Consider the following 71,287-nt stretch of genomic DNA (forward strand, 5'->3'; position numbering starts at 1 on the left):
CGTGGCGTGACGTTGACCAGCGAATTCAAATTTTAATTTAAAAGCTGATTGCATTAATGAAAGTAGGGAAATAGGGTACTTTCTCGAACATGTAAAATGATGTGGTGCGCTTTGGGGCAAAAAAAAAAGTTGAGAATTTTGAAACGTTTGATTTGTAGGAAATTGGCTAAAACATATGCAAATACTAGTGTGGCCCTTTAAAAAAAAAAAAACCCCAAAAACCAAGTATTATTACAGTTTAAGTCAATGACAGTTCCGTTTTTCATTTCATTTATTGTTGTCTGTAATTTACCATAAACGCAACACTTATTAGTTTCTCACAACACTCATCCAAATTCTAGTTGACTTGCAGAATTTTAGTATTTCCTTGTATATATTTCTCCCCGTTAAACTACATCAAGTTTCAAGCTGTATACAAGGTGTATGTAAAGCAATAATTTAGAATGGATGTTCCAGCACTAAATGGTCTGGATCAGGTTTCCCTTGGCCTGGACTTGAATCACTGTAATGCACTATTGTTGTGTTGCTGTAAAGCCCAGGTAATTTTCTTTGAACTGTATAGAAGTGTTTGTTCTCTATTTGTTGCTAAGACAAAAGATAGGTCGCCAGTGTTTTATCATTTGTCACAATCCGTGCTAGTTGCGTGAAATACTCCTTTGTTTTGCAGAAGTGATCAATTTTAAAAGCCAAAACAATCTTTGACATGGCTAGTGTTGATATTAGGCCCGGCTGCATTTGGTATTTTAATGGTTTTCTATTGTTCCTTCTGTTTTAACAGGCTCCTTCACCTGGCTATCATCCACGAGGCCAAGGATTGTATCAGAAACATGATAGACTCGTTGAGGAATACACACTTCCTCAACACAAAAAATGACCAGAGACAGGTAGATTACGGCTATGTGTGTTATGTCATCTATAGATGAAAGTATAGTGATAGAAACTTAGGTGTATGTATGATGACTAAATGTAACTCACATGGCTTCTCCCTTCTTGGCTCCATCCAGACTCCCCTCCACCTAGCAGTAATAACAGACCAGCCTGACGTGTGCGAGCGCCTCCTAGTGGCCGGTTGTGACTCCACATTGGTGGACGACAGCGGGGACTCGGCTCTCCACATTGCCTGCCGTCGTGGAAGCCTGGCCTGCTTCAGCGTCATCACACAGAACTGCCAGTCAGAACAGTTAAAAACTGTCATGGCTTCCTGCAACTACCAGGGTAAGCTATCAGGGCCTTGCATTGTTGTTTCTCCGGTGATTGTTTCTGTTTCAGTTGTGCCTTGGGTTAACTTCAGTGTTGGTTGCATGCCTGTTCCTGTTTGGTTGGTGGTTTTTGACGTGGGACAAGTTGCAACACTTTCGCTATCTAGGAAATATCTGTTACACATACATACCAGAATACATAGAAATTCCTGATAGCTGAATATTTACTTGGTAAACAACAGACATTTGAGACAAAAGCGTTAACTGTTTTATCATAACCTACATTTCATTCTTTTTTTGGGGGGATAAAATATCATTTAGCATTGGAGGGCTGGATTATAATGGCTCTACAATTTCTTCTGTTCTTTAGCAGCGGTTAGTAATTATCCAATTGTGGTCACTCTCTAACCACTGAATGAGTATAGAGGAGACACTGAACCAACTACTATATTTAGTAAAGAATATAACCAGAGCCAGAAAATGGCTGTTTTCACTACACATTGTCCCTAATTAAGGTGGCTAAGAAAAATGGAGCCTGTAAAGTTTTTGCAAGCTTTTGGTATTGCATTGTTGGTTGGTTTACAGGCCTTTTAACTAGAGAACCACATTTTCAAAATAATTTCTCAAAACCCAAGGCATTCTTGGCTTATGGAATGAAAATGACCCTATTTGGTGGGTCAAATAACCTGCCAGCAGTATTTTACACAGTATTTACCCTATCATAGGTGTAGTGCATTTGGCATGGTTTGTTTGTTTGTTTGTCTGTCGACAACATAACACAAGTAAGACTGCAGCAAATGACATGATAGTTTAAGGAATGGTGGGCAATGGTCCCTAGATGAACTAACAAAACTCTGGAGGTAATTCAGTCAAGGCCTTGGAAAAAAGACAATCATTTTTTGGCCTTATTTTTTGTCAAAAACGTTTGATGTACTTCAAATTAACACCAAAATGCTGAACTAAAATAAATTCCTATCCATTGCTACAGTTGGAGATTCCTTGAAGAGTAGTGATGGTCAAAGTTCAGGGGCCTGGATTGTTGTTATTGGCACCACTTGTTACAGAATTAGACTTTTTCCACTTAAAAACTGTTCATACAGGATAATGTGGGAACCCGTTTTACTCTTCTCATGGATCAATTTTGGATGGACTAGCCTTAAAAACACTGGCCTAAAATTATAGGCTGGTCTTGAGTCATTAGCTCAACCATTTTCCTGTTGTTTTCTCCAGGCCAGAACTGCCTTCATCTTGCCTCGGTTCATGGCTTCCTTTCATTGGTAGAGAGCCTGGTGGCTCTGGGAGCTGACATCAACGCACAGGTACAGAATTTCCACACACAAAACTGAAAAGTATCAAATCAGTACCCTATATAATATGAAATCAGCTATTACATTTCTACTGTATTGGTGGTACAGTATGTTTTCCCCCATACTGTCGTATTGCTAGATTGATTCGTTTGAAATTACAGCCTCTTGACACTTCATAATCCCAGTGCTAATATAGTCTGCCATTCCCCTCCTGTCCTCTAGGAGCAGTGTAACGGCCGTAGTGCACTGCACCTCGCTGTTGACCAACAGAACCTCTCATTGGTCAGACTGCTACTGCACAGCGGGGCTGACCCGAACCACCTGACCTATGGAGGCCACTCCCCCTTCCACCTCACCTACGGTCGCCAAAACGATGACATCCGAAAAGAGCTTTACCTCCTGACCAATCCCGATCTGAGGGAGCTGCCTGACAGCGAATCAGAGGACAGCGAGGAGGAGGAGGAGGAGCAGTCTGATGACGAGGTATGTGTAAGATTGCGAGCCTTCATTGTTCATCAAAATAGACTCGGGAGCCCAGACAGTCACCAATACAATTGATCGATGTTTGGCTGTGTAACATGTGTATGAAAATGCCCCAGTCTGTAAAGTTGAAGACAAACAAAATTCGTCACGACTTCCCTCATAATAATAAATAGTAATGATAATAATAACTTTCTATAGCACTTTTCAAAAGCAAGGTTACAAAGTACTTCACAAATAGAAAATTAAAACCCAGGAGAAAGAAGATGAAACCGTGTAGACTGTACAGTACAGACGAGGAAAGAAAACGATCAAATGGTTCCCATCTTAAAAGGTTGGTGCGCTCTATAACCCCTCCTGTCCTCTGCATCTCTGCAGGTGGGATATGATGACATTCAGTGGAACGGACATTAGCAGGAACTAAGAACGAGGACGTCATGGAGACAAGGGGGGGGTGCTGTGATGACGGCAACGGAGAAAGGGGCTTGTCATGTCCATTTCCTTCTGCGCGGAGGTCACAGGAGGGCGGCAGCATGGGGATGACACAGCGCAGGCATGGCCCCTCAGACGGATGGCCGGACACACACACAGCTCTGGGGACAGCTGCAGGAACGAATTAAAACAAAAAAACACAAAAAAACAGGACTGAGAGTGACTGACAGCTGAATGAACCAATGAGACTGCTCCAGAGTGCGGGGATTGCTAAGACATGATTGGATGCTAAAATAGGACAAATGAATAATATTGGGATGGGGGTCTCATATTGCTGTATGATAGTGGATTGCTTATATAATAATGAACACTGAAATAAGAAATCTTATCACGAAACATCCACCCACTCAGATGTAACTGCAACGCTTGTGTTGTACGATACTGTAAATGGCTGTGTATACAAAGATGTATTTTTTATGGACACTGTGAAGTTGTACAGTTGAGCAGGTTGTAAATGTCAGACAGCAAATAGTTCAGTATACTCCAGTTAAATTAAAACACGTCTATTTAACTCACTTTTCAACCTCACCTTTGTGGTTTATGTACCAGTTATGTACCAGATATAGGGCAGGACACATGCTTGAGTTTCACAGAGATTATATTGGTTCACTACAAGTGTATAGAGTTAATAATAAGTTATGAGTGAAATTTTGTTTTTCTTTTGAGTCTGTGTAGTAATAATTAAAATAATACATGAGATTTATGTGGCGCTTTTCTCAAACCCAGCGAGACCAGGGACCAGGTGCAAATTTAAGAAATACAGTTCGGGGCTATGGGTTGGGCCAGTGACGGGTGGGTTTTTTGGTGGGACTGGGAAATGGGGAGACCGTCGTTGTTTTCCAAATCTTCAGCGTACGGCAACAGCTATGAGAATGGCACTGCAGGGGGACTAGACCGCGGCCGTGATGACGGAGAGGAAACTGAAACAGTCATGGGAGCTTTTCCAAGCCGTCAGTACTTGAATGACTACGTCCTATGAAAGCAAGATTGCCGAGTTCTGTCTGATGGGGGATCTCTTCTCATTTCATGCATGTCATGCTGGAAGCCAGTTACTGGAACAACGGCACATTGTGCCGTAAGAGGAACTGTTGACACGGCTGCTGCACATGTGTGTGTGTCAGAAGTTTGATCACTCAGCAAGCTAAATCAGGAAATGTTTGAGGGTGGGGCCAGAGGAGGAAATGACAGGAAATTCCCAGAACGCTCGGCTATGTTCGACATTCCTGCTTCCCGTCCGCAAATGTGGGAATGTCCGCTGAGCCACCGGATGCCTCAACTGGAGCGTGTGCTTTGCTCCGATTCTTAGAAAACCAATACGCAGTAAACGCTTAAATTAAAATTCCCTTAAATAAGCTTGTAATGGAGTTTATCATGCGCCGGGTCCACGTCCGGCAGGTCCGTGTTATGTTCTGACTCGTGTTGTCAGGAAAGGTCTTAAATAACTCTTTTCAAACCATCACTGATGCGTATTGGAATATTAAGAGGGAATAATGAGGATATGTCCTCTCATTGGTAAAACTTCAGAAATGGCAGCGGGCGCCACCATAAAGTCACCATCTAGATTTGGACCGAAACTGAGAATTTCTTCATTATTGATCAAACTATAGATTATTTTTGTTCAATTAATCAATCGACTAATAATCAACTAATAATTTAGTCACAGAAATCTCAAAAATGATGACAAATGCCCATCCCAACTTTTTCCAGAGCCCAAAGTGACGTCTTAAAACTGTCCTTTGTCTAACCAGAAGCCAAACTAACACCCTAAAATATTTCTTAAGATATGAAACAGGGAAATCCTAGCATTTGTGACGCCATGACCGGGAAATGTGCAGCACTATGACTTGATAAATGACTTAAATGGTTAATCAATTACTAGACTTGTATTGGACTGATTCATCGTTAATGACTTGGATGAATCATTCCAACATGACTCTGGATCAATAAACCCGCAGCACCTGCTGCAGTATAGTTAAGATGACCACAGAGAGGGCCCGTCTCCCACCCACGCCTCCTTCCAGGCCACCATTCATCCACCCGTTATCCAAACCGCTTATCCTTCCTCAGGGTTGTGGGGATGCTGGAGCCTATCCCAGCAGTTACTGGGGGGCAGGCGGGGAGACACCCTGGACAGGCCGCCAAGCCATCACATCCCCCCCCCACACACACACACACACACATTCACACCGTTCCAGTCTACCCAGGTCATGATGAATTATGAAAACTTGTTTTACATACACACACCCCCACACCCCTGCTGGCTCGGTGTTCCTCTGGGGTTGTGGTGCTTTGCGCTCCAGCTGTTCGCTTGGTCGTAGGGCGTCTGTACGACTGCAGGGCCCATGGATGGCTGCAGTGCTCAGAGGCACTACGATAAGTCACGGATCTCAAGACACCAGAATTTACTGGGACTAATCCCATGCACTCACGGGTGGACACTTCACACACACACACACACACACACACACACACACGCAGATGGACACGTCACATGCACACACACCACTAGCATCTGCCTCACACACTGCCTGGATAAAACTGGACCACATCCTTCTTCTTAGTCCCCCCTCCCTTTTTCTTGTCTTCTCCTTTATCTCTATAACTGCTGTCCTAAACTGGTATCGATAAGATGGATTCAGTTCTGTTCTGATGGACGCGTTTTGCTTCCTGTTTCTGTGTCTTATCAGACGCCTGTTGACATTTTTCCTTTCTGAGTTTCCTGGTTTCACTTGTGGTGGTCGTCCCCCCTCTCGGAGAAGCGGCGCCGACCGGTCGTTCGGCCGATCCAACGTGCAGAAGAGGGGGGACCGGGGGCAGCTATAAACGTAATAACAAAAAACCCTGGCGCTCGTGTCACCCCCACAAATCATCCAAAGGACGGCGTTATTGGAAGCGGCTCCTGATAATTAATAAAGACCGCCTTTGCAGGTGGAGAACCTGGACTCCACTTGCAGGTCAATTCTGTCCGGGACACACCGGCATGCAAATAAATAAATAAATAAAGAGCGAGAGAATAGTCCGTTTCAAAACAAGACGTCCCTGAAAACGGCACGATGAGTACACGGCACCTCCAGACTTCAAACCCAGGTCCGCCAGTTAGAAACACAACACACCCTTTTGTTTCGAAAATACAGCAAGACGCACAGGAAGGACAGGGTGGAGAAAGAGGCGGTGAGATGTAGCAACACTTCAAGCAGACTGGGATGTAGGCGGATGCGGTGGGAACTGAGTTTATGTGCGTTCACAAATTGGGCCACTTGGATGTTTCCCTCATCACACCCTCCTACACAGCACTATGTATTTAGGAGATACTACCGTCTAAATTATGCATCATTTATGCTGCGTTCAAGACCGAGGTGAGACCAAGGCTCGAGTCCCAAGTCAGGAGTCACTGTAGTGAAAGCCAACGTCAAGTTGCGAGCCTTTTTCCATTTTGGTAAGTCTAAAATTCACCAAATTTGGGGAAAGCTGGGAGTCTGACCCGAGTCCAAGTCGTGTGACCCGAGTCCAAGTCATGTGACTCGAGTCCAAGTCATGTGACTCGAGTCCACGCCTCTGGTGTAAGGAAACTTGAAACCGGTAAAAAGAGACCAAATTCAACTTGTGGAGAAACGAACTGAACCCGGGAACTCGGAATTACGGGTTGGGAAACCCGGGTATCAGCTCAGAGCGGAGATTTATTTATCTGAGCGGCATCGCCGCCAGAACAGATGGATAAAACTGCACAGGTTTGCAAAATAAATAACTGGACATACATCTTATTTCTAGGAAATAATTTCTCAGGAAAAATATTTAGCATAAATATGTCAGGGTCAGGTGAATCGGCCGTACCAAATTGTCCCTAGGTATGAATGTGTGTGTGTGTGTGTGTGTGTGTGTGTGTGTGTGTGTGTGTGTGTGTGTGTGTGTGTGTGTGTGTGTGTATATGTTGGCCCTGTCTGATGGTCTGACAGCCTGTCCAGGGTGTCCCCCCGGCGGCCTGTCCAGGGTGTCCCCCCGGCGGCCTGTCCAGGGTGTCTCCCCGCCTGCCGTCCAATGACTGCTGGGATAGGCTCCAGCCTCCCCGCGACCCGAGAGCAGGGTAAGCGGTTCGGATAGCGGATGGATGGATATCTAAGTATTAAATCTTTCCCCAAGGGCATCCATATTGTTTTTCTTTTTTTCCTCCCCAAGTAAAGCGCATGAACGTGTGACATCACAAGTCGGAAATTTCCAACTCGAAATCTCAAAATAGTTTTGAGTTGTCTTGAACGCAGCATCAGATGTGTGTGTATGTGTGTGTGTGTGTGGGGGGGGGAGATGCCTTTTTAAATTTGAGATCCAAATGTCACGGAGAAACCGCAGGAAATTAGATTGCTTTAGATCAGATCAAATCACTCTGCGGGCTTTTTTAGTGTCATTACGCAAATGGAAAGACCATTTTATAGTGACAGTATTCATTTCCAATTATTTCCAAAAGGTCAAATATGAAAAAGGGATCAAACTAAATTAAGCTGACGCTGAAGTGGAACCGGACCGCGAGCTTGTTCACCCTCACGGGAGGGAAACGTAAAGCTCGTCCTCACGAGCCGTCAAAAGGAAATGACAACATGGAAGTTTAAAGTTGCTTTTCCTTTTCCAAAAATTAAGGTTTTATAGAAGTACAGTTATGTACACACGGCACCAGGTTACTGGAAGGCTAGACACCGAGGAGGAGGAGGAGGAGGAGAAGGAGGAGGATTCCAAAGTCTGTATCATGAGTGACTGGATGTTAATTTGAACAGACTGAAAACATGTGTGAGTCTGACTGTGATAACAGTGCGGTTGGGAAATAAAATTCCACTGCTTTAAAAAACGCAACGGGACACAAATGCCGTCTCGGCCCAGTGGTTCCCCATGTTTGGGTGCTGGCCCAGACAGGGGCCCTCCACTGCTCGGGTGAGGGTCATAAAACCTCTGAGAATATGAGACGAATGAATAACGCTGGAGAAAGACAGGGGAAAAAATGAGTCCACCCATCTTTGTTTGTTTGTTTGTTTGTTTGGGCACTGAGAAAAGATGGCCAGGCCGCAATGTTCAAACCATACTGGTGATTCTGCATGTTTTAGCCCATTTACTACAAATGGCTCACACTTAACATTAACTCTGACCATTTTCTAAAGCACACCGGCTTTTTAGATTTTTTTTTAATGCTCTTTTCATCACCCCTTGGCTAACCATTGGTTTCCATTCATTATAGCTGGGGATGAAAATGCATTTTGCAGAAACTTGAAACTAGCCTGAGACAGGTTAAACTATGTTATCATCGTTGGATATGATGCAGCTGAACGGGTGGATGGACTGACTGATGGAAATAGTCCCTGGAAAAACAAAATTCAATAGTCCATGTCTTCTTCATGGTCATATTATTATTAATCAGGTCCACATATAAATAAGGTTTATTAACGTTATTATCATTATTATTATTATTGTTATTATACTGTCATATTTTATCCCAAATCATGGTGATACATGTGAATACATCTGGCCTGACTGTGACACTTCATATTTTAATGATAACTTTGTTTGTGGTGTTGCACCTCCGTCCAGATGAGAAGATACTGGTTTGTTGTCCGTCTTCCTTCTGGATGTCTTCCTGAGCCAACAACAGCCTTTCGGGATTGCTGTTTAGATGTTTGTGGGTCATGGAAAGGGCAGCCTCCGTCATAGAGCAACAAGATGGACGTGGATCTCGGACTCGGACAGAAGCCTAATGCACACAGACAAGCAGCAAAACACATATTAATGCTCAGTCTGGCCAAACGATATGTGAAGCGCTTATCCCAGTCAGGGTCACGGGATGCTGGAGTCTATCCCAGCAGTCATTGGGCGGCAGATGGGGAGACACCCTGGACAGGCCACCAGACCATCACAGGGCACACACACACACATACCGAGGGACAATTTAGTACGGCCAAGTCATCTGACCTACATGTCTTTGGACTGTGGGAGGAAACCGGAGCCCCCGGAGGAAACCCACACAGACACAGGGAGAACATGCAAACGCCACACAGAGGACAACCCGGGACGTCCCCCAGGGTTGGACTACCCCGGAGCTTGAACCCAGGACCTTCTTGCTGTGAGGCGACCATGCTAACCACTGTGCCACCAGACAATGAGGATAATAATAATAATAATAACAGGGGTTTAACAAGCCTTCTTTCTCCACGAAACTATAGGAGAACGTTTACTTTCAAGTGTTGTTGAAAAATCAAATGCCGATTTGTTTTCTTAGACAATTTTTCAACTTTGAGTTATTCAGTAAATATGGTCGGGCTTTTGCTGTTAGAGCCCCCACACTATGGAGCTCTCTTCCTGCTGAGCTAAGACGAACTAATTCCTGAGCTTCTTTAAAATCTCGTCTTGAGACTTTTCTTTTTATGAAAGCTTTTACGAATGTTTGATATTTGTTTTTATTTTTACTGTTTTTAATTTTACTCTTATTTGATCTTACTCTTATTCCTGCCTTATCTGGTTTTATCTGGGGGTTGTTTTTTTTTTGTGAAGTACTTTGTAAGATTGTTTTAGAAAGATGCTATATGAATAAAATGATTATTATATTATTATTAAATATTCACAGAGCACGCAAGCCCTTTTTAAATGACTGCCTTGTTGCCCCATCCACTTAAAAAAACAAGTTGATACCACCTGCTGGCTTTCTGCAAAGGTCCTCAAAGATGGCCAGCAAACACACACACAGACACACACACACACCCACACAGACACACACACACACATCATGTCCACACGGTGGGTCCACCGGCACCCAGAGGCTCCTGTAATCTGGAGGGAGGGAGGGAGAAAGGAGAAAAGACAGGAGAATAGCAGTAGATAAACAAATGAAAGACTGATTAAATGAGTGAACATACAGTAAAACGTTATTACAGAGGAAGAGTAGAACTGAGTAGAATCTTTTCAGTGGGCACTTTGCATGTCGTATCCAGTTTGAAGCGGATGAACGTGCTAATAAATTATACAAATAAATTATACTTAGAATTATAGTCATGATATGTAAACTACAATTATACTAATAAATTAAACAAATATACTAACACTACTACACTTTTATATCATACTAATATTCTAATGATAATATACTGCTAATACTGTAATACTACTACACGTATGTTATACTAGTATGCTATAATAATCAACCGACTCGAAAGTTGTCAGACTTGTCTGAAGCATAAATGATACACGGACATTCTGCTCTGTGTAATATTGTATTTTAAAAGCCGGACCCTCAAAATTCACTTTGTTGAAGTAACACTGGCGTTATTTATTTTCTTACAAACCATTTTCTAACATGACTGAAATACGCCGTTTGCATCAGTGTGCAACACCTGTGCCGTGGAAGTTGCCACAGATGAAAACTATTGCCCCAACGAGGGCACGGTTGACCTCTACCTGAGACACATCAAAACAGTGACATTTAGGGACCGTGAATCTGAAGGAAAGGTGTGAAAATGCCTTTCAAATAAATAAAGCATAAATTATATATTAAATAATTTACATATAATTTATTCATTAAACAAATAAAATGAATAAAAAATAAATTCAAATTATAAATAAAATATTAATAAGATTATAACTATATAAATTATAAAATTATTATTATTAAAATTATAAATATAATCATAAATAGATAATAATAAATTATTTTTATTCAATTAATTAAAAATAATGTCTTAATATTTTATAATAAAATACATTATTTTTAAATAAATAAAGTAGCCTTTAGAATGCTTTCTAAGAGCATTCTAAGGAAATTACACATAAAGTCTGGATACCCCAGTGAGCGCTGTTGGATCAATAGTGAGCAGATAGAAGCTGCATCACACCGCCCAGGCTGCCGACACGAGGCTGTCCCTCAAAACTCGGCATCTGAGCATGATGGAGACTTGTGAGGGAAGCCACATGGAGGCCACTTGAGTTCAGTGGCTGAGAGTGGAGTGAAGGTGCACCAGGCAACCGTATCAAGAGCTCTACAAAAAGCCGGCCTGAATGGGAGGGTGGCTGGAGAGAAACCACGTCAAAACACATCTGGAGTTTACCAGAAAGCATGAGAGTGACCCAGCTAAGATGTGGGATAACATTTTGTGGGCAGATGAGACCAAGATGCAGCTTTCTGATCATAATTCAAAGCACTATGTGTGGTGCAAACCCAACACTGCCCACACCTCACCACACACCATGCCTACAGTGAAGTATGGTGGTGGCAGCGTTATGCGGTAGGGATGCTTCTCCTCTGAAGGGACTGGGCATCTTGTTAGAAGTGAAGGGAGAATGGATGGAGCAAAGTACGGCAAGATACTGAAAGACCTGCTTCAGTCCGCTAAAAACCGATGCTTGGGAGAAACTTGCTTGGAAGATGACGGCGCAAATTCACGTTTGCGGCGGCCTGACCCAGTACCGTCCATGCAGTGTCTTTGTCCACGTCTGCATCTAAGCTCGTCTTTGTTTGATGGCTGGGAGAGCTGACACTGGATCGGCTGGGAGAGCTTGGTCTGCTACGTCCTGTGGGCCCAGGGACCACGGCCCTGCCTGGAGCTGTGCCCAAAGAGGTGACACTGAGGGGCAGTCTGACAGGACACGGAAACGAGGCAGCCTAAGCTAACTGCTAGCCCATGCAGACCAACAGTTCCGATAACACCGAGGGCGGTCTGGCAGCGGCCTCGCCTAGCTTGACTGTGTTTTTAGTGTCGTCGTGTGGAGTGCGGGGAGGCGTGTCGAAGGTGTCCGGTTGGGAGAGCTGGCGTTGGATCGGCTGGGGGAGCCTGGTCTGCCGCATCCTGTTGGCCCAAGGACCATGGCCCTGACCGGAGTTGCGCCCATAGAGGAAACACCGAGGGCGGTCTGACAGGACGCGGAAGCGGGGCAGGCTAAGCTAACTGCTAGCCCATGCAGACCAGCAGTTCTGACAGTCATCCTGGCTGGCGTTCTTTCTCCTGGACAGTGATTTTTGTTTTTTTAGTGTGTTAGTTTGGATATGTGTGTTCTTGTAATTCTTGTAGTTTTTGGATGTGTTCTTGTCTTTGTGTTGCACTGCTGTGGGCTGGGGGAAAGGATGTTTCATTTCATTTCATGTGCGCAAGTGCATGAAATGAAATGACAGAGTGTTTCTGATTCTGAAACTTCACCTTTCAGCAGGACAAGGATCCCAAGCACGAGGCCGAAGCAGCACGAGGAGTAGTGAAACAACAAGGAGGTGTTGTTGCAGCAAAATGTGGCTCTAGCAAGTCCTCATGTGTAGGGGCTGAGTGCTGATGCAAACAGCCTGTATCAGTTTTTAATTTTCTGCTAATAATTATTTTTAGCTTTGAAAGTTAGAGCACATGGGTTTGCAATACAAATACTGACCGGAAAAATCTGTGAGTATCATTTGTAATCCAGACAAAACCGACAAACTTTCTAGGGGTTGTATACTGTATATGCAATCCATAACACATAGTATACTGAATAAAAAGCTGAGTACTTGATGGAGAAAATGAAGGTCTGGGAAATTTTGACCTGTAAATTGGGTCGTATCAGGCAGAACTTCAACAAGGAGGATTATGAAAAAACCATGAATTCGAGTTTAAAATGAATCATTTCCATTATCGATACTCTCAGCCAGCTATTTATGATGTGGATTTTATTTTCAGCCCCAACATGATAAATATAATGGATTTGCAGACAATCTTCTTTTTTTTTTTAGGGAGTATAACTATTTCAGTACTCGTCTGTGTTTTGTTGACAATTACACCTGTTTTTATTTTCCAAATAGATATTTTGTTGTTGTACTAAATCAAAATCTAATACAACAGAAACTTAATTTTTTGTCATTAATACAGCACTTTACATGTTATTTTGAGTGTACGCCTTATTTTAGTCTTAGCTCGAGACAGAAAAAGCACCGTGTCCAGGGACAGCTTGTTCTTTTCCACCCCGGTTGTGTCGGTTTCCACCACCCCATCACAAGACCACCGCATATTGGCAATGACAGAAAATAACTTAAATTACTTTTTTTGCTTTTTGGAACTTCAAAAGTAAAGTTTTAGGAATCACAGTGGCTTGGTGGTCAGCAGTGTTGGGTTGATCAGTCTCGGGTTCAGCTCAGCGCCATCTGTGTGGGGTTTGCATGTTTGTATGGGTTTCTTCTCACACTCCAAAGACATGCACGTAAGGGATAGGAGTCTTTAGATTGCCCATACGTGTGTGTGTGTGTGTGTGTCCTGTGATGGACCGGCAACCTGTCCGAAGTGTCTCCCTACCTTCAACCCAATGCATGCTGGGATAGACTCTGACCCCCTATCACCCTGTATTGGGTTAAGCAGGTGTAGATAATAGATGGAGGGATGGACGGAAGTAAAACTACATGTATGTTCAGACTGTGGATGAGGAATAGGGACTAAAATATATATTTGCAAGTATTTTCCTCCCTTAAAAGACAGACATTTCATTTGTAGGGGAACATGAAATTTGATTGCCCGTAATGGTGTCGAAACAAAAAAATGACTTCCACATCTGAAAATTGTTGTTAATATTATGGACGCTTTTATGCGGCGGTGGGGAAACATGATGGCTCTAAAGTGTAACGACTCTGTTTGCTTGTGAGGAAAATTCAGAAAACACTTAAGTCAAGCAATAATAACAGGGATTATATAAATATTATTAATAATCTACTACTACTACTTTTGACTCTTAAGTTCCGGTTGCTATTATATTCAACATTTCTGATATGATTATGATATTTCTGATGTGTCATAACATGAGTAAAAACAAGTCTGTACAACTCAAATATCTTGGGTGACTGTTTATTTGCAGTACCATTATCACAATAAAAGCGTATGATATAAATTACTTATCGTTTATCGTGTGTGTGTGTGGGTGTAGGCCTGTGTGTTCAGCGTGTCTTGGTAAGGCAGAGCCATTTCTGCGGCACTTCATAGCTACTCCTGTCTTCTGAGTCGTCGTAGGGAATGTGCCACGAATTTCCTGTGGTCTGAATTATGGTGTCAAAACTGGGAATGGTCTGAAACACACACACACACACACACACACACACACAAACACACACACACACACACACACACACACACACACACACACACACATACACACACATCAGATAGAGCAAACACAGCACATCTCATTTTACATGTTGAGTTTAAAAAGCCACCATGTCATGTTTACATCTTCTCACTTCTCCTCTGTGTCCTTCTCTCAGCATCAACACTTTATATTCATCCTCTTCTTTCTAATGTCACTCACACTTTCCCATGCCCTCCTCTCTGAAAGGTGAGGCGGGTCTATTCTATTCAATAGAAAGGGACTATTCTTACCACCTCCGACATCCCTTTGGCCATTAGAAAAGCAGCCATCTCATCTCATTTATCATCCTTCTCCTTCACTCCTGTTTCCTTCTCCCTTCTCCCTCCTCCTCCTCTCCATCCCTCACCTGAAAGCGGACTCTCCTGGCTGCCATGATGCGTCCATCCACGACCAGCTGGTGGCCTCTCTGCCATTTGAAGAACAGCCGTCGGCTCATGCCGTCGGGGAGACAGGCCTTGTGGTCCCTCATCAAGTCCCGGCTCAGAAACCGACAGTGGTTCCCAGAATGCAACGTGGCATACAGCAGGAAGGGGTCATCCTCTGAACTGGCAGGCACAGGTGGGACGGCGAGACATACACAGATTGGGGGTGAGATGGAGACATTAAAAAGACACACAAGCAAATAGACAGAAATGTGAACAGATATTTATTTATCAGTATATATGTATATTTATATATCAGTATATATGTATATTTATATCGGTATATATCTATATTTATAAATCAGGATGTATGTATATTTATATATCAGTATATGTGTATATTTATATATCAGTATATGTGTATGTTTATATATCAGTATATATGTATACTATATTTTTAAACAAATGTTGCGCAAACTTTAAACACATTTAAAAGGTTGGCAATAAAAAAAGCAAATTAGTGTGTTTCCATTAACTAGCATTGCAGGGATGGATATTATTTTCTTTTTTTTTACTTTTCCCCCTTTTTCTCCCCAATTGTACTTGGCCAATTACCCCACTCTTCTGAGCCGTCCCGGTCGCTGCTCCACCCCCTCTGCCAATCTGGGGAGGGCTGCAGACTACCACATGCCTCCTCTGATACATGTGGAGTCACCAGCCGCTTCTTTTCCCCTGACAGTGAGGAGTTTCACCAGCGGGATGTAGTGCATGGGAGGATCATGTTATTCCCCCCAGTTCTCCCTCCCCCCAAAAAGGCGCCCCGGCCGACCAAAGGAGGCGCTAGTGCAATGACCGGGACACATACCCACATCCGGCTTCCCACCCGCAGACACGGTCAATTGTGTCTGTAGGGATGCCTGACCAAGCTGGAGGTAACACGGGGATTCGAACCAGTGATCCCCGTGTTGGTAGTCAACGGACTAGGCTGCTACGCCAGACGGACGCCCCTGCATGGATATTCTGAAGAAGGCATGAGATCTTCGACCAAATAAAATGGAGGGATGTCATGTAGAATGACTCGCTGTTGTAATATTGGCCATAACGACTCATCAGCTGTTCCTCTATTACATGAAGCCCAGAGACGGTGAAGAGGGCATGCGCTTGGCTTATTGAATCAGGGCCAAAATTACCACTGCACCACAATGAAGTAGTGCAATGTGGTAAATGTGAAGCTTTAGGTCATCCGGGCCCTGTCCGGAGCTGTGCCCGAAGAGGAAACACCGAGGGCAGTCTGACAGGATGCGGAAGCGGGGCAGTCTAAGCTAACTGCTAGCCCATGCAGACTGGCAATTCCGATAACACTGAGATCATTCTGGCGGCGGCCTCGCCTAGCGTTGGCTGTGTTTTTGATGTCGTTGTGTGGAGTGCGGGGAGGTGTGTTGAAGGTGTCAGAATCGCAGTGACAGAATCACTGCACTCTGCGAAAGCAAACTCTCTCTCCTCCGTTCTGATACTCCTGGACCTGTCAGCTGTGTTTGACACAGTGAACCACCAGATCCTCCTCACTACCCTCGAGGGGCTGGGTGTCACAGGCTCTGCACTCTCAATGTTTGCAACCTACCTGACGGGTCGCTCCTACCAGGTGACATGGAGGGGATCTGTGTCGGAGACTCGCAGACTGACTACAGGCGTTCCACAGGGTTGGGTTCTGGGTCCTCTCCTTTTCTCCCTTTACACGACATCCCTGCATTCTGTTATTTGCTCGCATGACTTCTCTTACCATTGTTATGCCGATGACACCCAGCTGATCTTGTCCTTTCCTCCCTCTGACACACAAGTAGAGACGCGCATTGCAGCGTGCTTGACTGACATCTCGGAGTGGATGGCGACACACCACCTGAAGCTCAATCTGGACAAGACAGAGCTGATGTTCCTCCCGGGGAAAGGTTGCCCGCACCAAGACCTGGCCATCACCATTGACAACACCGTGGTGACGCCAACTCGGACTGCGAGGAATCTGGTTGTGATCCTGGACGACCAACTGTTGTTTGCTGAAAACGTTGCATCGGTTGCTCGCTCTTGCAGATTTCTCCTCTATAACATCAGGAGGATTAGCCCATTCCTCACCGACGACATGGCACAGGTGCTCATCCAGGCTCTGGTCATCTCCCGGCTGGACTACGGCAACTCCCTCCTTGCTAGTGCCCCGGCGTCGGCCATCAGACCTCTGGAGCTTGTTCAGAAAGCTGTAGCTCGTCTGATGTTCAACCACCCTAAGTTCTCCCACACAACGCTTCTTCTCATGTCCCTACACTGGCTCCAAGTAGCTGCTCGCATCCAGTTTAAGACTCTGGGGCTAGCCTACAGGGCAGTGAAAGGAACAGCTCCTTCCGATCTCCAGGCCATGGTCAAGCCCTACACCCCCGCCCGACCACTTCGCTCTGCTGCTTCAGGACGCCTGGTGCCCCATCGCTCAGAGGCCCTTGCTGCCAATCAACCCGGTCACAGCTCTTTTCTGTCCTGGCCACACAGTGGTGGAAAGAAATCCCCACTGATGTCAGGACAGTGGAGTCGCTGCCCATCTTTCGGCGCAGGTTGAAAACTCACCTCTTCAAGAACTACTACCCTGTTACTTGTTCTTGGCACTTATTGTATTCACTCATTTAAAAAAAATAAATCTCATTCTTGCACTTTTACTTTAGCACTGGTTTTGCTCTTAGATGCTTGTTTAGATGTACTTATTACCTCTGATGACTAGTAGTTCTCCTGATTTCCTACGTTAAATGTACTTATTGTAAGTCGCTTTGGATAAAAGCATCGGCTAAATGACTGTAATGTAATGTGTCTGGCTGGGAGAGCTGGCATTGGATTGGCTGGGGGAGCCCGGTCTGCTGCGTCCGGTGGGCCCAGGGACCACGACCCTGCCTGGAGCTGAAGAGGAAACACCGAGGGCGGCCTGACAGGACGCGGAAGCGGGGCAGGCTAAGCTAACTGCTAGCACACGACAGTTCCCACAGTCATCCTGGCATTTGTTCTCTTGGACAGTGATTTTGTTTTTTTTCCTTTCATATATTTATATACATACATATGTGTGTTTTTGTAGATATGTGTTTTTGTCTTTGTGTTGCACTGCTGTGGGCTGGGGGAAACGACAAAGTGGTCCTGATTCCTCACCATTTATGTGTAATATCTGTTTCCATTTCCCTTTATCCTATTTTCTCTATCGTTAAAACAACCTTTCCACCTCAGCCAAATGTAAAAAAAACCCTTTTGGCAATATTCAAGCTTTTTTTTTTTTACTTTCTGGCGTTTCCATTCAGGTTTCTCTTAAAATACTCATGGTAAACCACGTATAGTGAGTGAGTGAGAGACACTCGAGAGGACTGGTTTGTGTTCTGCTCATCCTTCATGGTAACAACAGCTATTTAGATGATCCGGTCAAGAGGCAGTCTGCATTGCGTTGTACAATCCTTACGCTTGGGCTCTATCAAACTATACCATCCATCCATTATCCAAACCGCTTATCCCGCTCTCAGGGTCGCGGGGATGCTGGAGCCTATCCCAGCAGTCATTGGGCAGCAGGCGGGGAGACACCCCGGACAGGCCACCAGGCCATCACAGGGCCCACACACACACACACCCATTCATACCTACGGACAATTTAGTATGGCTGATTCACCTGATCTACATGTCTTTGGACTGTGGGAGGAAACCAGAGCCCCCAGAGGAAACCCATGCAGACACGGGGAGAACATGCAAACTCCACACAGAGGACGACCTGGGTGACCCACCAAGGTTGGACTACCCCGGGGCTTGAACCCAGGACCTTCTTGCTGTGAGGCGACTGCCCTAACCCCCGCACCGCCTCAAGCTATACCTTCACTTACAAATTAAGCCCACCTTGTTGGTACTTATTTGTTTACATAAAGCACAATTTCTTCGAATTTAGTTCATTCTATGTGTCGGCACTCAGATGTTTACAGTGTCCATGCTGCTGTGGAAGAAGCACGCTGAGTCTACTCTGTTCTGTTCTACTCTGCTCTGTTGTATTTGTTTAAACTCTTCCATTTCTGTGGTATGCACTGCTGCGGTTTTAGTTGAAAAGCAGAATGACCCCCGCTGCATGTAGAGTTGCCAGATTTCAAATTTGTCAAAGCACTGCGCACGCGAACACAAGCACGTGCACGTACGGGGCGGGGGGGGCAGGGCGGGTTAGGGGCTCAGATGTTCGACTGTGGCACTCGCAGAGTCCCAGATGAGCGCCGCATGAAATCTGCCGGCACAGGGCTTATTTAGATGTAACGTGAAACACTTCTGATCTTATCACTCAGCCCATGTTACCCCTTTTCCGAAAGGGTCGTCTTGAAATTCACCTTGACGAATGAAACTCATCACAATATTGTCCAAATTCCCAGTAAGGTCACATCCAAAAGGCGAAACGACAGTAATTCCTCCATTTTCTTCTGTCGTTATTAGGAATTCTGATGAGATGACCCAGCCAATCCAAGCAGTCTTGTGTCCAATACTCGGCAGGGATTGGTGGATGGTAATATCTAACATCGGCTTTGGTTTGGTAAAAGGGGAAAAAAAACATTAAGTAGTGTTGTCTTGAGAGAAATGTAGGAGAATCTCCCACTTTAAAATAAACAGCGGTCAAACGTCAGTCATGCAGACTTATTCAGGCCGTACGTTTACGTTGTACAGAGAACCAAACGGACCAGACCCGTACAAATACATTGAAAACCAGAATTGAAAACCGGCCCAAAACCAGCAATCTGGCAACCCTAGCGGTATGAGGTATGTGCTCTTGATCTATTCTGTTCTATTCTATTCTATTCTGTTTGCAGGTACTTACATGTTGTCAGTGAAGAAGCAGTGGGCTTTCTGTTTTATGTGGTACATGTCGTTTCTCTCCCAGGTTTTGGAGGGATGCAGCATGTGTTTCCTGCCCAGAACCAACACAGTCTGGCCCTGACGCTCCAGCTCTGACACCACTGCTAACAGCTGAGACAGACACACACACACACACACAGAGGACGACAATGAAGATAAAAAAGGAGGAAAATGTATGTTTGAAAAATAATGCCTGCTATTTGGGGGGTGGGGGGGTTCTCCCCCATTTTCCTCTCCAGTTGTACTTGGCCAATTACCCCACTCTTCCGAGCCGTCCTGGTCGCTGCTCCACCCCCTCTGCCGATCCGGGGAGGGCTGCAGACTACCACATGCCTCCTCCGAGACATGTGGAGTCATCAGCCGCTTCTTTTCACCTGACAGTGAAGAGTTTCACCAGGGGAACGTAGCGCATGGGAGGATCACGTTATTCCCCCCAGTTCCCCCTCCACCCCAAACAGGCGCCCCGACCGACCAGAGTAGGCGCTAGTGCAGCGACCAGGACACATACCTAAGGTTCTAGAGAGAGTAATTTCATTTCAATTGATTTCTTTTATGAACAGTAATAGTGTTTTTAACAGTTTCCAGTCTGGTTTTAGAGCACTTCATGGTACCAACACAGCTCTACTTAAGGTCACTAATGACCCACTGACTGCAGACAGAGGTGACTGCTCAATTTTAGTTCTTTTAGACTGAAGTGCTGCCTTTGACACAGTCAATCACAGCATCCTCTTTCATTCGCTTGGAGACTTGAGTTAGCATCAAGAGCTCGGCTCTTAGTTTATCAGGCTTTTATCTCACCAACAGAACTTTTTCTGTTGTTCTGGGTAACTCTACTTCCTCGATGGATAAGTTGAGTTGTGGTGTCCCTCAAGGCTCAATTCTTGGCCCCCTTCTCTTTTCTATATACATGCTGCCCCTTGGCCAGGTCATTCAAAATCACGATGTGTTTTACCATTTTTACGCTGACAACACTCAGTTACACTAAAACCCACAGTTCCTAGCACCCAAGTAAATCTCACAACTTGCCTCTCTGATATTAAATCCTGGCTGTCCTAAATTTTCTTAAATTTAATGATGATGAGTCTGAGGTTATTCTGTTCGGTCCTCCAAATTCCATCAGCCCTTGTGGTACTAATCTTGGTGGTCTGTCAGGTAGTCTTAAGCAGGCTGCCAGAAATCTCGGGGTAATATTTGATGCTAACCTCGGTTTTTATAATCAAATAAAACATGTTGCAGACCGGCAGTTCTAACAGTCATCCTGGCTGGCGTTCGCTCTCTTGGACAGTGAAATTTTTTTTTTTTAATATGTTGGATATATGTGTTTTCGTAGTTTGGATATCTGTGTTCTTGAAGTTTGGATATGTGTTTTTGTCTTCGTGTTGCACTGCTGGGGGAAACGATGGTTTCTCCGGGTGCTCCGGTTTCCTTCCACAGTCTAAAGACATGTAGGTCAGGTGAATCGGCCGTACTAAATTGTCCCTAGGTGTGAATGTGTGTGTGTGTGTGTGTGTGTGTGTGTGTGGGTGTCCCGACTGACCAGAGGAGGTGCTAGTGCAGTGACCAGGACACATACCCACATCCGGCTTCCCACCCGCGGACACGGCCAGTTGTGTCTGTAGGGACGCCCGACCAAGCCGGAGGTAACATGGGGATTCGAACTGGAGATTCCCGTGTTGGTAGGCAATGGAATAGACCCCCACGTCACCCGGATGCCCTACTCTTTCTTACTTGGTCTTATTCTTATTTTTGCCTTGTCTGGTTTTATTACTTTGTAACATTGTTTTAGAAAAGTGCTAGATAAATAAAGTTATTATTATTTACTCCAAAACAGATTATGAAAATAAAAATAGTAATTGTCTTTAAATGTTTAGGTGCACTAGATGAAAGTCAATCTCTTTCTCTCTCTCTCGCTCTCTCTCTCTCTCATCCCTCTTTGCCTATCAGGACCATCAGTATACTGATAGTCCTGTTTCACTGGTGGGGATTTCCCCTGCTCTTTGGGCTATTGGCCAGGGACACCAGTGAGTCTATTAAAAGCCTGATTAGATAGTGAGATACATATGATTTGTCTGCCTCTCTGTTTGTCTTTCCCTCGGTCTCTTTCTTTGCGGTCACGCAAAATCTGACAAGATTTTGAGCTGGTAAACGAAACAGAACTGTCGTCACGTAGGCTGACAAGACAGACATTCAGACACAGAGATGTGGGCTGGCAGACAAGCGGGCTAGCTGTTGCTAAAATGGCAGGCTGGCTGGCTAGTAATAAAGGTAAAGCATCCATTAGTCACAACACCACAGACACAACATCCTGTGAGCAGGACAAGACTCACATGTAGGAGGAAACCTCTAAAAATTTAAGTTTAAAACTCCAAACGAGGCCACTGTGAGTGTGTGTGTGTGAGAGAGAGAGAGAGAGAGAGAGAGAGAGAGAGAGAGAGAGAGAGAGAGAGAGAGAGAGAGAGAGAGAGAGAGAGAGCTCACCGTTTCTGACTGCTTCAACTTTGTGATGTTTGCTACATTTAGTCCATCTACAACCATGTCAAACGCTGGCCTCTTCTTCACAAACATCTTAAACCTCTCCAGCTCCTAGACGCATCAAAAGAGAGACAGAGAGAGAAGGAGAGGAAGGTCTGTTCACCACGTGAAAAGAGGAATTATAAGGATAAGAAGACACTGAAAACTGTCAGTGAACTAGAAAACATGCCAGTCAGTTTCTAAAGGGTGTCCTACTTGGGTTTGTTCATCCAATACTTGTAACAGTAATACTAATATCTGATATGAATGCTGCTAAATATCAATAACACTTACGAGACTTAAAGGCCATGAGTTTCACAAAACATGCTGACCAATGAGGACAAATCAGCAGGAAACCTGCCCGCTAAATCTTTATGTCTGTGTTTGTAACTCAGACTCCTTTTTTTTGGGGGGGGGGGGGTTCCCCCTCTTTTCTCCCCAATTGTACTTGACTAACTACCCCACTCCTCCGACCCATCCCGGTCTCTGCTCCACCCCCTCTGCCGATCCGGCCTCCTCCCATACATGTGGCGTCATCAGCCGCTTCTTTTCACCTGACAGTGAGGAGTTTCACCGGGGGGACGTAGCACATGGGAGGATCATGCTATCCCCTCAGTTCCCCCTCCCCCTTGAACAGGCGCCCCAACTGACCAGAGGAGGTGCTAGTGCAGCGACCAGGACATGTACCCACATCCAGCTTCCCACCTGCAGACATGGCCAATTGTGTCTGTAGGGACGGGGATTCGAACCGGCGATCCCGTGTTGGTAGGCATCGGAACAGACCGCCACGCCACCCAGGCGCCCCCAGACTCTTTTTTCACTTGTCATCCATTTCAGCCTTCCAGGACCTCCACAACACACCTCCATATAGTAGAACAATGTGCAGTAATCAATTTAATTCTCACATGGATGCACTTTGAATACAAATGAGTTTGAAACTCAGCAGCATGATCTCAAATACATGAGGAGAAGTGTATGTTGCAGACATCTAAAAGTTACTTCATATTGATTTTTGACTTGTGCCAATGACAAAATAATGAAAACAATTCAAATTAATCTGCAATTTGGACGGAGAGGATGCTGCAGTTCTTCCATTGTCCTTCTGATATGGGGGCATCATATTTCAATTCTAAACCGGCAGTATACACTTAAAACTCACATTCATTGTGTCACATAAGCATTGAAAATATGGTGAAAACATGATAAAATGTTTATTGTCTGAATACCTTCAGAGCTCACTGAATATGGCGGTAGATAGGGGTGAACAATATATAGTTTCAGAGTTGACATCGCAACATACACATGTGTAATAGTCACATTGTAAAGAACACAATGTAATGCATCCTTTGGTACTTTGTAGGTCTTTTGATTGTCCCTGTGACCCACCAACCAGGGGCTTCTGGGTATAATACCCTTGCTAATCTCTTGTAATATATATGTCTGCAATGTGATTGTAGCGATGTATATGTCTGACATATACATCGCTAATGTACTTCAGTCTGTCTGTACATTTTGAGAGCTGTAGATGTGGCCCTGAATGTTTTAACACGTATAAAATGGCTTCAGAAAGTATTGAGACCCCTTTACTTTTGGCAGACTTTCTTTTGTTGTAGGTTTAATTTTAAATTATAAACTTGCCATTTTTGCCCCCATCATCCATCCATCCATCCATTATCCAAACCACTTATCCTACTCTCAGGGTCACGGGGATGCTGGAGCTTATCCCAGCATCCCCGTGGGATGGCGGGATCCACTGGGCGGCAGGTGGGAAGAGACCCTGGACAGGCCGCCAGGCCATTAATCTACACTATATAATCAGACTGAATGAGAAGCATCTGTGAACTGCCATCTTCAGGTCTCTCCACAGATGTTCTATAGGGTTAAATTGTGGGCTTTGGCTGGGCACTCAAGGACATTCAGAGAGTTGTCCTGAAGCCACTCCAGCGTGGCTGTATGTTTCAGGTCATTGTTGTGCTGAAAGGTGAACCGTCACCCCCAGTCTGATATCGTGTGCGCTCCGGAGCAGGTTTTCTTCAAGGACTTCTCTGTATATGGCTGCATTCATCCTTCTCTCAATTCTGACCAGTCTCTGCCGCTGAGGAGCACCCCTATAGTATGATGCTGCCACCACCATGCTTCACCATAGGGATGGTATTAGCCAGGTGATGAGCAGTGTCTGGTGTTTTGCCACACATAGTGCTTTGAGTTCTGCCAAAACAGTTCAATTTTTGTCTCATCCGACCAGAGAACCTTTTCCCCCATGCTCTCAGAGTCCTTTAAATTTCATTTGGCAAACTCCAAGTGGGCTGTCATATATCTTTCACTCAAGAGTGCTTCCATCTAGCCACTCTACCATAAAGGCCTGATTGATGGAGTGCTGCTGAGATGGTTCTCCTTCTGGTAGGTTCTCCCATCTCTTCAGACTTCTGAAGCTCTGTTAGAGGGACCGTTGGGTTCTTGGTCACCTCCCTGACCAAGGCCCTTCTTGCCCGATTACTCAATTTGGCCGGATGGCTAACTCTACGAAGAGATCTGGTGGTTCCAAACTTCTTCCATTTCAGAATTATTGAGGCCACTGTGCTTCTGGGAACACTCAAAGCCTTAGAAATGGTTTTATACCCTTGCCCTGACCACACCAGTTTTATCGTGGAGGTCTACAGAAAGTTCGTTGGACTTTATGGCTTGGTTTTTGGCCTGACATGCAGTGTGAATTGTGGGACCTTATATACAAAGGTTAGTGCCTTTCTAAACTATGTCTAATCAATTCAATTTGCCACAGGTGGACTTCACTCAAGTCCTACAGACCTAGACACATCTCAAGGATAATTAAAGCAAACAAGATGCACCTGACCACAATATGAAGTGCCACAGCAAAGGGTCTGAATATTTATGTAAATAAGAGATTTCCATTTTTTAATAAATTGGCAAACATTTCTAAAACCATGTTTTCACTTGGTCATTATGGGTGATAGAGTATAGATTGAGGGGAAAAATGTCAATCTTATCCATTTAAAATTAAATCTACAACACAATAAAATGTGTGAAAAGTGACGGGGTCTCAATATTTTCTGAAGCCACTGTATAAGATGTCTACACTACACTGGATCTTAGCCAAAAGGCCCAAGAAGCCCTAGCTCTAAAAGTGGCCACAGAGACAGTTAGCGTTAGCAACACAGCCCATGTCAGTTTAGATGTCAGAAAAACTATCTATGGGTTTTCACCAGTTTTAAGAAAATTCATATAATGCTCAGTCACTGTAATGAACATATGAATTTTTCTACCTGAGAAGTTTAATATTGTAGCAACAAAGAATAGAAATAAAAGCCAATTAAATCGAGAGGTATCTGACAGGTTTTCAATGGAAACGGACTCAGAGGCTTTTGTTTGTCTGACTTAGCAACAGTAACCAAGGAGCATGGGAGAAGGGCGGGGCTTAACAAAGAGTCATTTGGGCCCATCAGTCATGTGAGGCTAAACCTCTTTAAGGCTCGACAGAAAAAAAAATCTCCCAAGGTCTGCTTCTTTCTGACTACCACTGAAGAAAAATTCTCAAGCACTTCTGACAAATAATACAAATAAGGACTTCTTGGACAACCCCTCTAAAAATCACCTAAGTCATTGCTGGAGTTATAAAATCTTTGCAAAAGGAACTTGGAAAGTTAAAATCTGCATAGATGGGTGTCCGGGTAGCGTAGCGGTCTATTCTGTTGCCTATCAACACTGGGATCGCCAGTTCAAATTCCCGTATTTCCTCCGGCTTGGTCGGGCGTCCCCACAGACACAATTGGCTGTGTCTGCCGGTGGGAAGCCGAATGTGGGTATATGTCCTGGTTGCTGCACTAGCGCCTCTTCTGGTCGGTCAGGGCGCCTGTTCAGGGAGGAGGGAGAACTGGGGGGAATAGCGTGATCCTCCCACGCGCTACGCCCCCATGGTGAAACTCCTCACTGTCAGGTGAAAAGAAGCGGCTGACGACTCCACATGTCTCGGAGGAGGCATGTGGTAGTCTGCAGCCCTCCCTGGATTAGCAGAGGGGGTGGAGCAGCGACCGGGACAGCTTGGAAGAGTGGGGTAATTGACCAGGTACAATTGGGGAGAAAAAGGGACCAAAAAAAATCTGCATCTATCAGGTGAAATTATGTCACTCATTTGTATTCTTTAATATTGCAATACATATTACAACAAAACTAAATCAATTATAATCTTGACCCCCCCACCCACCCCACCAAGCAGTCTATTTAGTCATAACCGGGGGAAAAAAACGCATCACAATTACTGTTTAATTGGAACAGAAATGTCCTGATGTTTTCATGGTGACTTGTCTGACTACATGGTAGTCATACAGTAACTACACACCTCCCGGCAACCAAGCTGGCTTCTTATCATGGTGGATAAACATGACAGAACTGCTGCAGCTGCAGACTGGCTGGTTTTCCAGCTGGCTGACTTGCTGACTGATAAATTACACATCTTCCCGTAATAAATCCACCTGCTCTTTCCTTCAAAGCGTGGACATGGCACAGCGCCAGCTCAGCCCTCTTGACTGCCTTAATACGCGCTGTGTGGTCGAGGTGACTAAGAAAAACGACTTTAGCAACATATAAAGGGATACCAAGTCGAGATATAATCTTTACGCCACATATGTCTCCCACACACAACCCAGTTCTTACTCAGCAACAATGTGAGACTCAGACGACTCTACCGTGCCTCTTAAATCATGCTCATGGGAGGTAACCTTTGACCTGTCTCGCTCCTATCAAAATGTTAATCATTAAGTGGTTATCACTCCAGCGGTTTTCATTTGTCTCCAGACACTCATTTCAGTTCGTGAGATGTAAAATAAATCTTACGGCATCAAAGATGACGCATAGCAAAATATTACAAATTTCTTCCAAACGTCCTCATTTAATCTGATAAAGTTTGTCTGAAATTGACTGGCTTCAGCTCCTCTTCTCTCCCTTGTGTGTGTGTGTGTGTGTGTGTGTGTGTGTGTGTGTGTGTGTGTGTGTGTGTGTGTGTGTGTGTGTGTGTGTGTGTGTCAGTGTGTGTGTTGAGAGGGGAGGGAGGGTTCTCTAAGGCCCCGTTTAGACTGCAGGCAAATTCGACTGGTTTCTCAAATCTGCTTTTTAGGACCGACCGTCCAGACTGTTATTTGCAAGTGATCAGATCGGGTTTGGCTTTGTTCAGACTGCGGCCACATCGTCGACCAATCTGCACTGGTTGCCGTGGTAACGACGTGGGCGTGGGTACGTTGCGCGTGTGTTGTGTGATGTAATATGCTGGCGACTTCTGTGCAGACAGACAACAACAAAACACCGCGGCGATATGTCATCTCACCCTTCAGGCACCGTCAAGTCGCGGTGCAGAACTCCTCCGTCGCTCACCAGACAATATCAGCGACGGAGGAGGCTGGTCTATATCACAATGTACCGTGCTGCAGTCATGGCAGCCTTCGCTAGGCAGCGCGAGGTGTGGTGCAACCCGAAAAGTCTTGACTGGTGGGAAAATGGACTGTGGCATCCACCCCCCCCCCCCAAGAGCTATGAGACAGTTTGCTTCTTCGTCTGTCCGGGGCCTATTGTTCCCCATTTTTTAGGTCGTCTTCCTTCTCGTTGCACGTGGGTTTGAACTTCTGCGCCCAGAATCAGATGTTAACATGTGTTGTGTTGCACTGCGAGTGACGTAATGGACAGTTCGACATCCGATTCGAGTGGCTACAGCGTCCAGACTGAGACACATCTTTAGAAATCCTATCCTGAATCGGATATGAAACCACCTCCGAATGTGGCTCAAATCTGATTTGCAAAGATCAGATTCCAATGTGTTTTCTGCTGTTCAGACTACATAAAAGAAATCAGATTCCAATCTGGATTCGCCAAAAATCGGATTTGGGCTGCCAGTCTAAGCGGGGGTATAAGATGCAGAAAATGCAATCGAGGCATCGACTGCAAACTTTGCACCATTTTATTTTCTTCAAAATCAGAATCGGAATCAGAATACTGTATTTATCCCCGACGGGAAATTGAGTAAGCTAAAGCATATTGTAAGCTAAACCGGATTTTCACAAGCTTTTGTGGCGCCACACTCCACTAAATGTCCCCCCAACATTTTACACCACCAAGGTCCTATTTGAACATCTTAGTGTTTCATTCAGCCAGGCTTAAGTCTGTTGGACTTGAGAAGGCCTGGCCCACTCATCACAGGAAGTAGCCGCCACCGCCATTTTTCGTTTCAGTTGTCTCAAACCGACGTGATCATCGACCCCGTGTTTGAATAAAAGTACAGCACCGCAGGACCAGAAGAAAACACTGCAGTGGGTCAGCCCACAGCGGCGCGCAGGAGGGGAACATTGTCAGTACTTTCACTTTTAGATAGCGGCGGTATGAAAATAGGCTGCAGTGAATTCCCTTCAACTGATTATTTATGCACATGTGTTTGACCACACGCACACACGATATGCATGCAAATGTGCGCACACACACACACACACACACACACATGAAGAACAGCAATAATTTTGTGTGTAAAACATTTACTGTCTGAAAAGTATGTGGTAATGAACTGCACAATTTTGGTTTGAGTACTAAAAAGCATAAATATCATCAAACATCCACATCACTCCACAGAAATGCATCCATTTGTATTTTACACAAAACTACAATGGCAACTCCACTGGCAGAATTGTTTTTTTGATTCCCCCCCTCCCCTTTTTCTCCCCAATTGTACTCGGCCAATTACCCCACTCTTCCGAGCCATCCCGGTCTCTGCTCCACCCCCTCTGCTGATCCGGGGAGGACTGCAGACTACCACATACCTCCTCCGATACATGTGGAGTCCCCAGCTGCTTCTTTTCACCTGACAGTGAGGAGTTTCACCGGGGGGGGGGGGACGTAGCGCGGAAGAGGATCACAGTATTCCCCCCTGTTCCCCCTCGGGGGAGGGGGAAGCTTCACAAGACAGCACAGATGTCAGGACACGGAAAGTCCTCGCAATGCACGGAGACTCCTGCCCAAAGTCCAGCAGCCTGAGACTGTATGATACGACAAGATGGGGGCCGAGGGCAAGGTCAGAAACACTACCCAGGACAAAACAAGGACCATTGACCAGTGTTCTATGGCTTATTTTGAATTTGTTTCCTTTGGCTCAAACCACACATGCACACACACACACGTGTACATTTTTGTTTTTTCATACTTGTGAGAACCTTCAATGACCACAGTCCTTCCCTAGCCCTTAAACCCTAACCATCAGAACTACATGTCTGACCTGAACCTACCCCTAACTCTGACCTGAACCCTAAACCCAAATCCCAACCCTTAAACAGACCATTAAAGAAGTGAGGACCGGCCAAAATGTCGTCACTGTGATGGCTAAAAACTTAAACTGGCCCTCACAAAGATAGAAGTACAAGAGCGCGTGCACGCACACGCACACACGCGCGCACATGCACACACACACACACACACACACACACACACACACACACACACCACTTTGGATAAAAATGGAAACTGGTCCCCAAAAATGGTTCCTACAAATATATCTGAAAAGAACACCCACATACACATACACACACACACACACACACACACACGTTTCAGGATGTACATATATATGAACACACACGTAAACACACAGCACATTATCAGATAACGGTGAAATAAAACACAAATATGTAAACTATTATGATGTGCGCATCAGTAACGCAGAGCTTCATATGGAAAACTTGTTCTGGGGGAGAGTGGGCAGAGATGGGTGGAGATGGAAATGAGGAGATGACTGGAGGAACAGGTGAAAGCATGGGCGAGAGACTAAGTGAAGTGTGAGAAACGAGAGAGAGAGAGCGAGAGAGACAGTGAGACAGAGACAGAGACAGAGAGAGAGAGAGACAGGCAGACAGAGACAGAGACAGAGAGAGAGAGAGAGAGAGAGAGAGAGAGAGAGAGAGAGAATACAGATAAACCAGCCAGGTTTTGCTGTAGACCCTCTTCTGTTGGGGACAGAAGAGGGTCTACAGCAAAACCTGGCTCTGCTTGAAAAGTTCTGTCAGACCTGGGCCCTGGCCATTAACCCCCAAAAAACTAAAATAGTTATATCCCAAAAAAAGGTCCAGATGTCAGGGAACAAAGTACAACTTCACCCTAGGAACAACTAAAATCCAACAACCAACTAAGTACACATACCTAGGGTTGAAGATCAGCTCCACTGGACATTTTAACTTGGCCGTTAATGAACTGAAAGAGAAGGCAAGAAGGGCTTTCTATGCCATCAAAAAGTCAACACATGCTGACATCCCAATTAGGACCCGGCTCAAAATATTCCAGTCAGGGATTGAGCCAATTGCACTATACGGCAGTGAGGTTTGGGGTCCTCTCACAAAACACGAATTCGGGAAAATGGGAAAAACATCCAATCGAAAGCCTGCAGGCAGACATTTGTAAGAGAATCCTCCGGGTCCAGAGGAAGTCTCCCAACAATGCGTGCAGAGCAGAATTAGGCCAACACCCTTGCATTGAGAAAAGAGCCATTCAATTCTGGAAACACCTAAAAATGAGTGACCCCAAATCCTATCATTATAAATCCCTCAGAAGCCAAGAGATGAACATAGAGAAGAGTCAACTGGTCTTGAGGCTCAACAGACTAACATTAGACCGTCTAACACCACTAATAATAACCAGCCTCAGGACAGTGATGTCATTCCTCAACACATTCCACCCAACCAGCCTGTCAATCAACAAAAACACAATGATGATGGCAGAGTCGCTGCCCATCTTTCGGCGCAGGTTGAAAACTCACCTCTTCAAGAACTACTACCCTGTTATTTGTTCTTAGCACTTATTGTATTCACTCATTTTTAAAAAAAAATCTCTTTCTTGCACTTTTACTTTAGCACTGGTTTTGCTCTTAGATGCTTGTTTAGATGCACTTATGACCTCTGATGACTAGTAGTTCTCCTGATTTCCTACATTAAATGCACTTATTGTAAGTCGCTTTGGATAAAGCGTCGGCTAAATGACTGTAATGTAATGTAATGAAACCTATTGGACTGGAACAACAAAACCCCAAAGTAAACTTCAGGGCTATGTGGCTCTAAATAGACGGTACAACATGGCAGAATATGTGACCACGGTGACTGATAACACACTGAGAAAAACCTTGACAATGTCCACACTCAGTGAGCACAGCCTGGCCATGGAGAAAGACCGACACACACAAACCTGCTACCCAGAGAGGACAGACAGGCTGTGTCTCACTGTGGTCAAGGAGTGGTGGAGACACAGCCCCACTTCTTGACCACATGTGACAAATACAAACATATAAGAAAAGAATACCACCCCGAGTTCACAAATATAAAAACACAAATACATTTTGACTCTGCCCAGGCAATCCCCTCCTTATTAGGTGAGAAAGCCCAATGTTCATGGTGGCAGCAAAGTGTGTAGCAGCTGCCACAAAGTGAGGGACAATGAGTGACTAAAATCACTTTATTAATATACAGTGCATCCGGACAGTATTCACACCCCTTCACTTTCCCCACATTTTGTTATGTTACAGCCTTATTCCAAAATGGATTAAATTCTTTTTTTTCCCCCATCAATCTACACACGATACCCCATAATGACAAAGTGACAAAGGTTTTGTAGAAATTTTTGCAAATTCATAAAAAATAAAAAACTGAAATATTGAATGTACACAAGTATTCACACCCTTTGCTATGACACTCAAAATTGGGCTCAGGTTCATCCTGTTTCCACTGATCATCCTTGAGATGATTCTACATCTTAATTGGAATCCACCCGTAGTAAATTCATTTGAATGGACATGATTTGGAAAGGCACACACCTGTCTATTTAAGGTCCCATTGTTGACAGTGCATGTCAGAGCAGAAACCAAGCCATGAAGTCAAAGGAATTGTCTGTGGACCTCCGAGACAGGATTGTATCGAGGCACAGATCTGGGGAAGGGTACAAAACAATTTCTACAGCTTTGAAGGTCCCGAAGAGCACAGTGGTCTCCATCATTCGTAAATGGAAGAAGTTTGGATCCACCAGGACTCTTCCTAGAGCTGGCCGCCCAGCCAAACTGAGCAATTGGGGGAGAAGGGCCTTGGTCAGGCAGGTGACCAAGAACCCGATGGTCACCCTGACAGAGCTCCAGCATTCCTCTGTGGAGATGGGAGAACATTCCAGAAGGACAACCATCTCTGCAGCATTCCACCAATCAGGCCTTTATGGTAGAGTGGCCAGATGGAAGCCTCTGCTCAGTAAAAGGCACATGACAGCCCGCTTGGAGTGTGCCAGAAAGCACCCAAAGGACTCTCAGACCATGAGAAACAAGATTCTCTGGTCTGATGAAACCAAGATTGAACTCTTTGGCCTGAATGCCAAACGTCACGTCTGGAAGAAACCAGGCACCTCTCATCACCTTGCTAATACCATCCCTACAGTGAAGCATGGTGGTGGCAGCATCATGCTGTTGGGATGTTTTTCCGCGGCAGGAACTGGGAGACTAGTCAGGATCGAGGGAAAGATGAATGGAGCAAAGTACAGAGAGATCCTTGATGAAAACCTGCTCCAGAGCGCTCAGGACCTCGGACTGGGGCGAAGGCTTACCTTTCAACACAACAACGACCCTAAGCACACAGCCAAGACAACGAAGGAGTGGCTTCGGGACAAGTCTGTGAATGTCCTTGAGTGGCCCAGCCAGAGCCCAGACTTGAACCCCATTGAACATCTCTGGAAAGACCTGAAAATAGCTGTGCAGCGACGCTCCCCATCTAACCTTACAGAGCTCGAGAGGATCTGCAGAGAAGAAAGGGAGAAATACCCCAAATATAGGTGTGCCAAGCTTGTAGCTTCATACCCAAGAAGACTTGAGGCTGTAATCGCTGCCAAGGGTGCCTCAACCAAGTACTGGGTAAAGGGTGTGAATACTTATGTACATGCAATATTTCAGTTTTTTATTTTTCATAAATTTGCAAAAATTTCTACATAACCTTTTTCGCTTTGTCACTATGGGGTATTGTATGTAGATTGATGAGAAAAAAAGGGATTTAATCCATTTTGGAATAAGGCCGTAACATAACAAAATGTGGGGAAAGTGAAGGGGTGTGAATACTTTCCGGATGCACTGTATGTCTGTCTGTTTGTCTGTTTGTTTTCGACCATCTTATCTTGTTTGTGTTGTTTGTTATGACATTAAGTATTTTGTATCATATATCATTAATGCTTTGGCAATATGAGAATGCTTGTCATGCCAATAAAGCACATTTGAATTTGAATTTGAAAGAGAGAGACAGAGAGAGAGAGAGAGTGACAGACAGACAGACAGACAGACAGACAGACAGACAGACAGACAGACAGACAGACAGACAGACAGACAGACAGAGAGAGAGCGGGAGGGGAAAGGAGGAGACACAGGAAGACCTGCTCCCTGCAGAGCAAAGGCTGTGCTGTCACTGCAGCCTCCCTCAGTGAGGCTGAAACAGAGCTACACTTCCTCACCACATGTGAAAAATATAAATATCTTAGAGGATCACATTTTAAACAATTCCAACTAATAACAAAAGGTTTTCTAAACCTACCAGATGAAGAAAAACTACCAGTCCTATTAGGGGGAAGACCCAAAGAGCTGTACGTTAGCAGCAGCCTATGTTGCTGCCTGCCATAAAGCGAGGAGGCACCGTCGCCTGACACGCTGTTGCTGCTCTGCTTGGTGACACTATGTTGGTTTTGTTTTGTGCTGTGTTTCTTTGCTGCTCTGTGTTTCTTTGCTGTAGTGTGTTTGTTTTCAATAACGTTTTCCAATTATTGTTGAGCCTTTTCAATGTTTATGCCCATGCTTTGGCAATATTACAGTGTTACGTCATGCCAATAAAGCCATTTGAATTTGAATTTGAATTTGAGAGTGAGACAGAGAGAGAGAGAGAGAGAGAGAGAGAGAGAGAGAGAGAGAGAGAGAGAGACAGAGACAGACAGACAGAGAGAGAGAGAGAGAGAGAGAGAGAGAGAGAGAGAGAGAGAGAGAGAGAGAGAGAGAGAGAGAGAGAGAGACAGAGAGAGACAGAGACAGACAGACAGAGAGAGAGACAGAGGCAGAGAGAGAGACAGACAGAGAGAGAGAGAGAGAGAGAGACAGAGACAGACAGACAGAGAGACAGAGGCAAAGAGAGAGACAGACAGAGACAGAGCGAGACAGAGAGAGAGAGAGGCAGAAGTTCATAAAGACAGGATGATAGAGGGAGAGATACAGACACTGGGGCAGAAAGGAAAAGAGAGAGAGAGAGAGAGAGAGAGAGAGAGAGAGAGAGAGAGAGAGAGAGAGAGAGAGAGAGAGAGGAGAGAGAGAGAGAGTGACAGACTGTGGGAAGAGATACAGACAGACAAACAGAGACAGAGAGGAAGAGAAATACAGAATGACAGACAGAGTGACAGAAATGGTCCAGTATAATTATCCAGGGACTTTCCAGAGCTGATATCTGAAACTAGCTCATTGTGCTATGGGGGTTCATATCACTGTTTACCACGCACACACACACACACACACCCGTGTGTGTGTGTGTGTGTGAATAATGATTTGTAGTTAAAAGACACACATGCATGTTTTTAGCAGAATATTTCACTCTTCCGATAACTATCGACAGTATGTTCTGTTGAGACTTGCTTCCTGCAGTACCAACACGCCTCACTATTCTTTCTTTCTTTTTTTCAAGACTATGTTTTTGGGCATTTTATACATTTATCGGATAGCGAAAGTGTAGCGGCAGACAGGAAATGAGGTAGAGAGAGGGATATGACATGTAACAAAGGTCGCCGGCTGGAATCGAACCGGCAACAGCTGTGGCCATTCGGCATGCGCCGTAACAATTCGGCGACGGAGGCGCTCCGCATCACTATTCTTTAACTTCTTTTTTTTTATTCAATTTTTCCATGGAAGAAGGGGGAGGGGTGGGGGCGGGGATGATGGATAAAAAAACGAGGCACGGCACTTACATAAGAGAAATTATATAGTGAAATTAAATAATCATTGTATACATGGATCCGATTCATACCCAATGTCCCCAATTCAATCATCTGTCCACCGTTAGTACCCACTTAAGTCCCAAATTATATTCAACTCCCCGAGATCCCAACGGTCTCTTCCATTTCTGCAGGAAAAAGACGAGTCCTTCCATCAATACAGTGTCTTGCTTTTTCCAGAGCCACAACCTCGCAGATCAGAGATTTCCACAGGGGGGGGGGGGGGGTCATCCCCGACTCACTCCACCGTGACGGCTTTCCTCGCCAGCATCAGAAGCGGCCGAACCACTTCCACTTTACATTTCAAACTGGACGAAAGTGGGTAAAGCGGAAGCCATCGGAGCACGCGAGGAGAGAGAGAGAGAAATGGCGGACAGCTGTTGAGCGTGTTTTTCGGCAGCCAACATCATAGCTGATGATGCCGGCCGACCGGCCGATCGACCGACCAAACACTTCCCTATATTGTTTAAGGGAGTCGGGGACTTTTCCAAGTAGACATAAAAGTGGATTTGCTGATACCGGTTGACCTACTGCTGTACTATGTTTGCACATATTGCCCTGCAGAATAACTGAATTTTATTGCATTCCCACAAGCAATGCAGCCTCGTACCTAACTATTCTTTAACTTTTTACTATGCCTTATTCCATTATAATAATGTAGTTACTGCTAATATCAAGACAGTACAGTAAATCCTACAGGTAGCCTTGAGACTGTATTACCTCAAAAGCCAGTATACTGGCCGTCCATTGTTGTGGCAGTTAGCTACCTCCATCTCTCTATTTGCATCCATCTGTCTACATTTACTCTCAAATTGCAATGTTATAATGGTGAGCTTAATAGTTTACGCCAAACGCTTTCAAATTATTCTCAGACCCCCAAAGATGGATCATGTGAGGAGACGGCCTGCAAAATATTTCAGGAATAATTTGTACCAGTAGTTGTAAATGACACAAGACACAGCAGCGGCACAGGCACAGGCTGTGTTTTTACTGCTATCTGAAGCTGGCTGTCGTGCATTTCTACACCGTTTCTACTGATCCGTCTGTCGTGCATTTCTACACCGTTTCCACTGATCCGTCTGTCTTTTCTCTCTGCCTGCTTGCACACCTGTCTATCTCCACATCTGACTGTTTTTGTATGGCAGCGTTTACTGTCTGTCTGCAATTAAAAACATAATTGCACTTTCACAATGTGAGAAAGCTGGCAATCGCCACGTTTCGCTTGTCCTTGCTGGTTCTTCCTTTCTCACACCCTCCTTCTTTTTTCTCTTTTCATTCTTTCTCTATCTCCCTCATTATTGATGTCTGGCGTCCCCGTTTTGCCCTTACATTAATTGTCTCCATGTGAATAATAAAAAAAAAACAGCTTAATTGAATTGCGTGCATGTCTCTCTGAGCAGATACGTATCTTTCCTGTCTATCTGTCTGTCTGTCTGTCTGTCTGTCTGTCTGTGTGTCTGTCTGTCTCTCTACCCCTCAGCAGGGGGTAGTTGTGGTCTGGATGGAGAGATTTACAAGGCGCAAGGCGCTGTACATGCTGGAAATCCCCTCCGTTTAAACAAACCGCTCCATCAACAAACTCCCCCAGTCTCTGACAGAAAGGCAGAGAGAGAGAGAGAGCACGCGACAGAGAGAGACAGAGAGAGAAAGAGACAGAGAGAAAGAAAGAAAAAGAAAGAATTTGTGTGTGCCCTCCCTCAGAGTCATAGGTGGGGTTGAAGACGGAGGGTAGGTTGTCGGAAACAGACACCTACAACAGTATGGAGGCACAACCACAGCAGCAGGGCACACACGTATACCCCAACGTCTGTCTGGATTGTCAGGCAACAGAGCTACACGTCGATTTTTAATGTTTTTAAGCCTTGCCACGGTCGCTGTGTTAACTTTCATTCGCTCCGCTGTTGCGATTTACAACTTACAGCTGTTTCACTTTTCAACAGACTGTAAAATGGCACAAATTGATAACTTTTCTTATGAGCGTTAATGATTGCAAAGCCAGCCGGTTAGCTGTAATAATACATAATAACAATAACTTCTATTTATAAGGCCAAAGGAATATAACCCCTTTTTTTTCTTTCTTTTTTTTTGCAGCCATACCAACATCTACCCTGGCTCTGCCAAATGACAGAAGCTAAGTATGGGCTTGGCTAGTACTTGGATGGGAGACCTAGAAAAACTGAGCTGCTGCCGCAAGTGGTGTTGTTGGGCCAGTAGGGGGCAGTCTTCCCTCTCGTCCTAATAAAAACAACAAATATCAAGGGTTGATGCTAGATCCAACAGGGTGTAGGCACAGAAGTAGCCGTGATTGGCTGTTGCGTCGGCCAATAGACAGCACGGAACCTCGTAGCGCACTGACTTGAAACAATCAATGCACACTGAAACATTTAGCTAGCTAGCTTACACCTGACCTTAACATTGCCAGATCGTACTGTAACGATAGCTAACGTTAACGCTTGCTAACAATGGAAATTCAAAAAGAGCTTAAACCCTAACACTAACCCTAACCAACAACCAATCACGTCTACTTCCGTGCCTACACCCCGCTGGATCTAGCATCAACCAATATCAAATCCCAATGCCTGCCCCAGTTTAGTGACGGGGAGACTGTGCTGTTGGAGATGCCGTCCTTCGGTTGAGACGTCAAACCGAAGTCCTGACTCACTGTGGTCACTAAAGATCCCATGGCACTTATCGCAAAGAGTAGGGGGTTCCCCCGCTGTCCTGGAAAAATTCCCAACCTGTCTGTCTCCACCTGGCCACCTAATCATCCCCCCATGTAATTGGCTCAATGATTCCTCCCTCTCCACCTCAAGCTGATGTGTGGTGAGCTTTCTGGTGCAAAATGGCTGACGTGCATCACCCAGGTGGGTGCTACACATTGGTGGTGGTTGAAGTGAGTTACCCCCTTCAATGTGAAGTGCTTTGGGTATCTAGAAAAGGGCTATATACATGTAATGATTATTAATTATTATTATTATCATTATTTAAAGCATACGGGAGAAAGAAAGTGAGTAATTCAAGGAGCATGCAAATACACATAAACACACACTTGGTCACCTTTAGTACACAGCTATGACCGAGCAACAGGCAGAAGTAGGGCTGTGCATTGGCAAGAGTTTGGCACTGCAATTCATATCACAATACAAACTACATGATTCAAAGTATTGTGATATATCATGATACTACAAACACTGCAATATATCGCAATATATTCGGAAAGCTTTAGAGAAATGTCATTAAAAAAACAAAACAACTCCGTATGCATGAAATCAGAGTAATCAGATCGATAGCTAGCGTGGTACTGGCAACGCCTGCTGCCGTTGTGGTCCTGTGCAGCCCTGTTATGGTACTGCACCTGCCACCTAGTGGTCAGAGATTGAAACTACACAATGAAATAGTGCCGCTGCCACAGCTCTTTGTGTGTAATCTAAAGAAGGGATGCAGTGTAGATAGCATTGCCATACTCAAGTATATCGATATTTTCTTATAACCCTAGACAGAAGAGCCCTGTACTCAACCAACTCAAAACATATCTGTAAAGTAGATCATCTCATACCAAGCAAAGATAAAGCTGAATAGGGTAGGCTATGTAGGCGATGAGGGGCACTGTAATATTTGATAAGCGGGGAGGAGGTTATTGACTGTAGTCAGAAATAAAGCTTATATCAATTTCTGTTTCTTAGACTTCAGTGACAAAAAAAAAAAATCACACCAGTCCCCGAGAAATATATCAATGAAGTCTTTGACACATATGGCCAAAAAGTCTAGATGTGTTACTGTCAATGAAGAGTTAAAATTTTGTCTGAATTAAATTTCCCTTCAACTTTCCCTTTAGTCTGCTTCAAAAAGAGCCATTCATAAACTACTTCCTGTCACTTATCCCCAGAAAGTGAAATCAGCTGTGGCTCAGAGCCTCATAATCTACTGAGGTTATTTCAGCAGCCTGACTGCTGTATGTGTCCCAATGAGACCATCTAGTGGAGGACTGAGAGAGACAGACAGCCCGAGAAAAAGACAGAGCGCCAATATATGACCTGATATTGATGTTAGTTGACTGATGTTTCCTATGGTCCTGGGTAGCAATAATAAAGTGCCTGGTGTTATGGCAGCATATGCCTTGAGCATGGCACTAATACTGCCAAAGTTAAGGGTTCGACACCCACTGGGGCCACGCATGGGATGCAGTCATTTTACTGTAAAGCCCTTTGTGTCGTACAACTAGAAAAGTACTATCGAAGTGTGTGTGTGTGTGTGTGTGTGTGTGTGTGTGTGTGTACCTCAGGTGTAGTCTTTTTGAAGACATCTTGTCCCTGGATGATGTTAGTCATGACTCTGTCTTTCAGCTGTTGGTACTCTTCAGTATTCAGCTGGATGGACTCCAGTTCTGACCCACAACACTTACACACACCCCTAAACACACACAAATAAAAGGATAATGAAATGTAAAAGGCATGTAAAAGGTGAACATTAATATTAGTATATTGTGCATGAAAAGATACACGTAATCATCTACCTTCAGACACAGACACAGACACACACACACACACGAACACACACACACACACACACACACACACACACACACACACACACACACACACACACACACACACACACACACACACACACACAGAGCCAATGGTGTACTCAACTGCATGTTCTCAGGTGCATCTGGCCAGTCATTATAACACTGAATGAAAAGTAAAGATTTATTTACTTGGGGGTAATAGTGGTCCAAATTCCTCTCCATTTCTCTTCTGGAAGACTGAGGACAGAGATAGATGAGGGGGGAGCATGTTTTAATAATAAGCTGAGTATAAGAAAGGGAAGTTAACAAAATACAGGAGGATTCATAGAATCCTTCAAGTGTTGTGCAAGACAAAATTAGTCTGGGATTTAGTCCTAGTCTTGAGTAGTCTTGTAGATTTGAGTCATATTCAGCTATTTTATGATACCTCTCAAACCAGGTCTTGATGGTGCTCGCTAGGCTGTGTTGGGGGTATGCTTGGTTGTTTCTCATATAAATCAGGATGTCAAGAAGCCTATCCTTGAAGTGTGACTGGCTCAAGCTTTCTGTCACCCTCGTCTCTTTTTCCCCTTCCTCCTCCTTCCTTTCCCTTGTGCCTCCCTTAAACAGTGCATCCCAGGTCTCCTGGCAGGGGCTGAGCCCCTTTTCGATGACTTCATCATAGAGTGCCCAGGCTGTGACCACGTCACCGTGCAACAGCGTCCCAGCAATGACATCGCCGTAGTTGCGTACTGATGGGGTGATGACCTGTTGGGGTTAAAGTGAGACAGAATGGGTTCAATATGTTCTACCCACGATACCTCTCTCCTATTTTAATTAAACTAAACCCTTATTAGTACAGATGCGTGCTGACAAGTGCCAAACTAGACATGATGTGGAACCAGGAGACAGGTTAAACAACAGCGACACAAAACTTTGAAATACAAGTGCAAAGATGTAAGTTAGAAAAAAAAACCCAACAAGGATAAGGAGAGAGAAAGATACAGGGACAGGTAGTGTGGTGCAAGAGACACAGAGAAAGACTAAGACAGAGGAATCGAGATAAAACAGCAAGACAGGGAGACATTTACATCCGGCCAGTCTGCAAGCCACCTTCTTCATGTCATGTAGAAGGTGGATGGCCTCTCTCCATCTGTCTGTCCTGCTGAAGGTCTTCATGAAGAGGGAGGAGGCTCCTGTGTCCAGTGACTGGAAAGTCCCGCGCATGATGCCATACACATCGGACACCTCGGCATCATGGCCGCCGCTCACACACAGGGCCAGATAGCGGAGCAGCAGCTGGTAGGAGAGAGTCCCAGTTTCCACGGCAACAAAAGTCAACAGGGACCTGAGACGGACAATTCAGATGGGGGTAAAAAAAAAAACATTTTAGTTTTTTTGCGGATTGGTTCATCTCTGAATATCTTTCATATTTGAAAGAGACAAACATACACATGCACATCCTAGTGGTATCAGCCAGTATTTGCGGTTATTTTCTATTGACTTAACCCCTAAAGAGTAGATAGAAATGTTAAGGTAGGCGTACACAAAGAAAACACAACCAGTCAAGTATACACACATAACAAAGAAAAACCTCAACATAACTTTTTAGTCTGTCAATGAGGGTTGCCGTCTCAACATAGGCTTTTTCTGTTGTCTACAGGTTAAAAAAGGTCAAATTACAAAAAGGTCAAATGGAACTTGAAGAAAGACTGGTAACATAGTTACCTAGTTAGTCATACGTATATAACAATAATAATAATAACAACAAGTCCCTGGATGAGCTATTGGTATTGATCATTCACCCCATGCCTTTCCTTAACGGATGAGCAAACCTTGATCCAATGCTAACTCTACCTCTAAGCCTGAAAGCAACTTGTTGACTACTGAGCTTCAGCAAAGTCTGCAAGAGTTTGCAGACTTAATGTAAGGATATTTTTTGCACAAACACAAACACACACACACACACAAACAAGCATTCCCTTCTACTTCTTACTTGGCAATATCCAGCTCTGCCCTGGATTCAAAGAGCGATGACATCATCTGCATGTCAAATCTTTGCGGGTTGTCTGATGCTTCTTTCAATTTCTTCCACTCCACAACAGAGAGGGGCTTGTCAGGAAGCTCCCACTTTCCTGGAAGAAAAAAGAGAGATGGAAGAAAGTCATGCACAAAGCCATGACCTGCAGGAGCAAACAGAATTAACTCACACCCCAAAGGCCATGAAATGGGAGCTATATTTGTATTTCGCCCCATGGTGAAATAAAGATGAAGGTGAAACCCCTCACTTTTGTATACTGTTTAATACCACTCCTCCAAAAATTACTCCAAAATAAATGGTGCATTTTCATAGACTGCCTTGCTCATATGTGAAATAAAAAGTGTTTAAAACTACTAAATTCTTCTATGCACTGATTCAGTGTATTTCAGTCATTTACATGTTGTACAATGGGGTTAGCAAGGTTTCATTATGAATAACCAAACAGGGAGAATGAGAAACACTCAAACTTCTGTAACACCGGCTACCAGTTAATAAATGCTTGTACTGGGCAGCACAGTATTCTGTGTAAATGTGTGTATAAATTACTCATGTCCTCATGTTATTACAACAAGAAACTCATGTAATTGGTATGAAAACAAACACTGCTACAAAATAAACACAAAAAAACGGCATGCTAAACAGTTATCAAGGGACAAAGTTAAATTTTCTCCGACCTGCTCTTCTGCCTTGTCTTTCTGTGGGCATCTCCACCTGCTCTTCATCCACAGAGGCCATGGATGCTTTTCTCTTAAGCATCTCTGCTGTCCTCTTAGCTGTCCCAGCAGCAAACAACGACTTTGGGAGCCTCTGTTGTAAGGTAAAGTTGCGACCTTTTCCCTCCTTTGTACCAACTCTTCGTTCTGTCTCTCCATGACTACTGGTTTTATTTTTCATTAAGCTCTGTCCATCTGCCTGTCTGTTCTTCCTGCTGTCTGTCTCTCTATTGTCTTGTAAAGGGCTGCTATCTCCTTTAGGGACAGAGCCATTGGTGCACAGAGTTCGACTCATAGCAGGAGGCTTTGCTGATTTGGAAAAATGAGCCACAGCCCTTAAGGTGCAAAAATCCGACCTTCCTTGGTGGAAGAGAGGGTTCAGGTGCTTCACACATATGTTTGCTTTGGATATCAAAGTAGAACACATCTTAACTTCTCAAATCTTGGCTTGCTTCCAATAACAAATTGGAGACAAAGGGCTGCACACTTGGCAATACTGATTAACACGTAAATTGTGAAGTTGAACTTGCATAACAAAACGCACTTGTGATGCAGAGCAGCTGGAAACAACAGCTCCAGACACTCCAGACAAGTAGCTACTTAATCAAGGGACTGCCAAGTAGCAAGGGGATCCGGTTAGCTAACGGCTGTTACTAACATGCTGTTTATAATTACCTGATCCACATGAAGACATCTACCTTTATGCAAATAAGAAGGACGTACCGAACAGCATCATATCTGTCTTCAGGGGCCTTTTTACTTAGCTTTGCTCCAGCTAAACTGGCAGGGACACACTTCACAGTCCAACCCGCAGGCGTGACGCATGACGCGAGTCGCGTCAGTGACGTCACCAACATGCGCCTGTCGTACTTGGGTTGAGCGTTAACCGGCGGAGATCGGATTGGTTTTTTTTGGACTTTTCAGATGAAAAAGTCGTATACGCGACAACCTCGTGTGAGCGCGAAGCAGGCATGGCGAAAGAAAAAACGCGCGAATGGTGGTACGTTTTAAAAAAGAGAGCGGCGAACCCCCCGAAAGGTAACGTGACCCTCCCTCCGCGAGACCGGCAGTTGTTTCCTAGCGATCGTCAGCTAGCTTAGTGTTGACTTTAGCCGAGGTTTGTCGTTGCTGTTCCGACGGGGAAGTTTCTGCTTTTCCCTTATTCGTGTGTGTTTGTGTACAGACGAGAGAAGCAAAGAAGAAAAGAAAGCTGAGGAAAACGAACTGTTGGCCAAATACTACACGGAATGGAAGGGAGGCAGCGGCAAAGATTGCTCCTATAAGAACATCCCTCGTTTCTACTACAAGGTAACGACAACCTTGATATTGTTTTCCCTTCAGCATTTACCTCATGACAGCTGTTTTTATCTACGGTGTACAGTTGTAAATACACACTCTACTGCTGTACACTGGTCACAGTCATTGCTGTTATTTTTGTGGTTGTAACACATACACTCACCGGCCACTTTATTAGGCACACCTGTCCAACTGCTCGTTAACGCAAATTTCTAATCAGCCAATCACATGGCAGCAACTCAATGCATTTAGGCATGTAGACATGGTCAAGACGATCTGCTGCAGTTCAAACCGAGCATCAGAATGGGGAAGAAAGGTGATTTAAGTGACTGAACGTGGCATGGTTGTTGGTGCCAGACGGGCTGGTCTGAGTATTTCAGAAACTGCTGATCTACTGGGATTTTCACGCACAACCATCTCTAGGATTTACAGAGAATGGTCCGAAAAAGAGAAAATATCCAGTGAGCGGCAGTTCTGCGGGCGAAAATGCCTTGTTGATGCCAGAGGTCAGAGGAGAATGGCCAGACTGGTTCGAGCTGACAGAAAGGCAACAGTAACTCAAATAACCACTCATTACAACCGAGGTATGCAGAAGAGCATCTCTGAACGCACAACACGTCGAACCTTGAGGCAGATGGGCTACAGCAGCAGAAGACCACACCTGGGTGCCACTCCTGTCAGCTAAGAACAGGAAACTGAGGCTACAATTCGCACAGGCTCACTAAAATTGGACAATAGAAGATTGGAAAAACGTTGCCTGGTCTGATGAGTCTCGATTTCTGCTGCGACATTCGGATGGTAGGATCAGAATTTGGCGTCAACAAAATGAAAGCATGGATCCATCCTGCCTTGTATCAACGGTTCAGGGTGGTGGTGGTGGTGTAATGGTGTGGGGGATATTTTCTTGGCACACTTTGGGCCCCTTAGTACCAATTGAGCATCGTGTCAACGCCACAGCCTACCTGAGTATTGTTGCTGACCATGTCCATCCCTTTATGACCACAGTGTTCCCATCTTCTGATGGCTACTTCCAGCAGGATAACGCGCCATGTCATAAAGCTCGAATCATCTCAGACTGGTTTCTTGAACATGACAATGAGTTCACTGTACTCAAATGGCCTCCACAGTCACCAGATCTCAATCCAATAGAGCACCTTTGGGATGTGGTGGACCGGGAGATTCGCATCATGGATGTGCAGCCGACAAATCTGCAGCAACTGCGTGATGCTATCATGTCAATATGGACCAAACTCTCTGAGGAATGTTTCCAGTACCTTGTTGAATCTATGCCACGAAGGATTAAGGCAGTTCTGAAGGCAAAAGGGGGTCCAACCCGGTACTAGCAAGGTGTACCTAATAAAGTGGCCAGTGAGTGTAGGTATATAATATAGTATGTAGTTGTGAGGTGGATGGTAGGTGAATATATAGTGTATACTAATGGCACATACGATAATATATTGGGAGTATATGGCATTGTATATGGGCATGATCCCGCCTGCCGCACCATGACTGCTGGGATAGGCTCCAGCATCCCCGTGACCCTGAGTAGGATAAGCGGTTTTGATAATGGGTGGATTGTGGAGTTGTGGTATGGTATAGTTGATGCATGCTCAATAATTCAGGTAAGGAAATCCCAGAAAGTTGAATCAATTCATCTGGACACAACGTTTCTATGGTATAGCGTATGGGCAATATACACTCACCGGCCACTTTATTAGGCACACCTGTCCAACTGCTCGTTAACGCAAATTTCTAATCAGCCAATCACATGGCAGCAACGCAATGTATTTAGGCATGTAGACATGGTCAAGACGATCTGCTGCAGTTCAAACCGAGCATCAGAATGGGGAAGAAAGGTGATTTAAGTGACTTTGAACGTGGCATGGTTGTTGGTGCCAGACGGGCTGGTCTGAGTATTTCAGAAACTGCTGATCTACTGGGATTTTCACGCACAACCATCTCTTGGGTTTACAGAGAATGGTCCGAAAAAGAGAAAATATCCAGTGAGCGGCAGTTCTGTGGGCGAAAATGTCTTGTTGATGCCAGGGGTCAGAGGAGAATGGCCAGACTGGTTTGAGCTGATAGAAAGGCAACAGTAACTCAAATAACCACTCATTACAACCGAGGTATACAGAAGAGCATCTCTGAACGCACAACACGTCGAACCTTGAGGCAGATGGGCTACAGCAGCAGAAGACCACACCGGGTGCCACTCCTGTCAGCTAAGAACAGGAAACTGAGGCAACAATTCGCACAGGCTCACCAAAATTGGACAATAGAAGATTGGAAAAACGTTGCCTGGTCTGATGGTAGGGTCAGAATTTGGCGTCAACAACATGAAAGCATGGATCCATCTTGCCTTGTATCAACGGTTCAGGCTGGTGGTGGTGGTGTAATGGTGTGGGGGATATTTTCTTGGCACACTTTGGGCCCCTTAGTACCAATTGAGCATCGTGTCAACGCCACAGCCTACCTGAGTATTGTTGCTGACCATGTCCATCCCTTTATGACCACAGTGTTCCCATCTTCTGATGGCTACTTCCAGCAGGATAACGCGCCATGTCATAAAGCTCGATTCATCTAAGACTGGTTTCTTGAACATGACAATGAGTTCACTGTACTCAAATGGCCTCCACAGTCACCAGATCTCGATCCAATAGAGCACCTCTGGGATGTGGTGGACCGGGAGATTCGCATCATGGATGTGCAGCCGACAAATCTGCAGCAACTGCGTGATGCTATCATGTCAATATGGACCAAACTCTCTGAGGAATGTTTCCAGTACCTTGTTGAATCTATGCCACGAAGGATTAAGGCAGTTCTGAAGGCAAAAGGGGGTCCAACCCGGTACTAGCAAGGTGTACCTAATAAAGTGGCCAGTGAGTGTAGTGTATAAGCAATATGGTATAATATCTGGGCATATGTTGTTGATTACTCAACTGTATAGTAGCAACATACATGTTGTGCATAAATGCTTGCCTCCAATGTCCTGTTGTTGTTCCATTTATTTTATTTTATTTTTTTTTTTTGCTTTCTTTTATTCTTTTTTTTTGTGAGCAATGTCTGCAAGTGCTAGAAGCTGCTGTGTACCAGAGTCAAATTCCTCGTGTGCATAGGCATACTTGGCCAATAAAGTTGATTCTGATTCTGAGATATTTTGATTCTGTTTGGTAAACCACACATACATATGTTGCTGGCTGTATGAGTGATTTATATCCAGTATTGCAATAGAGAGGGGTTTCCCCTCACCTTTTTTGTCCCAAAGTGCCCTTTTCTCATTAACAGATTGAAAGTGAACCATTTTAAACTAAAGTACAAACCAGTCTGAGGGACCCACAGAAGGAGGTGCCACTAAAGCACCAACCAGCACTATGTTTTGGATGACTTAAGTTGTGTTTGCTCTGTACAACTGCTAGATGAAGAGGAAGTATAGAAGGGAAATGCATTTGTTATTGATGGTGACTATAGCAACAATGATAAGAGTGATGTTTTTCTACAGCTACCAGCAGAGGATGAAGTCTTGTTGCAGAAGTTGAGAGAGGAGAGCAGAGCTGTTTTTCTGCAGAGAAAAAGTAGAGAGCTGCTGGATAATGAGGAGCTACAGGTGAATCACACACACACTAAGTACTTGCTTAGAAATCAGACTGTGACAGACCTCTACCTATAAACTGTTGTAACACTACTTACCTGCATGTATCTGCCTCTCTCTCCACCTGTCTGTGTGTCTGTCTATCTGCAACTTTATACTTGCTTGCCCATCTGTCTACTGTTTTAATTGGTCTGTTTACTCTTCTATCTCTCTACCTATCGGGTTCTCTTCCTCTCCATTTCCTTGTGTGTCTGCCTACCTGTTATGTGTAGAACCTATGGTTCCTGCTGGATAAACACCAGGTACCTCCAGTGATTGGAGAGGAGGCCATGATTAGCTATGAGGCCTACCAGAAAGTGGGGGAGAAAGCCGGGCCCAAGTGCAAGTGAGTAAAGACAGAAGAATAGGATGAGTATAGTTACATATTTCCTCTGAAAGGACCAAACTTAAAACTACAGTCCACAAGTTTGTCTTTTTGTAAATTTACTGACACCTATGGCAATACTAGTAACTACATTAGTGTTTTTATTGTTTCAGAGATCTATTCGAAATGAATCAAAGGCACCACTGCTGTTGTGTCAGCGCCCTCCTCGTTTGTTGAACAAAAAAACGGTTGAAACTGAAATTTAGCTGAAAAAAATGAAAATACTCCATGCACAGCAGTGCTTCTCCCCTGGGTGCCAGCTGGTGCAGGGTAAACCACAGTAAACAAAACAAAAAAACAATAATCCAGCGCTGGATCATTGTTTTTTGGTTTACTGAAATTTAGCTGTCAGTGGTGTAGTATCTTTTGGGTCTTCTACAAACTTGTTCTGCCACATCTGCTAGCTAGCCACAACAACTTCCCTTCTTCAAACTCAGTGATACCTTCTCTTCTTGCACATTTGGCTGCCATGCTGAAGATGTAAAATGGTAAACGACATGTAATTTTTCACATGCGCTTTGGGTGTCTAAATCAAAACTACAAATGGTTAGAAATCCCTGCGTCACAATGCGGCTCTCTCTTCCCAGTTGCAGATTCAGGGAGAGTACTACGACTCCTAATTTCCTCTCTCCTTCTGTGCCCCCTTATCTCTTATGCCCTCATCTCCCTTTCCCCTGCTGTCAGACAATTCTTCACAGCCAAAGTGTACGGCAAGCTGCTCCACACCGACCCCTACGGGAGGATCTCCATCATGCAGTTCTTCAACTATGTCATGAGAAAAGGTCGAGATCTCCATCCTCTTTTCTACCTTTTTCCTTTCTTCCTCACTCCTAGATCCCATATAGTAAAGAATTTAGGGACGTGTCAAGATGAATAAAAAGCTCAGTATGGTTTGTCTTGAGTAGGCAGAAGAACAACAAAAATCACTACAGTCTCATGTACAATTTTTTGTTGTTGTAATTTTTGATTTACTCTTCTTTTTTACGTATCTCTCTAATGTGTCCGGATTTCCTGTCTGGAAGTTTTTCAACATAGTTTGACAGGGGAAACCCACACAAAGAGATATGAAGGTCACTCAGTCAGTGTGCATGTTTATGAAAGACCACAAGTCACAAGACAGTCATGCTTTAAATTGTGATGCAAATCTTATTCAGGGATTTACCCTCTCTTTATTTTTATGTAAATATAGTTTGTTAATCTTTGTGTGTGCGTGCGTGCGTGCGTGCGTGCGTGCGTGCGTGCGTGTGTGTGTGTATTTCCCCATGTAATATGTTTGATTTACTGATGTTTTTTTCCATACTGATGTACATCTGATTGTCTTTGTCTCTGTCTCTAGTGTGGTTGCATCAAACCAGAATTGGTCTCAGTCTATATGACGTGGCAGGACAGGGCTACCTCAGAGAGTCGGTAAGCGTTTTCAGTGGTACCCATTAGTTTCAATAAAGAATGCCAACAGGATGTTGTTTTTTGTAATCAAAAGTGATATAATAAAGCAACAACAATAATGTATAACACATTTTATATTGTCAGTTAGATTACTCTATGATATGTAAAAATGACTAAAGAGGAAATTTGAGGGGCGCCCCAGTGGCTCACCTGGTAGAGCGGGTACCACATAAGGCTGAGTTCTTATCGCAGCAGCCTGGGTTCGAATCCGACCTGGGCCCTTTGCTGCATGTCATCCCCTCTCTCTTTCCTGTCTCTACTATCAATCAATCAATTTGCATTTTAAAAAGCGCTTTTCTAGATACAACAGCCACTCAACGCACTTTACAGTTAATTAATTCACACACACACACATCATGCACATCATGCACATCACACGCTAGTCGTTTGCACTTTTTCGTGGAACTTGTATATTGCAAATATCTTATTCACGTTCTAATAAAGGCAGAAAATGCCACAAAAAAACCCCCCCAAAAAAAACAGTAAATTTGACATCTGTATAAAAGAACACACACAAAATAAAAGAAAAATGTGTCCCCCATAATGACACAAGTGCTTGTTGGATGAATTATAGGAGACTGTTCATTCCTCCTCTAGGATCTAGAGAACTATATTCTAGAGCTGATCCCGACACTTCCCCAGCTGGATGGTCTAGAGAAGTCCTTCTACTCTTTCTACGTCTGCACCGCTGTTCGCAAGTTCTTCTTCTTCCTCGACCCCCTCCGCACCGGTGAGACACAGCCAGCTAGAGTGTGCTAACCAAGTCGACGGTGTTCTCAGTAGAACGATGTTGTTTTAAAATTTTACCATTTGAAACATCTCTCAAAATCCCACTTACTGTAGAAATGTTATATTCACTTTCAAGTAGAGCTCCACTATTGTGATTTTGATATCACATCAACACTGTAAATAGACCAAGTAGACTTTATGAACTGATGTAAGAGTGTCTGTTGATGAAAGTGCGCTCTTCCTCACTTATGAAGATCAGATTTGCGTTTGGGGAAAGGATTAAAGAAACATTGCCTTTTTTTCTTTTCAGGAAAGATAAAGATACAGGATATCCTGGCTTGCAGTTTTCTGGATGACCTGCTAGAGGTAGTTTTTAAAAAAAATATATACATGCCCACGTTTTATCATAGGTTACCAAAATGAAGTATGAGATACAGAAATGTTTCAGATCCCTCTAGAAATAAATGTACAGATATTAAATATACTGCAAAGTAGTTTTTCTGGCCATTTTGCAGGTTACAAAAGTACTAGATGTTTAGGCCTTAAACCTATCAACAAGGTTTGATACCAGTTCAAGAAGCAGAACTGCAAAGAAACAGAATAGTCATTTCAGCAAATGTAAGAACATGATTTTTATATTTTTGATGTCTTTACTTAATTCACCCTCTCTCTTCCTCTCCTCTCTCATCACATCCTCTCTCTTTCTCTCTCTCTCTCTTTTTCTTTCCATCTGTGGTTCTCTAGCTGAGAGATGAGGAGTTGTCTAAAGAGAGTCAGGAGTCTAACTGGTTCTCAGCTCCCTCAGCGCTCCGTGTCTATGGTCGGTAAAGTCACATGGATTTTTTTAAATGTTTCCTGCTTCATGTATTGTGTTCATTTATATGCTTGTGATGTCATGTGATCACCTGAGCTGATGTGTAGACACGAGGATGTCTTTTAAATGACTAGTTTTTACAATTGTGGTTAATTTCTGTCTCTCTCCATACAAGTACATGAAGCACAGCCTGCTGGTGTATGTGTTTCTGAATATTTTTTTCTGTCTGTCTCTGCAGGCCAGTATCTAAACCTGGACAAGGACCATAATGGAATGCTGAGTAAAGAGGAGCTGTCCCGCTATGGCACAGCTACCCTCACCTCAGTATTCCTGGACAGAGTCTTCCAGGAGTGCCTCACTTATGATGGAGAGATGGTAATACTATTAGTTCTACCTATGATAATAATGATGATTACTGCCATTGTTACTGCTATTATCATTATTTGTTTAACTTCTAATATTGTTATCACTATTACCGCTCTCATTTTAACTACTGTTATTAATACAGTAGTATTAATCATTAGTCATTAGTATTACTGCTACCGTTACCAGAGCTACCATTAAAACTACTACCATCACTACTAACATTACAACTTCTACTATCACTAGCGCTATTACTGCATTGTGCACCATTAACACTGTAAGGTGCCCTTTCACTTCAGCTTGTCAATGACAGTCACCCTGGGACAAGCAAGTGTCAGGTGTGCAGCAAGTAGTGAGGATTTCTGTTACAGCATCTGTCTTCCCTTCCTTGCTGTCCATTTTTGCACCTCAGTCTCCTAAGAGAACAAAATATACTTTGATATTTAAGACTGCTGTCCAGAAGATTTACATGCAAACAGAGGTCCTGTTTGATAATTTGTCACTGGTCTATTTAAAATAACAGCTGATCCGGGTGTCTGGGTAGCGTAGCGGTCTTTTCCGTTGCCTATCAACACGGGGATCACCGGTTCGAATCCCCGTGTTACCTTCGGCTTGGTCAGGTGTCCCTACAGACACAATTGGCCGTGTCTGTGGGTGGGAAGCCGGATGTGGGTATGCGTCCTGGTCGCTGCACTAATACCTCCTCTGGTCGGTTGGGGCGCCTGTTCAGGGGGGAGGGGGAACTGGGGGGAATAGCGTGATCCTCCCACGCGCTACACTCCTCATTGTCAGGTAAAAAGAAGCGGCTGGCGACTCCACATGTATCGGAGGAGGCGTGTGGTAGTCTGCAGCCTTCCCCGGATCGGCAGAGGGGGTGGAGCAGTGACTGGGACGGCTCGGAAGTGTGGGGTAATTGGCCAAGTACAATTTGAGGAGGAAAAAAAAAAGGGGGGGGTCCAAAAAAACAATAGCTGATCCATGAATCTCCAAATCATGACTGCTTTTGAAGTTGCTCATGTTAATGGTCACTTTCTGGTGTAACGTGATGTTGTACAGCTTCACCATTGCAGCCTAATGAAGAATAAGTTCGAAAAAGAAGGAAGATTGTTGTTTTATTTGGTGACATTAAGTTAAACAAAAACTACATACTTTCGGGTTGCAGCTTCAGTTAATCTTTAAATGCATTAAATGTCATTTCTTTTCCTCGCTCTTTTTTTTTTTTTTGCTCTCTCTCGCTCGTTCTATCTCTCTTTCTCTCCCAGGATTATAAGACCTACCTAGATTTTGTACTGGCGCTGGAGAACAGGAAGGAGCCAGCAGCATTACAGTATATTTTCAAACTGCTGGACATTGAGAACAAAGGACACCTCAATGTCTTCTCTCTCAACTACTTTTTCAGGGTACCACCTCTCTATATACATGAACATGCAAACACACTTCTGAGCCATATTTAACACACATTTTGAGAACAACAGATACAGGCAAACGTGCATACTAATTATATATTCACTGGCATACAAATGCATTCACAAGTGTGCAAACACAGGACCAGCATGCGTACTTTATGCTCAGAGGCATTTGGACACACATTTTTACCATTATCACTGTATGACTGTGCCACCTGACCAGAGGACACTCTCTTTACCTCCCAACACACCCAAAACACCAATACCCACACGTGCACGCATTCAGTATACACTCAGAGAGGCATGTTGTATATTCACACACTTTGATTGTTTGATGTTATTGTGTGTATTGGTCACCAGGCCATTCAGGAACAGATGAAGATCCACGGCCAGGAGCCCGTCTCCTTCCAAGATGTCAAGGTACGCATGCACGCACAACACACAGTCATCAAAGTGAATTATTTTAATACAAGATACAGGAAAAATCAGATTACCAGAGTTATAGAAGCAGCTAATTCTCTGGTAGTTGATCCAATATAGAAAACAAGCTGCCTTTGGTTCATCCGGTCACATCTGTGTGTCCAGGATGACATCTTTTAGTGTCTCTGCATAGGTCTGTAAAATGCTGTATAGATAATCTCAGTCTTTTTGAAAGAATGTCAAAGCACATATTCACCTGAAAGACTGAGAGGAAAAAAAACTCAGACACTGTGTTGCATCAGCATCAGTGATGCCCTCACAAATTCCTTTGCTGAAAATCAGTTAGAATGTGTACACTGGCACTGGGCATCCGGGTAGCATAGTAGTCTATTCTGTTGCCTACCAACACGGGAATCACCGGTTTGAACCCCTGTGTTAACCAGCGGCTTGGTCGAGCGTCCCTACAAATACAATTGGCCGTGTCTGCGGGTGGGAAGCCGGATGTGGGTATGTGCCCTGGTCGCCGCACTAGCGCCTCCTCTGGTCAGTCAGGGTGCCTGTTCAGGGGGGAAGGGGACAAGGGGGGAATAGCATGATCCCCTACATGCTATGTCCCCCTGGTGAAACTCCTCACTGTTAGGTGAAAAGCGGCTTGCGATGCCACGTGTATCACAGGAGGCATGTGGTAGTCTGCAGCCCTCCCCGGATCGACAGAGGGGGTGGAGCAATGAGCAGAATGGCTCGGAAGAGTGGGGTAATTGGCTGTATACAATTGGGAGGAAAAGGGGGGAGGGGATAAAAAAAAAACAGAAACACAGACTGTAAGGGTCAGTTACATGCTACTACACATTTGTTTACACTGTGTCAGTCTCTATAACTTCTATTCTTCTGTCTCTCTCTCTCTCTCTCTCTGTCAGGATGAGATATTTGACATGGTGAAGCCCAAAGACCCCTATAAGATCACCCTGCAGGACTTGGTGAACAGCTGTCAGGGAGACACAGTGACCAGCATTTTGATTGACCTCAACGGCTTCTGGACATACGAGAACCGAGAAGTTCTGGTCACCAATGATAACGACAGCGGCAGCGCAGCCGACCTGGATGACCCCTGAAGACAGTCGGAGTTGAGGGGTTGGGGGTATGGAGAAGGAGGGATGGATGGACATGTAGGTAGAAAGAGAAAGCTAGGGGTTACAAGATATTTGGATATAGATACTGTAATGTTCATTAACAAAATCCACAATCCTCCAGCCTTGTTCCCCCTCTAATTGTTGTACAGTAACTATGAACTAATCTGTGTATTGTTTTTCTATAACTTGTAAAAAATATTTCTGTTAAACAACACATTTTTTTGCAACTTCAGCTCTAGATTTTCTCCGTTACTCCTTCGCAAGTGGTTATCGCATTTAGATAAATGCATTTCATCAAAAAGCGGGCGGAAGTTTTACAGTAGACCAGTCCTGTTGGCACAAATCCACTTTACCCAAGTGTCCTTATGCAAAACAATGTAATCCTTACCGACTCCTGGGGGAACTTAACCTGTGCTCTCACCTCTGTGAAAGACAGAAAGAAAGAAAGAGAATGTTCCATTCAGAGTTGAATACACTATTAGAAAAAGAGGAAAGGTCAAATTTAGCCTTACCCATAAAGTCACACAGTTCTTCATATCCGGAGTGATGACACCGTGCCGATAATGTGGAAAAGGTGGATGTGTGTGATATATTTATATCAACAGTTTGGAAGTAAATAAGACATTCAGCTGTATTGCTTTTCTGTTTTAATGCCAACAAACTGTTGCTTACTGGTTAGTGCTGTCACCTCAGCTCGAACCTCCTGGACCTGATCCCAGTGGGTTTGCGTGGGATTTTCCACCACAGTCCAATGACAAATGCATGTTAGGTGAACTGGAGACTCCAGATTTCAAATGGATGTGAAGTGGAGTGTTAGCAGTTATGTGTCAGTGTGTTGTTGTCCCTGCGATGGACTGGTTGGTGATCAGTCCAAAGTTTGTGCTCATCTTCTAAGAATGATGAGATGGTTTGGGAAAATGAATACACACTGTCATCCAGGTTCATCAGAATCGTGTTTATTGGCCATGTAGCTTTGCACATCCATGGAATTTGACTCCGGTTGTGTGGCTCTCTCAGTGTACTTAACATAGAATAACATCACTACAACACAACAATCTTCGGATATATACACAAGGTTTGACTTATACAGGTGAAATAAGAGGTGATAAAGGCAATGGTGCATCAAAACAACCTCAGGTTCATTTAATTACTCATTCCAATTCGTGTGTTGCTATTGAATACTCTTAGCTCATTACTTGGGTGGTTTCCTATCAAGAACAATTTCATAATTGGCCCAAATATCATATGCTAGTCATATTCATCTAACCCAGAGCGGAAGCTGATGATGCATTTCAAACAAGGATGGTCTCCTGGTCAAAGGCCCCTCTGTAATTTGCATTAATTCTATTTCCTCAATGACATTACTGCCCTCTACAATGTTTGCATTTTCACCACAAACAAACGGTACCATTACATTCATTATCCAAATATTGAGTACCATCATATGACATGGGCGGCACAGTGGTTAGCACGGTCGCCTCACAGCGAGAAGGTCCTGGGTTCAAGCCCCGGGGTAGTCCAGTGTTGGGGGTCGCCCCGGGTCGTACTCTGTGGTTTCCTCCCACAGTCCAAAGACATGTAGGTGAAATGAATCAGCCGTACTAAATTGTCCCTGTGTGTGTGTGTGTCGGCCCTGTGATGGACTGGCGGCCTGTCCAGGGTGTCTCCCCACCTACCGCCCAATGACTGCTGGGATAGGCTCCAGCATCCCCGCAATCCTGAGTATGATAAGTGGCTTGGATAATGGAATGGTTGTATGAGGCTAAACTGGTCTTTGGGATAGATGAGCCTTAGTTTCCTCCCATTAGGCGGTTATTAATCATTTAAAGCCGTCTGCCAATACTAACAGACGTGTTGTCAGTGCTTATAAGTGCTCTATTTCTCTATTTTTGTCACTATTTACAGTAACTCATTACAAAACATGACGTTAAATGCCAGTTTTTCAGTTATTCATTTGTTTTTTTTGACAGCTTTCTTATTCTCGCTGTCCAGCTAAGCTTTCTTATTCTCGCTGTGATTGACACTGTCCAGCTAAGCCTCGCAGAAAGGAAACGAGCAGGCCTATTCTAGAGTTGTGTTTTTTGCTTTGCAAAAATTCCGACGTGGATGTGGGATTTCATTAAAACTGAAAGGTTGAGAAGGTCCTTTAACCTTGCTGACCTTTCACATGCTGCACCAGTGACAAGAAGTCCTGTTTGCCCCCATCAGTAATGCACGAAGCTTTTGATGCTTGGTCAGGAAATAGAATAGGCACATTATCTCATCTCTACATTGAAAACATGTTTGCACCCTTTTTAACAGTTCTCACTGTTAAAAAGGTCACATTTCTATTTACCGCTCAGAGGTTTTGTAGCCTCTAATTCAGACTGCTTCCCATTATGTCCTCCTGTATCTGCTGGACTCTTTTTTTTGTTGTCTTTTTGGACTCCCCCCCTCCCCCTCCTTTTTTTTCTCCCCAATATACCTGGCCAATTACCCCACTCTGCTGCACCCCCTCTGCCGATCCCGGGAGGGCTGCAGACTAGGAATGCTTCTTCCGAGTTTCTGGAGAAGGTGTGCAGCAGCTGCTGAGAGAGGCTTTTAGTCCCTCTCAGAAACCTGAGAAATTTTAACTGAGAAGACACGACAGTGTGTTGCTGCCACACCAGAAGAAAAGATCAGTTTCACGTTATAACGTGACCCCTCACCCCACCCGCCTGCCGTGAATATGAGGGTTTTTGTTTTTTTCGGCGAATAAAACGTTGTGGTCCACTCACTAGTCCAGGTGGTGGCGGTAGTGCACCAAGCCGTTGTTTGCCAACCGCCAATAAACCCAACGAAGAAGAGGATGATGGCGCTGTTTCCAGCGTTTGCAGGGGATGCGACTAACAAAGTCGATGAGTCGCACAAAGGTGAACATTCGTTGTTGTGTTGTACGTGTCGAGTGTCCGGTCTGTGGATATCACCTACAACCTCGTCACTTAAATGTGTTTTGTTTAAAAGGGTAGCAAACGTAGTAATGACACTTGCGTAGTAATGACACTTGCTATCCAACGTGAGCTAACGCTAAACTAACGTCAGCCTGTCTTTAAGCAGCTGTAAACGGTATGAGACGTCCAATGATCAGAGAATAAAACCACCACATTGTTGTGAATATTGCTGGTCATTAGTGCAAAAAAGTTGTTGAAGCGTTTGTGGACTTAATGTATTTTGCTTGGGGGATTTAATCACAATAAAAGCCCTGGCTAATAACTTTATTTAAGTATGATGCAGCAATCAGTTGCCAGCTATCAATTGTGTCCTTACGCTGATTGTCACCTTCTTGGGCTGTTCACAGCCTAGTTTAAAAAATGCTTGTGACTTTCCCCAGTTATTCCTGCTTTCCTTTATCATATGGGTGCTATCTGTTGCATAAACTAGAGATTGCTCTTGCAACACCCATTGTTTTTTTTTTTTTTAACAAACTCTCTTCCTCTCTCACCGTTTCCTGTTTCCTGCACCCATCGCCTGTTTAGAATTAGACTGGCTTTCCAATAAGAGCTTTAAGATTGAGGATGCCCTCTCTCTGCATCAGCGGACTATAGAAACCAGCAAGAGGGAAAACCAAGAGGAATCAAGGTATGAGATGAAATTTTTTTTAATCTTTTACTCACAGTAAATGTGATTCCATAGGTTTAGTGGATGTGTCAGGAAGGGCATCCGACGTAAAATGTCGCCAAGTCATTATGCAGATTGACAACACCATACCAAGGCCATATCAAGGCCCGGGTTAACAACGACCGCCATCAGTGCTGTGCCCTCACAGGGTACCAATGGAAACTATCAAATTCGCTGTGGCGACTCCTGGGAAACAGGGAGCAAGCTGAAAGAAGAAGAAGACTCACAGTAAATTTGATAATAACCAACTGCCCCAAATTGTCATTTTATACTTGGATATCTATGTGAGGGGTTATTATCTATAACTTGTACCTGACAATGTATTGGCAGCCTTTAATTTTCAATTCCTATCTGTTATCTGAACCATTCAGAAATCTCTCACCTTTGTCCGGACGGAAATTCAATGTAACATCAGAGAGCATTCATAGATGCACCCTTCAGTAACTGATGTGTATTAGCATTATGTTCCATTTAGGCTTGTGGTGTCGCTATCTTCCTCAAATATCAATTTATCCTTCTAATCCTCAGTTTAGGCAAAGACGGCGGTACTGGTGAGGAAGAGACAGAGGGAGAAGCTGACACACCACCCAAAAAGAAGAAGAAGAAGAAAGAGAAAAAGAGGAAAAAAAAGAAGCCCAAAAAGAAGAGTGGAAGGTCTTCTGGCAGCAGTGGGTCAGATTCTGAAACCATCTACCCTAGTGACCTCCAAAGGGAGAAGGAGAGAGATAGGTACTCATACATATCTAAATCTAAAATACTATACTCATGACCCAACACACACACACATAGATATTAACATATTTACAGCGTGCATATTGTCACATGACAGTAACAAGAATTAAAGTGTACTCTGTATGGCTGCCTGGCTTTTGATTGTATCTGTGTTTGTGTGTATGCATTGCATGTGTACTTGTTTGTCCATGCCCCCAGTCCCCAGGCTGCTCCAGTTCCCAGTCGCTTCTTCTGGTTGGATGACCTTCAGTCTCCCACAGAGCATCTATTCTGTATAGACCAAAAACCTGACCAGGCCAACTGGACATACAAGTCCTTGTACAGGGGAGACATTGCCCGGTAACCCTCCTTCCTTCTCTTTCTCTGTCAGTCTCTCTCACCTTCCACCTCTTCTCCTACCTCTGCCTGGGAGATATACTCAATACTTACTCACTGACAGATTAACACAGATACATTCTCTTAGTATCTCCCCTTTTCTTCTTATATGCTGACTGCTTGTATTTATATGCTGACTGCTTATATTTGTGTGTTTGTTTGTGTGTCTGTGTTCCAGGTACAGGAGGAAGGGCAGTTCTTCGCTGGGTCTGGATTATCGCACCCAGGAAATCAGCTGGGAGGAGAGCGAGCCAAATAAGAAAAAGAAAGGCAAGGACAAGACGAAAGGGCCAGAGCGCTATTACTCCACAGCTAATTACCAGCAGCTGAGGTCTGAGCCTGCTGTGACTACATTGCCCAGGATTCCACAAGACAGTGATGTCAGCAGCAGCACGTCCTTCCTCCCTCTGGTCGGTGAAGAAGATGGCAAGGGCAATACAGGTAAGTGACTTAGAGGCCCTACAGATAGGATGCGTTAACTTACACCACTGCGCTCTGCACCCCATTATTTCATATGGCTTGCACCTCATGGGAGCGGACTGTGCCGAGTAAAGCGCAGACGCAGCATGTAGCTTAGCGCCCTTGCGCCCACACTTGAACCTAGTTGAACTTTTGCACTGGGCGCTGTGACGAAATCCCAACTGGTCCAGCAGAAACAAGTTGTGAAATGGACAGTGAAGAGAAGGAAAATGGAGGAGAAATTTATTTTATTAGTGTCTGAAATCTCTGAGCTCTGCAATCTATCTTTGTGAAGTTATCGAGACCTAGAGAAAGAAAGTTCTCTCAAACAAGTGGACATACCAGATGGGTTGAAATACAAGAGATTACTGATATATGACCAAAGACTATTATATTTTCATAACTAACATATCTTGAAAAGGATCTCGGTTAAATGACCATACATTTTTTTAAATGATTTTTCTACTTTTTCTACTTCTTCCTGTACTGGACTCAAGAAAACCCTGCTTATTTTGGTCACCTAGCAACGCCCCTAGTCTCAATCTGGTGTGTTCCTAGATGACCAAAATGAGCCGGGAGCACAAGCTCTAAATGCACAAGCTGTATCTCCATAAGACGCAGACTGTACCACACAGCAACCTCGGCACACACCGTGTTCCATCTGAAAGCTGTTTACTAATATCCATGTCAAGCCAATTTAAGATAAAATACTTCAACTTGGTACTTGAGAAGGTGTTGAAAATGCTGCTGAATATGCATGAACTAATCTTCCTTGATCGAACGGGAAACAAAATGCATTTAACAGCAAAATAATTTGTTCAGACCATGTTACGATTAATGCCTATTTCAAACACACTTTTGGGTTTTTCCCCCTTTTTTTCCCCAATTGTACCCGTCCAATTACCCCACTCTTCCGAGCCGTTCTGGTTGCTGCCCCACCCCCTCTGCCGATCCAGGGAGGGCTGCAGACTACCACATGCCTCCTCTGATACATGTGGAGTCGCCAGCCGCTTCTTTTCACCTGACAGTGAGGAGTTTCACCAGGGAGACGTAGCGTGTGGGAGGATCACGCTATCCCCCCCCTCCCCCACGAACAGGCGCCCCAACTGACCAGAGGAGGCGCTAGTGCAGCGACCAGGACACATACCCACATCCGACTTCCCACCCGCAGACACGGCCAGTTGTGTCTGTAGGAATGCCCGACCAAACCTGAGGTAACATGGGGATTCGAACTGGCAATCCCCATGTTGGTAGGCAACAGAATAGACCGCTATGCTACCCGGACGCCTCACACCCAAACACACTTTTGAAGCCAAATGTCCTTGTTTCAGTGAACAAAACATGTTTGACGTAAAACTCATTCTAATTCCCACACCTACCTTTTAACCTATTTTTCCACCCAGGTGAGAGAGGGCAGACATCATCGGTAAACCCTCTGGGTATCTATGATACCTCAACCACACTCTGGCTGCAGGGGAAAGGACAGCAGGAGCAAACAGACAGCCAAAAGCAAGATGCACAGAGCGAGCAGAGCGCCACCTCTCTGGCTAGACGGACCGAAGAGTTTAACAGGCGACTCAGAGAGCAGCCAGCAGACACCCAACTTTGGATAGAATTCATACGTTACCAAGTAGGCAGACTACTTTTTTCTGTTTTCAACATTACTTAACTTTGTTTATTTCCACTTTATGCTCATCACAATTGAGATTCTATGTTCGTTTTTTTTTCTTCTAAGAATCACTGTCCAATACTAAATGTCCATATTTTTGATTTTGTTCCTTGATCCTTAGTGCCAACAGCTTTCAATATCTTGGAAATAAGGCGTCATTTCCTTTGCCTGGTTGTTGTCATATTCTTTTCATTACTGTAACTCCATGGCCAAAAGTATGTGGACACTCTAACATCACATCCATATGTGCTTGTTGAAGATCTCCTTCCAAAACCATGAGTATTAGTATTATTATGAAGTTGCCCCCCCTTGCTGCTATAACAGACTCCACTCTTCTGGGAAGGCTTTCCATAGATTTGGGAACATGGCTGCGGGGATTCACTCCCATTCAGCAACAAAAGCATTAGTGCGGTCAGGCACTGATGTTGGGGAAAAGGCCTGGCTCACAGTCGGCATTCCAATTCATCCCAAAGGTGTTGGATGGGGTCAAGGTTTGCGCTCTGTTTAAGCCGGTCAATTTCATCTACACCAGACTCGGCAAACCATGTCTTTATGACTCTATTTCGTGCACGAAATAGAGAAGGGCTTTCCCCAAACTGTTATCACAAAGTTGGAGGCACACAATTCTCTAGAATGTCATCGTATACTGTAACATTAAGATTTCCTTTCACCGGAACTAAGGGGCATAGCCCGAACCATGGAAAACAGCCCGAGACTGTTACTCCTCCTCCACTAAACTTTACAGTTGTTACTATGCATTCAGGCAGGTAGTGTTCTCCTAGCAGCCGCCAAACCCAGATTCATCTGACAAACTGCCAGATAGTGAAGCATGATTCATTACTCCAGAGAACGTGTTTCCACTGCTTCAGAGTCCAATGGCGTTGTGCTTTACACCACTCCAGCTGACGCTTGCCGTTGCACATAGTGATCTGAGGCTTGTGTGTGGCCGCTCTGCTATGGAAACTCGTTTCATGAAGCACCCGACGAATGGTTCGTGTGTCGACGTTGCTTCCAGAGGCAGTTTGTAACTCTGTAGTGAGTGTTCCAACTGAAGACAGAGGGATGTTGTTGCTCCGATACGTTTCCACTTCACAATAACAAACTTACAGTTAACCGATGCAGATCTAGCAGGGCAGAAATATGACTAGCTAACTTGTTGGAAAGGTGGCATCCTATGACAGTGCCACGCTGAAAGTCACTGAGCTCTTCATTACAGCCAACTCTGTTTCCAATGTCTATGGCGACTGCATGGCTGTATGCTTTCTTTTATGCACCTGCTAGCCATGGGTGTGGCTGAAATAGCCGAACCCACTAATTAGAAGGGTTGTCCACATAATCTTGGCCATGTAATGTGTCATGTGTGGAACTGCATATTTACATATCAACACCTGTGACTTCTTTCCAGGATGAGCAGACCGCGGCGGTATTTGGAGGCGAGCAGGAGCAGCAGGGGGATTCGACAGACAGCCATAAATTATCCTATAGGGCTGTTCTGGAGAAGAAGCTGAGCATAGCAGAGCGTGCGGTAGCCACCAACCCCGACTGTGCAGCTCTGCAGCTGGAGAGGCTCAAGATCTGCCAAGAGCTCTGGGAGCCCTCTGCCCTCGTCAAAGAATGGAAGAAACTGGTCAGTAAAGACAGAGAGGGTTTTATTTTTTCATTTTTACGTTTTCTGTCTCTCGGGCTTGAGTGAGTGTGTTGGCAATGTGCTGCTTTGCAGTGTGGAACAGAGTTATCGGACACCATTTTTCAGCACCCTTCTTACTGGCTAATCACAAAGCGGTTTAGGAGAAACCGAACTGATGTTGCATTTCATCTGTCTCAGGTGTTCCTCCATCCAAACAGTGCCCCCTTGTGGCAAGAGTACCTGCTGTTCACCCAGAGCCACTTCAGCACCTTCAGTGTGTCAAAGGTCAGCTCTGCCTATGGGAAGTGTCTGAGCACGCTCAGTGCAGTGCAGGACGGCACCATGGTGTCACACCCAGCTCTGCCGGGGACTGAGGAGGACATGCTGGGTAATGGAGAGATGTATTTAACACTTATAGAGGTTTGCTAACCAAGCATGCATCCATACAGTCACATGCCATCATTAATGGAAACTGCACAGGACAACCAGAATTTCTGTTTTATATATAACAGCATAGCAACAATTGGTGCTTAAAGGTAGAACGAGTAGGATTTATCAGTTGCAGTTTGTATAAACACAACATTCAAAGTTAGCCCCTCCTCCCCGGCTCAACGTCACCAGAAAGACACGCTCCCTGACCACAGTTGCCAGAACACATCCCAGCGTACAGGCCAACTCCGCGTCCCTCTTCATTACCATCCTGTCCTTCAGTGCTCGCCAGCGGGTGAACACCAACCCCAGATTCACCCTCATTTTGGAACGAGCTTCGTCCGCTTGGCGTTCCACTTCACTATATTTGCGACTTTTTGCCGCTCTGTCCGCCATTGTTGTAACTTCCTCTTGGATGCATGCTTACGATCTTGATCTGGCGCCTGATCACTACGTTTTTATAGAGTCCCGCTGCCCAAAAATTAATGCCCTGAAACATCCCGTAGACAGCAAAATAAGAAAATACTATTACTATGTTGTACTATACTATTACTAGTACTACTATAAATGATATTAAACATATTAGCCAATATGAAAACTTTTTTTCATTTTAAGAGCTTGAATCTGTGTGCTGAATGTTTGCTTAATTTTACCATCACATTGGTTCTGTGATTCTCTCACCTTTCTCTCTCTCTCTGTAGCTATCTTCACCCAGCAGTGCCACTTCCTGCGTCAGTGTGGTCAGTCGGAGAAGGCAGTGGCTTTGTTTCAGGCTCAGATAGACTTCACATTCTACAAACCTGACAGCGTGCGAAACCTGTCTACTAAGCAGCAGGTGCATACACACACACACACACACACACACACACAGTATGTGTTGAGTTGCCTGGGAGTACAGCTGTACTTTAAATAGCTGGTTCTGGCTCTTTCTTCAGATGTTCAGTTAGACTGAGATCTTGTGACTGAGTGGGCCAGTGCATGTAGCTGAAGTCATTGTCCTGTTTGTAAAACTATTCTTAAATAATCTTGTGTTTTTTGGTGTGGGACATTATTCTGCTGGAAAGTGCAATTTGCGGATTTTTACCATGCTGCCATGTTGTTTAGATACCCTGTGTGATTCAAAAGTTGCTCCCCTTCCTCGTTGTGTGTGTGTGTGAACAGGTCGAGTTCTTTGAGCCATTCTGGGACAGCGGGGAGGGAAGGGTTGGGGAGATGGGAGCAAGGGGATGGAAAGCCTGGATGCTCCAACAGGAGAGAGGGGGATGGTTGCAGCCCAGTGCAGGTAACACACACACACACACAGCCGTCAGTTTAGGTGTTACTCTGACTACTGCTGTAAGATGGAAGACTCTGCTCCCTAAAATGAAGAGATAGTTTCATCATCAGATTGACAACAGTAATTTTTTCAAATAACAAAAATATGATACTTAATTCATCACAGTGACGAAATTTCCTCTTTTGTACTCTCCTCCATGAGGAGGTCAGAAGTCAGGGCAGCTTGTAGAATGTCACCGTTGGGTGAAAATACTGTTTGTGTGTCTCTGTCTTGTATTTTGTGTGTGTGTGTGTCACCGGGGCTGGCCATCTGATTGTGTCTATCTGTCTGTTTATGTCTTCAGAGGAGGAGGACGAAGAAGAGGAGGAGGAGGAGGAGGTGAAGGACAGGAGCCTGCCCAGATGGAGGATCTGGCTTGATGTGGAGTTTTCCAGAGAAGCGGCTCATTGGCTGCCCTGGAGGCCTGACAAAGCCAAGGGCCAATCAGAAGAGGACTGTGAGGACCCAGACAGACAGGTATTAGCTAGATGGAGGAAGGGATGCTAAGTGGGCAGAGTTACTTTTTTGTCCATTTAGTTTGTTAGACGTATGCTAATTTGGCGAGAACAAATTTTCAGTGTGTTTCTGTTTTGATACCTCAGTACTCCCTGATAATGTAAACCAGATCTGCTAGATGGATCGAAGCATGGCTAAATAGATGGCTTCCTTTCTCTTCCTGTGATAGCTTGATTTGACCTCCGGTCTTCTCTCGTCCTCTTTCAATTTTCATCTCCAGGTGTTGTTTGATGACATCGGCCCGTCGCTAATTTGTCTGTCCTCTCCAGACCACCGCCTCCGTCTTCTTCTCGCCTTCTTGTCATTCCTGGGTCTTCCCATTGACTCTGTTCTCTCTGGCACCCCCTGTCAGCCCAGCCTGCTGCTGGAGGAGCTCTCTCTGCTCACTCAGGGTAACAGAGGTTCTGTATTCATATAAATGAAAAACCTGAATGGCATAATACAGCCAAGGTTAAATATCAAAATCGATACTTTTCAGTAGCAATCAATGAAATTAAAGTACAAGCCAGTGTCACTTGTCACATTTCTTATCTTTTAGGTAATGACCCCCAAAGACCTCTCACCTCATTTGACCTCCCTGACCCTGGGGTCAGCTCAGTGGGTCACATGACTACCCTTCAGGGAAGCAGGAAGTGGGCAGGGCTTGGGAAGCAGGGGGAGGGTTTTGTCACCAATGTCTTCCATATGCTCCACCCAGTTCTCCCCACCAACCACCGAGCCATCCTGTCACTCAGCTGGATGCGGTATGAGAAACTCAAGGTAGGAGTTGTCCATCTGACCTTATTCCTGCCCCAAGTGGCTTGCTGCAGTTTAAAGTTATGATCCTTGAAGATTTAAATGCAAAAAAAATTTTTTTTTGATACTCTACCGTTATATAATATATGAGTATACAAATAACGAACACTTTTCGTGACTGGTAGTAGTGAATTTTGTAACCTGTGAATTACAAAAATATTCTTTGACTGCCATCACCAATGAACGATCCATTGGTGTTTGTGTGTGTGTTGGTCTTAGGTCCTTCGCTGCTTGTCCAGTGGCAGCAAGAAGCGCCTTCGCTTGCAGGGCAAAAGCAGCAAGCGGGTTGCAAAGCGCCTGCTCAAAGAGCCCGACAACCGCTCATCGCTAGAGCTCTGGCAGGAATACGCCCACCTTGAGTGGCTACTGGGTAATCTTGACGACGCCCGCAAGGTGTTCTCCACAGCAGCCAGGATGGGAGGAGCCAAAGGTCTGAACAATGCTGCCTTCTGTGATGTCTGCCTACTGTGGGCCCAGCTCGAGGTGGAGGATGAAGAGAGAGGTGGAGGAAAAGTGAGGCAAGCTGAGGCGAGCAGCTCCCCTGCTGTGTGTGTGCTAACCAGATTAGCAGAGGGAAGCTTCTCATCCTCCTCCTCTTCCTTGGCTGAGCCTCTCTCTCCTGTCTCCATTCTAAAAGCCAGGAGGTCATATGAACAGGTCCTGCAGACCAGCCTGTCTGTCTTGGATCAAGATCCCCAGAGCTCTCAGGCCAACACAAAAGGTAAATTTTCTGAACTGCTTTTTGGCACTGGGTTTTTGAGTAGTGATTTCACACACTGAACCAGAACTACTTACTGGGTATTGGGGGGACAAAAAAAAGAATCCCAGAATTCGTCTGCATTTCCTTCCTGTACCATATCCTATCCATACCTGTAACACTGGTAAGTTTTATAACCTAAATGTTAAAAATGAAAAGTAATGAGGTTTTAAGTCACATTTTGTTTTTGATATATTTTTATTATTTACTGTCTTTTTTTTTCTCTCCCAAATACATACTGATGTCTTGCTAGTCTTAAAGTTTAGGATGCAGGACCCGTTTCAGTTGAATCCTCCTTTCAAGTAAAATCCCATCTAATTTCTCATCTCATTACCTCACCAGAGGGGCAAGAAGATTTACTAGGAGAGCGGTGGAGGCTGAGAGGCCTGGTGGGCTGCTATGCTCTTTTCCAGTATCTCACTGTGGGCATCCAGGCTGCTAACACGGTCTACAGCCAGGCCAGGGAGAAGATGGAGAGGCTGCACAGCATGCTAACACAAGGCCTTGCAAAGAAGGCAAACTCTGGCGAAGGAGACAATCACACTAAGCTAAAGGGTAATCACAGCCCAACAGACTCCAACTGTGCTAGCATGCATTCTGCTAAAACGCTAGCTTGTGAGTGTGAGGCGTTAGCGGTGCAGCAGACGGCACTGGTACGATTCCACACGAGCACCAGCGTGTTTCCTCTGGCAACACTCAGAATGACCCTGACCTCCGCACTTTCCACCTGGCCCTGCAGCGCCACACTGTGGGCCACATACATACAGGTACAACTGAGGTTTGCGAATAATTCGACATTTAAGTTTTATTATAATTTTTTTTTTTTTGTGTGATTATTCTGATACAATAACCTGTGAACCACCTGTGGTTTCAGGTGGAGAACCGTTACCACAGCGCAGGCCGTGCGCGGCGTTTCTTCCACTCCGTAATGAGGGGCAACAGTTACATGGTGCCACGGCTCTTCGCCATCGTTGCGGAACAACAGAGGAAGCAACTGTTGGATGCTGCGCAAAGGTGGGAATGAGAGGATTATGGGTAGATGTAGACTCTTCTCTTCAAGTCTTATATTCAGCTAGGCACCATGTAACATCTCGCTCATCCCTAATTGTTTTCTGGACCAGAAAACGTTTTGACAATTATGTTTTAAATATTTTCTCTCAATGGGTGATGATCACAATCCAGTCAAGAAGCCTTTATGGACCATTACATTTATCTCGGTAATTTCTCACTCTGGACCTTTTCTGTCTTTCTCTGTTCTTATCAGCGGCCTTATTTGTTCTCTATATTTAGATTTTAGTGTAGCGTAGGTCAAACTGTTTCAAAAAACATAACAAATAGGGGACAGAACAAACATGGGACATACAAGCGGGGACAAATTAGAGGAGAACCCGACATAGTATCTCAGTAAGGTGTTGGGCCACCATGAGCCTCCAGAACAGCTTCAATGCTCCTTGTTATAGATCCTACAAGTCTCTGAACTCTACTGGAGGGATGAACACCATTCTTCCAAAAGATATTCCCTCATTTGGTGTTTTGATGATGGTGGTGGAGAGTGCTGTCTAACACGTCGGTCCAAAGTCTCCCATAGGTGTTCAACTGGGTTGAGATCTGGTGACCGCGAAGGCCATAGCATATGATATACATCATTTTAATCCTCATCAAACCATTCAGTGACCCCTCGTGCCGTGGATGGGGGCATTGTCATCCTGGAAGAGACCACTCCCATCAGGATAGAAATGTTTCATCATTCATCATCGATTTGCAGTGACCCTTCCCTCTAAGGGGACAAGTGGACCCAGACCATGCCAGAAATGCCCCCCACCGCATAACAGAAGCCCCAGACCCCCCCCCCCCTCACTGTAGGAGTCAAGCGTTCAGGGTTTTCCTTTCATTTGTCAACAGTCTGTATGTTATGACTGTAATTGTATTATAATCTGAAGGTCCCAGGGTTTTGTGGGATGTGTGGGGTAGCACATATTCAACAATGGCTCCTTCTTTTTGAATATCATTATAATCGTGGCTTGTGGGACTGACTTTTGTGTTTAAGGTGTATAAAAGGGAGCTGTTCATCTGTCAAGGCCAGAGAGAAGTCAGCAGGGCGCCATGCTCTGTATGCTTGTCCCCTGAGTTCGCCCTTATGAGCAAACCTAAGCAATCAGACCAAGTTCCACTTGTTGTAGTCTTCATGTCCAAGAACTTCTTTAGAGTTTTTAATCGCATTTGTTCTCAAAAAGTAAATGCATGCGAACAAGAACAATTACATTTAAGCACATAGTACAATTCAGATTTTTAAACAGATTCGAGATTGTATTCCTGTTTTTCTCTTATCACTGCACTGCTGCTGGGCACAGTTAGCTGTAAAGCCCCTCCTAAGGCTAATTTTAAAGTGGATAAAGTTTATTTTACAAGATGATTATGCTAATTATTACTGCTGTGTTTTTGAATTGTGCCTTCTCCCTTTGATTTCTTTGTAGGTGTGGTTCCTATGACGTTGTCTTGCCCATCCTGCCAGAGCACGGCCTTAGCAACCGTATCCAGGGCCTGTTTGAAAGCGCCATAGCAACAAAGACGGGTGCCCACTGTCCTTTACTTTGGAGGATGTATATGCTCTTCTTGGTAAGATGGATTACATTGACCACAATATCACTTCAGTTGATATATGTTCTTGTTGTATATAATGCAAACTGTGTTAGCTGATCAATTGCACCAAGCAGTAAGTGATCCTAAATCCTTTTTGACATATATTTTCAGTAATGTAGGGACAGAGAAACTCTTTTGGATTGCTTAACTTTTTGGAGCCCATCCATCCATCGTCTAACATCCACTTCATGCACTTCATGGTGGCGGTACAAAACAATTCAAACTATAACCCAAATTGGGCTGCCATATGAACAGGTGTGTGCAGAGCCTATTTGCAGAATCAATTATTTATTTTGTCCTCAGTATCTATGTCAGGAATATATCTATTTTCTTGGGGAAAAAAAAGAAAAAAAAGAAAAATATGCAATGAATATTAAATTTGAGTTGCTCTGTACTTCTGTGGTTGTGGTTAACCATGTTTTCTGCTGGCTCTGATTGAACTGATTCGTAGATGAATCATAATCATGTCAAAAAAGGTTGCCCACAACAGCCCTAACCTTCACCCTGTATGTATAATTATAATCCAATTCCTTAAAATGGCCTTCCTTTTGAGGTTTTTGACTCTTTTTTTTTTCTTCAGTTTTCCAAATATGGAGATAAGAATCAGAATCATATTCTGATTTATTGCCAAGTAGTTCAAGAACAGCAGCACAGTAGCACAGTGGTTAGCGCAGCTGCCTCACAGCAAGAAGGTCCTGGGGTTCGAGCCCCAGGGTAGTCCAACCTTGGGGGTTGTCCCGGGTCATCCTCTGTGTGGAGTTTGCATGTTCTCCCCGTGTCTGTGTGGGTTTCCTCCAGGGGCTCCAGTTTCCTCCCACAGTCCAAAGACATGTAGGTCAGGTGAATCGGCCGTACTAAATTGTCCCTAGGTATGAATGTGTGTGGGTGTGTGTATGTCGGCCCTGTGTGATGGTCTGGTAGCCAGTCCAGGATGTCTCCCTGCCTGCCACCCAATGACTGCTGGGATAGACTCCAGCATCCCTGCGACCTTGAGAGCAGGATCAGCGGTTCGGATGATGGATAGATAGATGGATAGTTCAAGAACATGCAAGAAGTTTGACTTGGTACATTGGTGCATGATGGAACAATTAATAGCAACAGTAAGGTAAAAGTTAAAAGAATGATAAAATATAATAAAATAAAATATATATACAAGACTAAATAAAAAGAGGTGAAAATACGTGGATGCACATGTATTTTAGGTGAGAATATGAACACGTCCATAATCCCTTCAGCACATATTTGCACTAGTGTATACATTGTTACAAAGACATTGATGCAAAAATTTTAATTTGTTGTCTGAATGCTCATGTGTGTCTATATGTATGCACACACGATGTTTTAATATAGTATGTATGTATGTATGTATGTATGCAGGTGTCAGAAGGAAAAGTGGATCAGGCTAGAGGGATCTTCTACAAGGCTTTACAAAACATTCCCTGGGCCAAGGTGAGACATACCTTTATTTAACCTGTTGGATTGTCAGGTGTTTCCATCTTTGGTTTATATTTTATCTAACATTTTATCTGTTTCTTCATAAATCTTTGTTTATGTATGCATGCATGCATGCCACGTGTTTGTATGTTTGCTTGCATTTGTCTCTGCACCCATGCATATGCTGATGACTTCATACTATACATTTGTGTTTGCGTAAAATACATGTGCATCTGTGTGTGTGTGTGTGTGTGTGTGTGTGTGTGTGTGTGTGTGTGTGTCCCTCAGGGTCTGTACATGGATGCGGTGCAGCAGTTCCCTGAACATCTGCAGGAGTTTTTAGATCTAATGACGGAAAAAGAACTCCGGCTCAGACTGCCATTGGAAGAGTTGGACATACTGCTGGAAGACTGAATACACGAGACAGTCATTCGAGACTTAGCTTATGTGGACTTGATTGGAAGTGGTACCACCCATATTTTTGGAAACACTGACTGGCAAGAGCGAGACCACGGGTTTTGGAACTGGTAAAAAAAAAAACTCACATTGGAGGCTAAACAGTTGTTGCTTGCATTAACGTCACCCATAACGCATACCAGTGTGTATATACAAACCACTGCTGTTTTGAACAGTGTAGTTACAAAAGATGTCT

The 71,287-nt window shown here is 44.4% G+C and overlaps 4 protein-coding genes across 4 annotated transcripts in view; 3 read left to right on the forward strand and 1 right to left on the reverse strand.

The window, feature by feature from the left end:
• Positions 1-3,993, forward strand: part of nfkbiab (nuclear factor of kappa light polypeptide gene enhancer in B-cells inhibitor, alpha b) — a 5,602-nt gene extending 1,609 nt beyond the window's left edge. Inside the window, exons 2-6 of the mRNA XM_056295279.1 lie at positions 779-884; positions 1,005-1,215; positions 2,430-2,518; positions 2,729-2,989; positions 3,365-3,993. Of these exons, the coding sequence (XP_056151254.1) occupies positions 779-884; positions 1,005-1,215; positions 2,430-2,518; positions 2,729-2,989; positions 3,365-3,400 (703 nt within the window). The 3' untranslated portion in view covers positions 3,401-3,993. The remainder of the gene's footprint in view (positions 1-778; positions 885-1,004; positions 1,216-2,429; positions 2,519-2,728; positions 2,990-3,364) is intronic.
• Positions 3,994-14,304: 10,311 nt separating this feature from the next.
• prorp (protein only RNase P catalytic subunit) lies at positions 14,305-43,436 on the reverse strand. Its single transcript, XM_056296214.1, has 10 exons — positions 42,596-43,436; positions 41,877-42,015; positions 40,994-41,228; positions 40,329-40,648; positions 40,091-40,138; positions 39,651-39,783; positions 22,324-22,428; positions 19,808-19,956; positions 14,937-15,135; positions 14,305-14,510 (listed from the first exon to the last, which is right to left on the reverse strand). Exons 1-10 carry the CDS (start codon positions 43,059-43,061, stop codon positions 14,382-14,384), a joined length of 1,923 nt encoding a protein of 640 aa, XP_056152189.1. The 5' UTR covers positions 43,062-43,436; the 3' UTR covers positions 14,305-14,381.
• Positions 43,437-43,503: 67 nt separating this feature from the next.
• ppp2r3c (protein phosphatase 2, regulatory subunit B'', gamma) lies at positions 43,504-55,288 on the forward strand. Its single transcript, XM_056296093.1, has 13 exons — positions 43,504-43,672; positions 43,818-43,942; positions 47,430-47,534; positions 47,792-47,904; positions 48,628-48,725; positions 49,280-49,350; positions 49,987-50,119; positions 50,429-50,484; positions 50,863-50,938; positions 51,171-51,307; positions 52,558-52,695; positions 53,062-53,121; positions 54,039-55,288. Exons 1-13 carry the CDS (start codon positions 43,606-43,608, stop codon positions 54,231-54,233), a joined length of 1,374 nt encoding a protein of 457 aa, XP_056152068.1. The 5' UTR covers positions 43,504-43,605; the 3' UTR covers positions 54,234-55,288.
• A 1,791-nt stretch (positions 55,289-57,079) lies between these two features.
• Positions 57,080-71,287, forward strand: part of nrde2 (NRDE-2, necessary for RNA interference, domain containing) — a 14,250-nt gene continuing 42 nt past the window's right edge. The window contains exons 1-19 of the mRNA XM_056296092.1: positions 57,080-57,142; positions 57,746-57,848; positions 58,416-58,616; positions 58,818-58,958; positions 59,173-59,435; positions 60,857-61,083; positions 62,528-62,749; positions 62,948-63,137; positions 63,880-64,013; positions 64,340-64,460; positions 64,798-64,970; positions 65,230-65,401; positions 65,548-65,768; positions 66,024-66,525; positions 66,904-67,328; positions 67,436-67,575; positions 69,036-69,177; positions 70,579-70,650; positions 70,924-71,287. The exon at positions 70,924-71,287 is cut by the window's right edge and continues 42 nt beyond it. Of these exons, the coding sequence (XP_056152067.1) occupies positions 57,082-57,142; positions 57,746-57,848; positions 58,416-58,616; positions 58,818-58,958; positions 59,173-59,435; positions 60,857-61,083; positions 62,528-62,749; positions 62,948-63,137; positions 63,880-64,013; positions 64,340-64,460; positions 64,798-64,970; positions 65,230-65,401; positions 65,548-65,768; positions 66,024-66,525; positions 66,904-67,328; positions 67,436-67,575; positions 69,036-69,177; positions 70,579-70,650; positions 70,924-71,049 (3,636 nt within the window). The 5' untranslated portion in view covers positions 57,080-57,081 and the 3' untranslated portion in view covers positions 71,050-71,287. The remainder of the gene's footprint in view (positions 57,143-57,745; positions 57,849-58,415; positions 58,617-58,817; positions 58,959-59,172; positions 59,436-60,856; positions 61,084-62,527; positions 62,750-62,947; positions 63,138-63,879; positions 64,014-64,339; positions 64,461-64,797; positions 64,971-65,229; positions 65,402-65,547; positions 65,769-66,023; positions 66,526-66,903; positions 67,329-67,435; positions 67,576-69,035; positions 69,178-70,578; positions 70,651-70,923) is intronic.

Source organism: Lampris incognitus, chromosome 16 (assembly GCF_029633865.1).
Source record: "Lampris incognitus isolate fLamInc1 chromosome 16, fLamInc1.hap2, whole genome shotgun sequence".
NCBI lineage: Eukaryota > Metazoa > Chordata > Actinopteri > Lampriformes > Lampridae > Lampris > Lampris incognitus.

Excerpts from the sequence above, each read along its gene's own strand:
- prorp (XM_056296214.1), bottom strand. The coding sequence starts at position 43,061 with ATGTGTTCTACTTTGATATCCAAAGCAAACATATGTGTGAAGCACCTG. Across the intron at positions 40,139-40,328 it reads ATCAAGACCTGGTTTGAGAG|TCTTCCAGAAGAGAAATGGA; the intron begins GTATCATAAAAT and ends CTCTGTCCTCAG. Across the intron at positions 15,136-19,807 it reads TGCTTCTTCACTGACAACAT|TTCAGAGGATGACCCCTTCC; the intron begins GTAAGTACCTGC and ends TGTGCCTGCCAG.
- ppp2r3c (XM_056296093.1), top strand. The coding sequence starts at position 43,606 with ATGGCGAAAGAAAAAACGCGCGAATGGTGGTACGTTTTAAAAAAGAGA. Across the intron at positions 48,726-49,279 it reads CAACTATGTCATGAGAAAAG|TGTGGTTGCATCAAACCAGA; the intron begins GTCGAGATCTCC and ends CTCTGTCTCTAG. Across the intron at positions 50,939-51,170 it reads CTCAGCGCTCCGTGTCTATG|GCCAGTATCTAAACCTGGAC; the intron begins GTCGGTAAAGTC and ends CTGTCTCTGCAG.